Source organism: Nicotiana tabacum, chromosome 6 (assembly GCF_000715075.1).
Source record: "Nicotiana tabacum cultivar K326 chromosome 6, ASM71507v2, whole genome shotgun sequence".
Taxonomy (NCBI): domain Eukaryota; kingdom Viridiplantae; phylum Streptophyta; class Magnoliopsida; order Solanales; family Solanaceae; genus Nicotiana; species Nicotiana tabacum.
This window is the reverse complement of record NC_134085.1, coordinates 8,003,778-8,075,866: the sequence shown is the minus strand read 5'-3', so window position 1 is coordinate 8,075,866 and position 72,089 is coordinate 8,003,778. Positions and strand designations below refer to the sequence as shown.

Below are 72,089 nucleotides of genomic sequence, written 5' to 3'. Positions count from 1 at the left end.
CAAACTCAACCAAAATATAGCCAATATGACCAATTTCTACACAAATTCAAACAACAACTCATATGAACACAGATGAACAACATCAAATGAATTAACCATATTGGGAACCAATCACTTAAACCAAAAATGAATGAGCAAAAAAGACCATAATATTAACAACATGATTCAAACTAAATTAACAAATCAAAAAACCAAAACAAACTCACATAAAAATCACTGGATTAAAAATGAATTTCAAACAAAGATGAACATGAATTAAATCTATTTTAAACAACAAAACATGACGGATTCAAATGATTAAACCAACATATTTCCCTATTACAACTAAATTCTTTTAGGCAAATAACAAAACAAAACCTAAGAAGAAACAATTATGAATTTAAACTTGAATCTAACATCATTAACAATTTCTGAAAATACATAAAACACATGAAACAATCTGAAAATAATTAATTAAACTTCAATTTGAATCTAACAACAACATAATCAAACTAACCATTTTTATCTAAAATTATATAAGAAAAATAAAACAAACTTATACTAATTTTAAATCTGAAAATATCAAACAAATTACGGACGAAATAAAACTTAAACCAACTAACCGTAAATGACCAACGACGAAGAACTTGAATGAAAATAAATCTGTCCGAAAATGATTATCGTACCAAGACTACCAACGCCCTAACGGATCTTCGACTTCAACGACAACCCACCTTCTCTTTTAACCTCGACGAACTTAGAACGACAAACGACGAACAACAACGGACTCAAACGAAAACCAAACGAAACCTTGACAGAACTTCGCCGGACTTTAACCGGACTGTCTCGCTTTTCCTCCGTGTATGTGCGTGTGGTCATGGAAGCAGCAGGGTGAGTTCTTGGGTGTTCTTTGTTGGAGGTCGACGAGGCTTAGGCCATGGTGAAGAAGATGCAGACGACGCAACAATACAACATTAGCGATGACACAGTAGGGTCGTTTGGTCGGGGCCGATGAAGAAGCTGTAACATGGCAGCTTGCACGATGCAGCTGGAGGTCAGCTGGTCGTGAAGCAGAAAACGCAGCAACGCAACATCCATGGTCATGGTGAAGATGGAAGGAGAAGAAAAAGAAGAAGTAGCCATGGGAAGAAAAATAAGAAGTCACAACAATGGTAGTTTGGTCGTGGTGCTAGGTTGGTTCACGGCTGGGAAGGGTGGTTGTTTTTGTTGAAGATGGAAGACAAAGAAGCGGGCAATAGCCGTGTTTGGGTGGTGAGAATGGAGGGGAAGGGGCAGCCATAGATGGGGAGCTTGGAGAGGATGAAGAGAGGGGAGGGGGCAGGTAGTTTAGGTTTTGTTTTTTTTAGGGTTTCTTTTTTTTTGGTTTTTGTTTTGTTTTGTGTAAGATAGGGGGGTGTTGGGTATTTGGGTTATGGATTGGGTCGACCCGGATTGAAATGGACCGGGTCGTGGGGAAGGTTGGACTATTTTTTGGGCCTGTGGCTTACAATTGAAGAAGTGGCCCAATCCGATTTTTCTTTGTATTTTTGCTCTCTTTTCTTCTTTTATTTTTCTAAAACTAAATTATAAAAATACTTAAATTATTATTAAGAACTAAATTAAGTTATAAAAGCGCAAATTAACTCCCAATAACAATTAACGCACAATTAAGTAATAATTAAGCATAAAATTGTATATTTGGACATTAAATGCTAAAAATGCAAAAGATGCCTATTTTGTAATTTTTAATTTTTGTAAAACAAACTTAATTACTAACAATTGTAGAATTAAATCCCACATGCAAAATGCGACATATTTTTGTATTTTTATTAATTTAACAAATAAACATGCACAGACAAACACAAATAATTATCCAAAAATGTCACAAAAATTCTAAAATTGCACACAAAGAAAAATCATTTTATTTTGAATTTTTGGGAGTAATTCTCATATAGGGCAAAAATCACGTGCTTACACCAAGGGAAAAGCCCCACCAACTTAATTGTCTATATAATAACCTCGTTGTTGTTAGAAAATTGTATTTGTAAAATAATTCTAGAGAAAATAAAATAATATATAAACAGAAATATAAACGAAACAGAAGTTAATTCGAGCCCATTGAATTCATAGTGTTTCCTTAAGGAATTTAACCCCCTCCTAGTACCCAATGTTGTGGATTATTTCCTCCCAGGATATAACGAATTATACACTGATGTAGTGGTACTTCAAACCCCAATGTTTCAGCGAACACAAAGTTCGGTAGCAAATCACACTTACTGTTACTTTCTTTGAAGTTAAAACAATGCAGAAGAAAGGAGGTGAACTCAGAAAATCGTATGGAAAATTTAAGAGAATGGACTGGTATTTAAAGCTAATGTTGAGCTCAAACTGAAAAGGTACAACTCTTCAGAAGGGTTGTTTATTTAAAATGGCCATAAAATAAATAGCTATTTACGCAACAATAAACCGGGAATTGAATACTCGTTGGATTTAATATTGATTTTTCGTTTACAAAAAAAAAACAGATATTTAATAATATTTATGTTAATATTTACTATTAACAAATAAATTTGGTCCAAAAAATTAATCAAAAAATTTGCTCTTCTTCTAGCTCTTAAAGAGTTAAGAAGAAGGCAAGTCTCGCGCCTCCGTCGTCATCGCTCGCTTGGCTGGGCTTGGGCTTCAGCTTCGGATTCGGTTTGGATTTAGATTTGGATTTGGTCAAATGATCGATTGATTGATTAATTTTTTGGACCAAATTTATTTGTTAATAGTAAATATTAACATAAATGTTATTAAATATTTATTTTTTTTTGGAAACGAAAAATCAATATTAAATCCAACGAGTATTCAATTCCCGGTTTATTGTTGCGTAAATAGCTATTATTTTATGGCATTTATGTTATGGCCATTTTAAATAAACAGCCCTTCTGAAGAGTTGTACCTTTTCAGTTTGAGCTCAACATTAGCTATAAATACCAGTCCATTCTCTTAGATTTTCCATACGATTTTCTGAGTTCTCCTCATTTCTTCTGCATTGTTTTAACTTCAAAGAAAGTAACAGTAAGTGTGATTTGCTACCGAACTTTGTGTTCGCTGAAACATTGGGGTTTGAAGTACCACTACATTAGTGCATAATTCGTTCTATCCTGGGAGGAAATAATCCACAACATTGGGTACTAGGAGGGGGTTAAATTCCTTAAGGAAACACTATGAATTCAATGGGCTCGAATTAACTTCTGTTTCGTTAATATTTCTGTTTATATGTTATTTTATTTTCTCTAGAATTATTTTATAAATTCAATTTTCTAACAACAACAAGATTATTATATAGACAATTAAGTTGGTGGGGCTTTTCCCTTGGCACAAAGAAATTTTCTTATAAGAAAACGAAATTGCCATGTCTAGTATGGAATTCTTGTCACGACCCCAAACCGGACCCGGTTATGATGGCGCCTCTTATGAAGACAAGGCCAGCCGACACAATTCCCAAATCAACCATTTTCCATTTAAAAGTGGTTTTTATACCATTTATAAACCATTAATCTCATAATGAACATTTAAAAGAACAATACAGAATAATTACACAAGCCCGACATCAGGGTGTCACTAGTCATGAGCATCTACCAAGGTCTGAATACAACAAAACAATCAAGTGCACAAAGTACAGAAATGGAAATGAGATGAAGAAATAGTGTTGCGAACGTCGTGCAGCCACCTTTCTAACTCTGATGATTCCGCGTCTGAGCACTCAATACCCGCTACCGGGTTTTGAAATACCTGAATCTGCACACGAGGTGCAGGGAGTAATGTACTCCAACCCAGTAAGTAATAAGAGTAAATAAAGACTGAGCAGTAGGAAACAATGAATCCACATTCATGATAACTCCATAAGCACAGAGGCTGCTAATTCAGAATACGAGTCGATCATCTTATTAAAATCCAGCCTTTTGGTAAAAATCATTTGAAAATGCTTTCTGACAGTTTCAGTAGGGGTTCAATGCCATTTATAATAAAAGAGATGAAAAACCATCATCGGCCCCTCGGGCAAAACATAGTTCGTAAATAGCCCCTCGGGCAAAACAGGAATCATAAACACCTCATAACATGAAAATCTCAGTGGAAATAACAAAGCCAAATCAGTGATCAAATTCTGAACATCTCATGAACCCCCGCTTAAATGAAAGTTGTTTTAAAACATTTGTTCAACACTTTCAATAGAGGCTCAATATAAAGATGAGTGAAAACAGTCAATAAATCAACGTATTCGATAGAAACTCATTTTAAAAAGGAGTGAAAATCAATAAGTTCATAAACAGGCCTCTCAGGCAAAGCATCACTCAGGTGCATGTATATATCTATCGCCCCTCGGGCTAGCCTCTCAGTCACTCGTGACTCAACTCTTACTAAATCAATGGTCACACTCAACACTCACGCTCAATAGGTACCATATAGTAACCGCTGCGACGCGCAGCCTGATCAATATATCGTTGTGGCGTGCAGCCCGATCCATATATCTCGTCGACGGTGCTCGCTGGGGGGTGTGCAGACTCCTGAGGGGCTCCTACAGCCCAAGCATTATATCGCTGCGGCGTGCAACCCGATCCAACATATCGTTGCAACATGCAGCCCGATCCATATAAGTATCGCTGCGGCGTACAACCCGATCCATATATATATATATATATATATATATATATATATATATATATATATATATATATATATATATATATATATACATATATATATATATGTAGCGGCGTGCAACCCTATCCATAACTATATAATCCTCACAACCAAGCTCTCGGACTCTCTAAGTCATTAACCTCACAATCAGACTCTCGATCCATCTCAGTCATCAACCTCACGATCACTCGGACCATCAGTAAAATAGGGAACTCAGCCCAAACAGTTTTCATATTTTTAAGAAATAAAGTGGTAAACCAGATTTAAACAATAAACAGGTAAAACATGACTGAGGATATGCTTTCAAAACAAATAGAGTGAGGAAAAATAGTGAAGTGCCCCTAAGGATCTCAGCAGGTCGGCACAAGGCCTCAAATATGGCATACAACCCAAAATATAATAACATCAAACAATTAACTATCAATTACGCATTAAAATAATCGTTCGGAATTGACTAAGTCACAATCCCCAGCGGTGCTCTACCCCACGCTCGTCATCTAGCGTGTAAGTTACCTCAACATAGCACAACGATGTGTAATCTAGGGTTTCAAATCCTCAGAACATCATTTACAATCATTACTTACCTCGAACCAGCTACAACTCTAGCTCGCGACACCTTTGCCCCTCGAATCGGTCTCCACGCATGTCGAATCTATCCAAAATCAGAACGAATACGTCATAATATGCTAAGGGAACAAAGCCCAAGCAAAAACAATCAAAAAATATCAAAAATCCTGAAATTAGCAAAACCCGAGCCCCGGACCCGCTTCTCGAAACTCAGAAATTTTTACATCAACGGGTTCCTTATCCTCCCACGAGTTCATACATATCAAAAGTTCTCAAATCCGGCCTCAAATGGTCCTTCAAATCCCAATTTAAAAGTCCAATTTCTCAAGCCCTAGTTCTTCAATTTTAGGCTTAGTTTTCCATGAATTTCTAGGTAGATTTCACAATATAATCGAGTTTTAAGATCAAGATTCTTATCTCAAGTCGATTCCTCTTGAATCCCTCTTTAATTTCCTTCAAAAATCTCCAAAAACGAGTAGCCATGGGTGAAAATAGACCCAAAATTGCGGACAAAACGACTTAAAAACACTCTGCCCAGGCCTGACTTACCTTCTTCGCGAACACGGTCAACCTCTCGCATTCGCGTAGCACAAATTTACGTTGACCAACTTTTACCTTACGCGAACACGACATGCCAGTCGTGAATACGATGCCTCCTCTAGCTTAACCTTCGCGAACGCGAGACACCTGACACGAACGCGAACGTGGACAGCCTCATGCGAATGCGAAGCACAACTCCTAGCCTTCCGCGAACGCGAGTCACCTCTCACGAACGCGAAGGCTTAATTCTGTCCTTCCTCAAATTCTTCTATGCGAACGCAAGGCTCCGCTCGCGAATGCGAAGAGATAATTCTCTGCAACAGCTGGGCAGATTTTTCTGCAACTTTCAAACTCCAAAATGGTCTGATTGACCATCCGAAACTCACTCGAGGGCCCTGGGACCTCAGCCAAAAGCACCAACACATCCTAAAACCTCATTCAAACTTGTTCCAATCATCAAAACACCTCAAACAACACCAAATCCATCAATTCACATTGAATTCAAGCCTAAGTTTTCTAAAAACTTCCGAAATACGCTTTCGATCAAAAACGCAACCAAACCACGTTCGAATGACCTAAAATTTTTCACACACATCAAAAATGACATAACGAAGCTACAACAACTCTCTAAATTTCATTCTGACCCTCGGATCAAAATCTCACCTACCAACCGGAAATCGCCAAAATACTAACTTCACCAATTCAAGCCTAATTCTACATTGGACCTCCAAAACCAATTCTGATCACACTCCTAAGTCATAAATCACCCAACTAAACTACACTATTTGATATACCCCGTATCAAATTTAGAAATCATTAAAAAACTTAATGTTTATCCTTAGTACTGAACATTGTCTCATTACGAGAATGGACCAAAATTTGTTGACAATGTTGAACCGTCATTAATGACTTTGTTTGATCTCCTTGAACCTAGATCTTGGGATCTCCAGTCTTCTAGGTAGAGTTACCACCACAATGACTTCTTCTCGACCATAGTCACATTCCTCTCGATGATTTCTCAACTACCTCTCTAGTTAGGCCTTTTGTAAGTGCATCTGACACATTATCGCTTGACTTTACATAATCAATCTTGATAATTCCTCTAGAGAGCAATTACCTAACGATTTTATGTCTTTGTCGTATATGACGAGATTTACCGTTATACAAAATGCTCCCAGCCCTTCCAATTGTCGCTTGACTATCGCAATGTATGTATATTGGTGCCAACGGTTTGGGCCAAAAGGGAATGTCTTCCAAGAAATTTCGGAGCCATTAAGCTTCTTCACCGGCTTTATCTAAGGCAATAAATTCAGCCTAGAGCAGGTAATACAAGTTTGTTTGGACAACTTCCAAGATACCGCTCCTCCACCAATAGTGAATACATATCCACTTGTGGACTTAGAATCAGTTGAACCGATAATCCAATTTGCATCACAGTATCCCTCAATCACCGCAAGATATTTACTGTAGTGCAAAGCAAAGCCTTGGGTATGTTCTAAATATCCCAAAACTCGTTTCATTGCCATCCAATGAGACTGACCTGGATTGCTCGTGTATCGACTCAATTTACTTATTGCACAAGCTATATATAATCGTGTACAATTCATGATATACATTAAGCATCCCAACATACGAGCATTATCCAATTGTGATATATTTTGGCCTTTGTTCTTTGCTAATGCAAGATTGGAGTCTTTGCAACTTTAAACCCTAAGTGCTTGAATTTTTCAAGTACTGTCTTAATATAATGAGATTGTGAAAATTCCAGACCTTGAGGAGTCTTATGGATCTTATACCCCAGAATTAAATCAGCAACTCCCAAGTCCTTCATATCAAACTTGCAAGTTAGCATACACTTAGTCGCATTTATGTTGACAATGTCATTACTCATTATCAGCATATCATCCACATATAAGCAAACAATGACTATGTGATTTGGGATATTTTTAATGTACACACATTTATCACATTCATTTATCTTAAAACCATTTGACAACATTGTTTGGTCAAATTTCGCATGCCATTGTTTGAGTGCTTTTTTTAGTCCGTAAAGGGACTTAACATATCTACATACCTTCTTTTCTTTACCTGGAACCACAAACCCTTCAGGTTATTCCATGTAGATTTCTTCCTCCAACTCTTCATTTAAGAAGGCCATCTTAACGTCCATTTGATGAATTTCAAAACCATAAACTACAACTAACGCTACTAATGTTCGTATGGACATAATTCTTGTAACTGGAGAGTATGTATCAAAATAGTCAAGACCTTCTCATTGTCTATACCCTTTGATCACAAGTCTTGCCTTATATTTATCAATAGTGCCATCATCTTTCATTTTCCTCTTAAAGATCCATTTAGAACCCAACGGTTTATTTCCAGCAGGAAGATCAACCAATTCTGATGTATGGTTGTTCAATATGGCTTCTATTTTACTATTGACTGCCTCTTTCCAAAACAATGATGCCAAAGAAGACATAGCTTTTTTAAATGTTCGAGGCTCATCCTCTAATAAGAAAGTCACAAAATGTGGTCCAAATAAAGTAGACGTTCTTTGACGTTTACTACGTCTTGGATCCTTCTGATTAAATGTAATTTCTTTTGTTTCTTCCCGAGGTCGTTTAGATCGTTCACCAATCGACTCATATTCCTTTTTATACGGATATATATTTTCAAAAAACCCAGCATTATCTGATTCTATAACTGTATTATTATGAATGTCGGGATTTTCTGATTTATGAACCAGAAATCGATATACTTTACTATTGGTCGCATATCCTATGAAAACACAATGAACGGTTTTCGGTTCTATTTTTACCCTTTTGGGTTTAGGAACTTGCACTTTTGCCAAACATCCCCACACTTTAAAATAATTCAAGTTGGGCTTCCTTCCTTTCCATTTTTCATATGGAATGGATTGTGTTTTGCTATAGAGTACTCGATTTAGTATCCGGTTAGCCGTAAGAACGGCTTCCCCCCACAAGTTCTATGGCAGACCAGAACTTAACAACAATACGTTCATCATCTCCTTTAATGAACGATTCTTTCTTTCCGCAATTCCATTGGATTGGGGAGTGTAAGGGGCTATTGTTTGATGAATAATTCCATATTATAAACATATTTCTTCAAAAGGAGATTCATATTCACCACCCCTATCACTTCTTATCATTTTAATTTTCTTGTTAAGTTGCATTTCAGCTTTATTTTTGTATTGCTTGAACGCGTCTATTCTATTAAGTAAGTAAACATAGCAATATCGAGTACTATCGTCAATAAAAGTTATGAAATACTTCTTTCCACCGCGAGATGCTATTGACTTCATGTCGCAAATATCTGTGTGAATTAAGTCTAAAGGATTTGAATTTCTTTCAAGTGACTTATAAGGATGTTTAACATACTTCGACTCCACACATATTTGACATTTTGATTTGTCTCATTCAAACTTAAGCAATACTTCAAAGTTAATCCTTTTCCGTAATGTTTTATAATTTACATGACCCAAACGTATATGACATAGTTCATTTGACTCAAGTAAGTAAGACGAAGCTGAAATTTTATTATTATTCTCAACAACCATTACATTCAGCTTGAAAAGGCCCTCAGTGAGATAACCTTTTCATACAAACATTTCATTCTTACTTATTACAACTTTATCGGATACAAAAATACATTTAAAACCGTTCTTAACAACACAAGTCCAACAGAGACTAAGTTCTTCCTAATCTCGGGAACATGAAGGACGTTGTTCAAAGTCACCACCTTGCTAGAAGTCATTTTTAGAAATATCTTCCCTCATCCTTCAATTTTGGCCGTTGCAGCATTTCCCATAGAAAGCGTCTCTTTGGGTCCAATAGGAGCATATGTAGCAAACGCTTCCCTAACAGCACAAACATGGCGAGTGGCTCCAGAATCAATCCACCACTCCTTAGGATTTCCCACCAGGTTGCATTCATAAAGCATAGCACACAAGTCATCAACATCTTCGTGCTTTTCAACTGTGACCACGTGATTTTTGTTTACACGACAATTACTCCAAAAGAAATCAAAATAATAACAAATGGCCTTGCTGTACAATTTTTGGAATTTATGTGGCATTTTTTGTTAGCTATTTGTCATTTTGTCTGTGTTTATTTAGTCTTATCAAACAAAAATACAAAAAATATATGTCGTGTGTAAGTTTAGGATATCATTCTACTATTAGGAATTAATCAAACCATAATTCGGTTATTAAAAGGAAAATCACAAAAAATATGCATCTTTTATTCTATTTTTGTCATTAAGTGATGTTATTTTAATTAAATGTTAATATGTGTGATAATTGTTGTTTAGTGTTTGTATAGTTTTTGTTTTTACAATTTAGTTGAGATTTTTAGAAATAAAAGAAGAAAGAAGAAAGGGATTTTCGGATTGGGCCAGTTTGAATTAAATAAGAACAGGCCCAAACCAAAATAACCTAGTCCGAATCCCCTTTTATCCGGTCCAATTAGGCGGGCCACACGACTGTCCAAATGACGTCGTTGTGTCACCCTCAATTTGGACCGTTGATCTCACTAGATTGATGGTCCAGATCACTCACCCATAACCCCATACCCGACTTGTTACCCGGACCAACCCCGACCCCAATACTAAACCAAACGACACCGTTTGATTAGCTCTTGGATCTTGGCCGTTGATGTTAATTGATCCAATGGCCAGGATCAAAACACACACCCCATATATAACCCCTCATCTCTCACCCCGCACCCCCAAGCCAGACCCCTCCCTCATCTTCATCTCCCTCATTAGACCCAAACCCCACGAAACCCTAGCGCCGCCCCCTTTCCCTTCACCGTAAACCCGGCGGCATCAATGCCGCCGGCCACCATTTTAACACCCTAAGACCACTCAACCACCCTAAATCCAAATCCACCAACCGTTTAGTTCGAATCAATCCCTAGGTTCTCGAATCTTCATTTGAAGATCCGAGCAAAACCTCGATCTACACCAACCTACCCCAGATTCACACTAGACACTCCCCTGACCTCCCTCGTGACCAAACCAAGCTTGGTTTGGTCCGAATCCAACCAGGACAACCTGAATCCCAAATCTGCCTTAGGAACCCTAGAAGTCCTGAGTCCGTTTTTTGTCCGTTTAAACCAGAAGATTAGGGTCTAATGGACCTTAATCGAAGTGTTCTCAGTTTGAGAACACTTCGATTAAAGTCCGTTCAACCCCAAGAAAGGTCGATTCAAATCCGAGACAAGGCCTCCTGATTTTTCAAGCCTTTAAGGTATTTCTGTTTTCCTTTTCCTTGTCAGTTCATTTTGTTGCTTTGTTATAGTTGAATGTCTGTTCATGTGTCCAAATGTTTAGTTGATTTGTTTTGAATTTTTTGTGTCGCCTGTTCTGTCCTTGCCCGGACCTCTCATTTGGTCGAATCTTTGTTGCTATTTGTTGATGAGTGTATGTGTTTAACAGAGTAATCGATTGAAATAAATTTCGATCGATTAATTAGTTCCAGGGTCATTTCTTGTTTTGACAGTGCAATCTGAACCCCTGCTCAATACTGTTCGATTTCAATCATTAGCTGTTGATTATATGTGTTGTAATTTGTGTAGTCGATTCAATATATGTCGTCAATTAGTTTCAGCCTTGAATGGTAATAATTTGACTCATGTTATTCATTTTCTGCTGAAGCTTTGCTTGAATCCAATTAAGAATTGAGTATAGCTACTTGTTAGTGTGCTTATTTGAATCAGAAATCACCTAAGGATTGGATAGCTATTAGTGTTAGCAAGAATTACAGATTGTAGTTCAATTTAATAGCATGTATGCTCACTTTTGACTCTGGGCAGCATGTGTTTGGTCAGAAGTTAGGGAATTAGAATAATTGACAGCATGTGCTGTCAGGATACATTCCTGATGCCCATGTTTGGTTTAGTTTAATAAAATGATAAAGCATTTTAATAATGAAAAGAGGTTTTTGTCAGGAGAATATCATGGGAGGGGGCTTTATTTTAATCTGTTGAGTGGAAAGAACAGCAGGAGAACATGTGAGGGAATTGAGTTTGTCTAACAGGCTGTTTTGAATGGGCTGATGCTAGGATAAATAGAGGAGGATTCCATTAGTCAAAGGGAGGACAGACAGTGGAGAGTTCAGAGAGGGGGAGAGTTCTGAAACTCAGAAAATATAGTTCTGAAATAAGGAAGCAAAAATAGTTTTGAAAATCAGAAAAAGAGGGTTCAGAAATCAGGGAGGGAGATAGAAAAGAAATTTCTGCTTGTTTGATTGAAACTGAAAACACTGCTTTTCCTCATCTTTTTCTGTTTGGAAATTAGCATTAATCTGCTACTGGTTCTGTCAGACTTAGGATCTTTCCTTTGAGTATTTGAAAAATCAGCAACTGTATTCTATTATTGTATCGGATCCATCTGTTACCTGTTTGGAATGACATTGGAGTTTCCTGGGTCTCAACTGGGCTTTGTTCTTTTACTTGGACATTGGGTACTGTATCATTGAGTTACTACTTGGTTTATTCTACCTGGGGTTGTCATTGCTGCTGTATTTGTTGTCGTTGCTGCTATCCTTTGCTACTGCTGCTGACTTCTCTACCTTCTTCTTCTTCTTCTTTGCACTTCAGCATCCAGGTACACATTTTGAATCCCACACTGATGTAACATAACAACGAATATGGAATGAAAGACGCGAAGAATTTTTCAGTCATTTGGTGTTGTATCTATAGTCTTATAAAGTATTAGTAGATTTGTGCAAATCTTTAGGTTGTAACTCAATAGGGAAGTACAACTGGTAGCTTCGTATCTAATTAAAAACTTAGTTTGTTTAATTATTGCGATTTACAATGGTTTAGCTTGTTTAGCTGTACACATGATGTAATTCGTGGGATGCATGAGTAGTTGGTATAGCAATAACTAGACTTCATCTTTAGTTATATGTTGTACATAAGGTACTATTTCTAATCTTGCCAAATGTAATATAGTTTCTTTTTCATCCTTTGAGCTAACGTTATTAAAACCAATTCCATTAGGCAGTCTATAGAATCATGTTCAAATCCTATTAGTAGCAGTTTCTAGTAGCTAACTCCATTAATCTAGTTCAAATAAGTTAGTTTAAATTCGAACTTGAAGAACAATCAGCGTAAGTTTAGCATTTTTTTCATTAATCTTGTACGTTAATCTCCTTTAGCAAATTAAAAGCATGCTCGCTCATGGAATAAGGCTCGAAACGATTCCCCACCTCGTAAATAATTAATCCAATAACTAATAAGAGGCCAGAACTGGCCAAGCATGTTAATTTAACTAGCATGTATTTTCTTTCTTCTATTCTTTAGAGACAAACATAATAGAAATGTAGTCGCTGTAGGTTTATCCTTTCAAACAAGGAGACGAGCCTCGCCAAATAAAAATGCAAATCGCAGGGCCCTCAATAATTGATCATAATAAATACTTAGAATTTGGGAAGGACTGTTTAGTGAATTTTACTGTTTTCCCCAAAGATAATAACGCGTCAGACTCTTTAGGCGCGATTTAATCAAATTATATTCTTAAATTCTGGTGCGCATTTATTCGACCCAAATTCAAATCTCAACGGAGTCGAAATGTGTTAACAACTACGGGTGCATTGATTGTGACGTGGTTCGAGACGCATTTTTACGACGTTGCAATTCTATAAAAATAAATGATAATAATAAAAGCAGTTTAAACTTAATAAAAGCATATAAGTCACGACATGTATTCAAATCAGATATTTAGCCATTATAACAATTTAAGCGACCGTGCTAGAACCACGGGATTCGAGGGTGCCTAACACCTTCCCTCGGGTCAACAGAATTCCTTACTTAGAATTTCTGGTTCGCAGACTTCATTCGGAAAGTCAAATATTTTCCTCGATTTTGGGATTCAAGAAAAACCGGTGACTTGGGACACCAAACGTCAAACCTTTCCCAAGTGGCGACTCTGAATTAAATAAATAATCTCATTTCGAATATTGTCACTCAAATTGGAAAAAATCCCTCGCGCATTTACCCTTCGGGGCGGGCGCGCGTAAAGGAGGTGTGACATCAACCATGTTTGCTTGACCCTTCTTCTTGTCTTTCTTTGGAGCACGACAATCTACAAATCTCTGTCCAGCTTTTCCACAGTTGTAGCAATTTCCGTTGAACCGCTTCTTGCTTGGGTTATTTTTTGGTCCAGAAGTCGTCTTCCTCTTTCTGTTATTTTGAGAAGCATCTTCAGCAATGTTTGCTCCCATTATTGTTGAGTTTCCACAGCCTTTCTTTTCAACAGCTTTGTTGTCATCTTCGATTCTCAACCGAACAATGAGATCTTCAAGGGACATCTCTTTGCATTTGTGTTTCAAGTAGTTTTTGAAGTCCTTCCACAAAGGAGGCAACTTCTCAATCATCGCTGCAACTTGGAATGTTTCATTGATGACAAGACCTTTAATGACAATTCTATTAGTAAAAATAATAAATTTAGTACTTTCAATATCGGTATTAATTCGACTTATATCTTCAGCAAGGAGATCATAAATAATCACTTGCAATTCCTGAACTTGGGTAATAACAGACTTGCTATCCACAATTTTGTAGTCTAAAAATTTAGTGGCAATAAATCTCTTCAACCCGGCATCTTCAGTTTTGTATTTACTTTCAAGCGCAACCCACGATTTTTTTGACGTCTCCATATTACTATAGACGTTATATAGATCGTCCTCCAGTTCGCTAGGAATGTAATTCTTGTATAGAAAATCAGAATGCTTCCTCGACTAAGTCACGAGTAAACGGTCATTTTCTGGAGTTTCGTCGGGCAGAACCGGAACATCTTCCGTAATGAATTCTGTAGACTTAAAGTAGTCAAGTAGAAGAACATCTTCTGTAGCCACCATTTGAAATCAATTCTGAAAACTTTTCTGGGTTTTTTCGCCGGTGCCAATGCCGGTGTTCTGCTTGTCGATGCATTGGAAGTCACCATCGGAATAGTTTGATTTCTGTTGTCATTCATCATTTTTCTGTAAAAGAATGATACAAACAAAAGTTTAAAACTGGAGTAAAAAATCACATAGATTTTAATCTCCAATGGAGTAGAAAATCGCCACGAAGGCTTTAATCTCCAAAATGGGAGTAGAAAAACCACAAAGATTTTAGTCTCCAGAACAGTAAGTATAACACAAATATAGAAAATAAAATTTAAATTCCTTAAGCTTGTTATAGAACTGCTTTGTTTTCACCCGTGAAACTGAGCAACTCGTCTCCACGATTTTTGCTTCTTCTTTTTCCTTTTTTTTAATCAATGAGTCACGTTTCTTTTCCTTGGTTGCAGAAGCTGCCTGAAGTTACTAACTTTGTGCATCTGCGAGAAAACATTCATATCTAGCCATAGGAGCAACGAAAATGCGAGCCACTCGATTCTCCTAAAACATGACACAAAGAACTGAAACATATCCAAGAATTGGAGCAAAAATCCTTCTGTACTATCTTAGGTAATATTTTGAGTTTTCTTTTTAGGTGCTGCCCCATTTGACCTTTCAGATTGGCACGCCTTCACAAAAAAGTTCATAACCTGGTGTGTGAGCACGTGATTTTTGCCTCACGAAAACTACTCCGAAATAATTCAAAAAATAAAACAATTTCTCTTAGTGTACCATTTTTTTAGAATTTGTGTGGCGTTTATTAATTATTTGTGTTTTTTCTGTAAAAGTTTACTTTGTCATAGTAAAATGAAAAAATAAAATAAAAATACGTGTTCATATTTAGGATTTAATTATGCATTTAAGAATTAAAAAGGAAAATCGCAAAAAATATGTATTTATATTATTTTTTCGTCATTTAATTATGTCATTGTATGATTAGTGTTTTGTCTATGAGTAAAACATTTGTTAAAAAAGCAATCAATATTTTAAAGGGTAATTTAGGTTTTTATAAATTAAAATTAGGAATTAAGGTGTAAAGAAAAACGGACTGGGCCGTGTTAATTAACAAAAAATTCAGGCCCAAAGCAAAGCATTTATCCAGCCCAGATCTGTCAACCCAAAAGACATCAAATGACGTAGTATAGGGCAGAAGCTACGTCGTTTTGATGTTACCCATTCAGATGATTCCTAGACAATCAAACGACACTGTATTGGTATGTTTATCTGGACCGTTGATCAAATTGATCTAACGGTCCAGTTCAGCTCTTTCAATAAACCAAACGATGACGTATGATCATATTTAATCAGGTCCGTTCAGTGTATTTGATCCAAGGGCTCTTAGAGTTTTGACCTTACCCGTAACCCTTACCCGACCCACTGCCCCGATCCAGCCTGACCCCAACCTTTAACCAAAAGACAACGTTTGGTTAAATGAATTAATCTCAACCGTGCATCTTAATTGATCCAACGGATGAGATCAATCCACCCCACTCGTATATAACTCCAATCCACACCCCAGCCCCCAAACCAAATACCCCACCCCTGTGTCCTGTTCATCATCTCCTTCAAAGGGTCTGATGAGCTCCGCCATTTACCACCGTACACCGCCTACCGGAAATCGCCTCACGACGGTTCCGGTAGTCCAAAAAACCTCACCTTAACACCCCAGACTCCTCACAACCCCCTCTTTACGGATCTGACATTAGTTTCCTTCGAATCAGGCCCCAACTCTTCGAATCTTAAATCGAAGGTTGGCCTGAAAACCCAACATCCTCCGATGACTTCCTAATTAACACCATAGCTTCCCCTAACTACCCTCATTACGGATCTGTTGCTCGTTGGCTTCGCATCATCCTGGAACTACTCGAATATTCATTTGAAGATTCGAGTGAAACCTAACCCTACCCCAATTCAACTCAAACTCACACCAGTTATCCACCCGACCTCCCTCGTGCCTAGAACACCATTGATTTGGTTCGAATGTACCTAGAAATGTTCGAATTTGAGATCAAAGAATCTGAAACCCTAAAAACTTTCACTCGTGGAATCTGTCCAATTCAAATGAGGGATTGAGGTCTAAGAGACTTTAATCGAGGTATTCTCAATTGAGAATACTTCGAATAAAGTCTGTTCAGCCTCAAAAGGTCCAAATCCAAGATGACCCCGTGTCTGTGTGAAATTAAGGATTCAGAGGTATTTTTTCTACTTCTTTTTGTTTCCTACGTGTGTATTGTTGCCTGTTTTAGTTGTCTGTGTAATTTTTCATATTTGTCTAGTCAATTCTGTGATTCTGCCTCATACCCATTTATTTGATCAAAATTATACTATTGTTTCTGTTGGTTGTGATTATTTACAATGTGTGTAATCGACTCGATTAAGTTCGTTGATTAGTATATTATAAAATCCTGTTTCTGAAAATGCTGTTTGAAATAATCTGTTTATCGGTTGTTTGTTGACAATTGTTGTAGATAATCAGTTTGATTAATACTCGTCAATTAAATCATCCTTGTTTATATTTCAATGAGTCCGCCAAATGAATGTTGTGTGTATGTTGATTTCTGAACCAGTTGGTTTCAGGGCATTGTCAGTATATTGACAATGCTCCTGTGTTTGTTTAATCTTAGTTCAATGTTGAAAATTCAGTTTAAATTGTTCTTTTATTCAGTGTGATGTTATTGTGATGATCAGGTTTAATTTTAATTTTACAAAGTGTTGGTTAAATACAATTGTATTAGGAGGTTAATTATAGGATTGGTTATAGCTGCTTGAACAGATTATAAAATCTGTTCTATATCAGATTCTGATTTTTAGTTTAAAAACAATAATAACAGTAGGATTTCAGGGGTATTTCTGGGGATAAAATAGTGAGGGTAATATGACAATAGTAGTGTGCTGAAAGTGGAATGTTAGTGGCTATTAATTAATGGGATAATGGGAAACAAAGGATAATGGGAATGCTGAAAATCAGGAAAAGGTTTGTAATGGAATTTAAAGTAGTAAAAGCAGATTTTAGTGGGATTTTCTGATTTTTTTAAAAAGAGAAGGGGTCCAGGCAGCACTTAAAAAAGGTGGGGCAGACCTGTATAAGAGGACCAGATTTTAATACACAGAGAAAAAAAGGAAGAGAGACATAGATACATCAAGAGATAGGACAGAAATTAAGAAGAAAAAAAAAGAAAGAAATCTGAAAGAGAGAAACTGACAGACAGAAATTAAGAGAGAGGGAAGAAGAGAAGGAGGGAGAATCAGATAGAGAACAGAAAGAAAGAAAGAAAATCAGAAATAGTAAAAAGAATTCTACATCAGACACTAGTATTGAGGCTGATTTTCAGAAATTAAGAGCTTTTCCGTTTCCCTTTTCTAAAGTCTTAAAATCAGAAATACTGTTTTTCCTGGAATCTGTCCGGATTTATTTGATCCTATTGTTCAGTTTAAAAATCTGAAATTTCTTAAAGAGTACTGCTATTGTGCGTCTGGGTTTCACGGGTCCTGTTTGTCGCTTAAAATCTGTTGAAACATTGGCATTTTCTGCTGTTTTGTTGCTGCTGCTATTGCTGAAACTTACCTCTTCTACCCTCATTTTCAGGTACATATCTGTAAACTCATGTCATGAAAAGCTTCAACATGACAAATAAATGAAGTTTGGAATTAATATCATGTCTTCTACTCGTTTAAAATTATTAGTTTAAATTGCAGCTTTATTTCAGTCGGTTAATATAGTAGTATGTTGGACATGATGACTATAAGTTAATGGTTACCTTTTGAAATTCATATAAGCGTTGTAATTATATTATTTATTTCAGAATTTCATTAAGTATAATTATATTCGAATTGTCAAGATAGGGAATATGGCATAAAGATTGGCCATTAACTAAGCCTTGTGGCATTGTTAGCTAAATAAAGAATAATGTAGAAATATCAAAAAACTATATTATTCGTTCATTTTGTCAAATATTCGATTTTTGTTTAAGGTTAGATAATGTTAATTGTATTTCATTCATAGATGTGAATAGCCATGATAGAAATATGAATTGAAATAATCCGTCTCGTTTATGATGTTGGAATATGATGAGTGGTTCGGACATACCACTATGTTGCATGTAATACTATTTTATTAAGTCAATTTTTATAATAGTCCTCTTTCTCACCACTTTGATTATTTATCATTGTAAACCGATTAACTAAATAATACAACTTTGGATTAAAAACAAGTAATATATAAGGTGATTAAGTTTATAGATTATAACAGTTTTAAGAATGTAAAAAAAATAGCATTCGCCTAAAAAATAAAATAATGAATATTCTTCAAGAAATATCACTTCCTTTCATGAATCGATTTTTTTAAGTTTCATATGCCATTCACATTTTGAGTATACATATATTGTATTTACGAGAAAAATGGTAATATTAATCATACGTTGCTTATTTTACTCTTTAAGTTTGAATGGCTTGGAGGAATATAATTTATACGTGAAAAAAATATATAATTTGCGATCAACGTCCAATAAATTGTGAATTATTTTCAAGGAATTTAGAGGCTAGAGAAATATTGATTTCTCATAATTTTCACATAAAAATACATGGATGTAATAAACAATCTATGGGAAATTTATGCTACCATCAAGAAATATTCTGTGTGATTAGGGATACGTTCGCGTAACCTGATTATATTTCTAAAAGTAATTCGGACTATGCGTTCGCGCAACTTCGAGCGAACATTTAATAAAAAAGAGGGGCTCGCCGGGAATGTTAAGAATAATTTCATTAAACCCGAGATGTGCACTCCGCTATTTAATCATACAAGAGTGACGAACGTTCTTAATATTATTCTAAGCATGATTTCAAACATAAGTCTATTTTTATCCAATATAAAAATATATATATATATATATATATATATATATATATATATATATATATATATATATATATATATATATATATATATATATATATATATAATATTGTCAATCTCATTGTGTACACGTATGCGTGACACGATTCTTTTAATAATAATATGTAATACGAATATACGTACGCGTGATTCGTTTCAAGAAAAGTCTTTAATGATAGCGGTAACAAAATCATGTCTTTAGTAAATCAAGATAATTAAGCCAAGTATAAAAACAGTTAAGCGACCGTGCTAGAACCACAGAATTCGGGAATGCCTAAAACCTTCTCCCGAATTAATAGAATTCCTTACTTAGGATTTCTGGTTCGCAGAATAACAAACAGAGTCATATTCTCCTCGATTCAGGGATTAAAACCGGTGACTTGGGACGCCTTAAAATTCCCAGGTGGCGACTCTGAAACAAATAAACACATCCCGTTTCGACTGTCCTTTAATTGGCGAAAACTCCGCACGCGCCCCCGCGGGCGCGGTAAAGTGGAGGTGCGACAGCTCTGGTGACTCTGCTGGGGACAAAAGCCCAGAACCACTGGTTCAGGGTTCAAGAATTCGAGCTTAAAATAATTATTATAGTTGGCTTTATTTATTATCTGATTTTTACATGATATATGCCTAATGTGCTAAATGATGTTTTACCGCTTTAATATTATCTGAATTGTATATATACAACTGCTACGAAACCTCCTTCTTTCCGAGTCTTCTAAATTTATGGTGCACACGTGCGCGTGGCCCACCTTTCTGTTAAAGTCATACCAAATAAGACGAAGCTGGGACAAGTAACTAGGCCGGGTAGACTTTCGTGCTCCCGGTACGTTGCCCCCACTTCGGCTCAAATTGTCCGTTTGGGTAAGCCAGGTTTAGAACAATCAGCCTCAGGTTTTTCACTTAGAATAACTAAGCCATGTACCGGATCCCTAGTAGGAACGTATATTTGCATCATGTGCATTTGGCCTTGGAGACTCAACACAGGGGTTGGGTCTGTCTAGGACAGGTGAACCCGAAATGAAAAGACCATCCTGATGCATCCTACTTGCTACTTGTGCATTCATTTGCCTCGGACTTGCTTGTTGACCAGCTTAATTGAAAAAAAAAATCATTGTGAGAGCCGAGGAATAAAATGGGTTGTTTTAGAAAATTCCCAAAAAATAGATTTAAGTTTTGAAAAGAAAAAGGAGTTAAATAAAATAAAAAAAATATATATAGTTTTTAATGTTTTGAAAAAAAATGTTTTTTTATGAGTGTCTATTTTCAAAATAAGTCGTGATTTTGTTAAAATTAATTTCAGATACAAAATGAACACCACCCAAAACCCACCATCCACAAATGCAGATGAGGTTCTATTTCGGCTTCAGATATGGTGGCATGAGTTAGGAGAAGGTGGTCAAAAATGGGTCATTATGCATTTGGGAACTCTCACAAATATTATGAAAGTTAAACCACGTGATGACTTGATCGTAACATTAGTAACTTTTTGGGACCCTGTTCACAATGTCTTTCACTTCACTGATTTCAAGCTTACTCCTACATTAGAAGAGATAGCTGGATATGCTGGTTTCGATGAAGATTTAAGAAGCCAAAGTCTTATATTCCCAAAAGCTCCTTCAGTGCATCGATTCTTCGGGCTTTTGAACATTAGTAATCAAATCAGAAAAAGCAATGTTATCAACGGATGTTGTTCTTTCAACTTCCTGTATTCAAGGTTCGGAAAGCCGGATGGTTTCGAAATTCATGAGAAGGGTCTTACTAATAAACAGAACAGAGACACCTGGCAGATTCACCGTCGTTTCGCTTTTATGGTGGCTTTTCTAGGAATCATGGTCTTCCCAAACAAAGAACGAACAATTGATATTCGTACAGCTAAAGTTGTACAGTTCCTCACTACCAAGGAAAATCACACCCTTGTCCCAATCATTCTCTCAGACATTTATCGAGCATTGACTTTATGTAAATCAGGGGCGAAGGTATTCGAAGGGTGCAAAACTTTGTTGCAAATGTGGTTGATTGAACATCTCCAACATTACCCCAAGACCATACAGTATGGTCCAAGCCACGATAATTTCATCGAGAGTTATGAAGAAAGAATAAAGGATTATAAATCTCCAGAAGGAGTCGAAGCCTGGGTATCTCATCTAAGATCTTTAATGGCAAGTCAAATTGAGTGGACTTTGGGATGGCTCCCTATAAGGGAAGTGATACACATGTCAACCTCGAATAGTTATTTATTACTATTGGGATTGAGAAGCATCCAGCCATATGCGCCACAGAGAGTTCTGAGACAACTAGGGAGATACTAAGTAGTTCCTGATGAGGAAGATTTGAGTATGCAAGTAATCGAGTTACACCCTGAAGCCACTCTTCTCGAGGCTTTAATTCAGCAGATGTGGAATGGATGTCGATACTTAAAAAGTGATACTCAAGTTCCAGACACTACGAAGGGCGAGATAAATCCAGGATATGCAAGGTGGTTTGAGAAACGGTCCCGCGTGGATGATGCACCAGAACCCAATCTAAAAAGGCCAACAAAAAGACCCCATGTTCAAGCCTTTAACAATAAAATCCAAGAGCGGTTGATTTGGGGAGAAAAGGAAAAGGGGTATAAAGCAACCATCCATGCCTTAAAAGAAAATTTGAGGAGCCTCAGTTTGGAGAAAGATTTGCAAGCACAAGAAGCAGAGGGCGAGAAGAAGAGTCTGGCTTGTGAGAATAAAAATCTTCACGCTCAATTTCAAAAAATGAAGAAAACTTCTGAAACACCAACAAGGAGTTGGAAGGATCAAAAAATCATCGCCAATCTTTTTGAAAAAATGCAAGATTATGATTCCATTTTTGCAAAAACCGAAAAGGCGTTGAGCAAAGCTAAAGAAAGAATCCAACAATTAAACGAAGAGGCTAGATCTAATAAGGAACGCCAAGTCAGGCAATTCGAAGAAGACAGAGCACAGTTCAAGAAGGAAAAAGACCGTTGGATACATGCGGAAGCCCAACTTCATGCACAATTGGAAGAAGCGAGAAGATACAACAGAGAATATCAGCATGCAGACATCGACAGAAAAAGAGCACAGGCTAGACTCGATCAGGCTAGACTCCGAGCTCAATTAGAGTCAGCTTTAGATCATGAAGACCGTATCAGAGATATAGCCACCACTCGCCAACAGCAACTGCAAAATCAAGACCAACGCCTCCAAGATTTCAGGGCACAAATCCATGATTTAGCGGTTTACACATCTCAAAGTTATGTAAACTGCCAAGGGATGGATTGTGAAAGGTTTATAGAGCATGCACCTGTTTTTGCCCGTCATCTGGCAATGGAGCTAGAAAGAATGTATCGTACGCTGGGAGGTCATCCAGGTCAAGCCCCCCCATGAACAGATAGTCCGATGATTGACAACAAAAGTGGGAAGTGGAGCATGTTCAGAGATGTTAAGAGTTGTGTCTTTTATTTGATTTGGGTTTGTGTCGAGTTTTAAACCATTTTCATAATGTTTTCAAATGTAATGTCTGTTCCATCTTTGTAAAATAAATAAAAGTGTTGACAATTGCTTTATGTCCGAACTACGCAAGGTCTGATTCATACGGGGGTATGATACGTAGGCAATCTCTATAAGATTCGACCACCATAATAAAATAAGAGTAAGTAACAATAAAAAATCAAGAAAAGCTGGGATGACACAAGTAGCCGAGCAAATGCATAATAGAAAAGGGTTATTTGTCTAGGAACATTGCATCTCAACGTGTGATTATATATGTGTTAAAACTCTCAAGACTAACAAGTTTGCTCATTTCCAGAATTCAAGCAGTTAGTTTTTCTAAGAGATACTGGCATATTATCATTATCACACCAGATCAAAAGGACCGATACCCGAAAGTATGTCTATCCCAGATGTCGACACAGGTATTGAGATAGAGGAGATGGACGTTGGCAAAATGAAAGAAGAAATGCTTAAACTCAAGCAGCAAATGGCTGAGATGTACCGAGCCTGGTCTACAGGGCAATTACCCCCATCTTACCCAGCTAACCCTGATCCATCACTAGCCCAAGGTCAGGATAATCTTATCGCTGAACTACCCCCAAATTTCCCCATCTACCAACATTACCGAGGCACCACCTCTCAGACACCGCAATCTCCACCTCCGAAACCAGTTCCATACCATCCTCCACCAATGACTACTGTTTTTGTAGCACCTCCCCCGGCTACATTCCACAAATCTCCTAGTGAGCCTATACTCCAGGCCCAGGACAATCAATACTACCCCCCGGATCCCACCTTCAAAGCCTCCGAAATCCATTCAACTACTCCTCATTTTGACCTCCCAACCGAAATTGACAAGCCAGTCAAAATGCTGAACAAGAAGAGATGTTCAGAAAGGTCAAAAGCCTAGAACAATCGTTCCGAGACATGCGAGGGTTAGGAGGACAGGTCAGTGTGGCCTACAAGGATTTATGCTTATTCCCAAATGTGCAATTGCCAGTTGGCTTCAAGATGCCCAAATTTGACCTATACAACGGGCATGGCGATCCAGTAGCCCACTTGAGAGGATTCTGCAGCAAGATACGAGGAGCTGGGGGAAAGGATGAATTATTGATGGCTTACTTCAGTCAAAGTTTAAGCGGATCAGCTTTGGAGTGGTATACACTCCAGGACCATGGGAGATGGTACACCTGGGATGACCTAGCACAGGCATTTGCTTACCACTTCCAATACAATCTAGAAATCATCCCAGATCGACTATCTTTGACAAAATTTGAGAAAAAGCACAATGAAAGTTTTAGAGAGTATGGTTTCCGGTGGAGGGAACAGGCAGCAAGGGTGGATCCTCCTATGAAAGAAAGTGAAATAGTAGACTACTTCTTACAATCCCTGGAACCAACTTACTATGCCCATTTGGTTTCGGCGGTAGGAAAATCATTTAACGAAGTAGTGAAGATGGGAGGTATGGTGGAGGAAGGCCTCAAGACAAATAAAATCATGAGTTATTCGGCTATTAAGGCGACTACTCAAGCTATTCAAGGTGGAGTAGGAGGAATTGGAAGAAAGAAGAGGGAAGAAGCAACGGTGGTCGATTCAGGAACTTGGTCAGGATCCGGAGGTTTACCTCATTACTACGGTCAATAACAGTCCCACCAATCAACTTACCACCACAATTCACCCCAACATTACTATCACCTGTCGGAACCTCATTTTTCCATCAATCAGGCATAAGCATACAATCAACCACCTGCTCACGCTCATTGGCGCGCCCCTGTAATATCAAGTACTTACCCACGAACCTACCCCGGACCAGGTTTCAGGCCTAGGCAAGCATTCAGGGGAGAAAGGGATCAGAAAAAGAAAACCTTCACTCCATTGGGTGAATCCTACACTAGTCTGTTCCACAGGTTGAGACAGCTAGACATGCTAAGGCCGATACAATCCAAGCTGTCCGATCCTCCTCCAAAGAATCTGAACTACACCATAAGCTGTGAATATTGTTCTGGTACACCAGGACATGAAACAAAAAAATGTTGGCATTTGAAGAATGCAATACAAGAGCTGATTGATACTAACAAAATTGAAGTTCAAACCCCCGAAACTCCCAATATCAACAAAAATCCAATGCCAGCCCATCAGGAGGCCAATATGATAGAAATAGTACAGGCCGATGGAGAAACAAAGAAGCCATCGCAAACCGTCATGATGATCAGGTCTCATGAAACCAAGCCAGAAGAGCAGTTAACAGAGGAGAAGTCGGTACCTAAGCAGAACAAAAAGGGTGATGAACCATCTGTGGTATTTGAGAAGGGATCTTCGAGCAAACTTGCCACAAAGCAAGAAGGATTGAAAGTAACAGTACCAGGGATCGCCAGCAAACCCATTGTAGTCGTGGAAGGAGCCCGTATAGATCGGGTCATTATCAAGCCGGTAACCCAGTTACCAGTGATCAGCAACAAAGCCATTCCATGGAACTATGAACGTGTAACAGTAATGTATAAAGGAAAAGAAGTCAAGGAAGAAGTCTGTGAAGTGCAAGGCTTGACTCGGTCGGGAAGATGTTTCACTCCCGAGGAGTTAAGAAAAACAAAAAATAATCCAACACCAATAAAGAAGGCTGTGACGGAAGAAGAAGCGGAAGAGTTTTTAAGAAAGATGAAGCTCCATGACTATTCTGTTGTGGAACAATTGAAAAAGACACCCGCTCAAATTTCATTATTGTCACTACTGATCCATTCAGAGGAGCACCGTCAAGCTTTGATGAAAATCCTGAATGAGGCACACGTTCCTGACAAAATCTCCGTAAATCATTTGGGAAGAATAGCCAACAGAATCTTTGAGGCAAACAGAATTACATTTTCTGATGATGAGTTGCCTGAGGAAGGTACGGAGCATAACAGAGCTCTTTACCTCACCGTGAAATGTGAAAACTCCGTAGTAACCCGGGTATTGGTTGACAACGGGTCAAGCGCAAACATCTGCCCTCTCTCCACTTTAAACAAGTTGGAAATCAAAGAAGAGAGGATCTAGAAGAATAGTATTTGCATACGGGGGTTTGACGGTGGAAGCAGAGATTCATTTGGCAACATAGTGCTGGAACTGAACATAGGGCCAGTTGAATTCACCATGGAGTTTCAAGTGCTGGACATAACTGTTTCTTATAATTTGCTACTGGGTCGACCATGGATCCATGCTGCTAAAGCAGTCCCGTCAACACTACACCAGGCGGTCAAGTTTGAATGGGATCAACAGGAAATAGTTGTGCATGGGGAAGACAGTTTAAATGCTCCCAGCAGTGCCATTGTGCCGGTCAAGGGAATAAAATATGACCAGGGACCATGGGTTTACCAAGTGTCCGACACAGTGTCGGTAGAGAAAATTCCAGAGGGGAAATACATTGCTAATCCAGAGATAAACTCTGCATCAGTCATGGTAGCCTATGAAATGTTAAAGAATGGTTTTGTACCCGGCAAAGGTTTGGGCTCATCTTTGCAAGGAATTATAAGACCAGTATCTCTCCCCGAGAACTGGGGAACATTTGGTTTAGGATTCATACCCACTGTCACAGACGTGAGAAAGGCCAGAAAGCTGAAACAAAAAGCATGGGTTCTTCCAAAACCAGTCCCACACCTATCAAAGTCTTTTATCAAGATCGGTGCTAAAAATCACCCGATAACAACAATTCCTAAATCCTTAGTCAATCCTGAGGAGGAATTAATTGAAAGATTCGAGAAATTGTTTGACAATGTGAATATGGTCGAAAGCAGTGAAAGTTCTAGCGACACAGAAGGGCAATTCGTCGGGCCAGAAACAAGGCTTAGTAATTGGAAAACCACTCCTCTCCCCATTCGAAGAGGGTCTTGGTAGTTTATTTTGATTTTCCTTCAGTTTGTTTGGATTACCTCACAATTGTAATCCCGATGTTTGTCTTACAATTTGTTTGAAGTGTGAAAACCCTGTTATCTTTCATCTATCCAATAAAATACAGTTGCCTTTTCATTATCATTCCTGATAGTTTTCTTTTCTTTTTCTTCTTTTTCTGTACAGTTCTTTTTATGCTGGCTCTAGTGATATGGCATGCATGAGGAATCCTCAGCCCAGTCTTAAAAATCAATCTGGTTTCGAGATAATAATTCAAGAAGTATATTGTGATTATGAATCAGAATATGATGAAGATGAGGCTTTCGAAGAGATTAGTAAAGAGTTAATTCATTTTGAAGAAAAAACCAAACCTAACCTGGGTGATACCGAAGACATCAATATAGGGGACACGAATAATATCCAAGAGACTAAAATAAGTGTCGACCTTGAACCAAATATCCGAGAAGAGTTAATCAAAGCATTCATAGAATTCAAAGATGTTTTTGCATGGTCGTATGATGACATGCCAGGTTTGAGCACTGATTTAGTGGTTCACAAATTGCCCACTGATCCAATGGTGCCTCCTGTCAAGCAAAAATTGAGAAAGTTCAAGCCCGATATGAGTGTAAGAATTAAAGAAGAAATCACCAAACAGTTGGAGGCGAAAGTCATTCGAGTCACTCGATATCCCATTTGGTTGGCTAATATCGTTCTTGTGCCAAAGAAAGACGGCAAGATCAGAGTATGCGTCGATTATCGCAATCTCAACAAAGCGAGTCCAAAGGATAATTTCCCATTACCCAATATCCATATTTTGATCGATAATTGTACCAAGCATGAGATAGGATCTTTTGTGGATTGTTATGCCGGGTATCATCAAATTCTGATGGATGAAGAAGATGCAGAAAAGACAGCATTCATCACACCATGGGGAACTTATTGCTACCGGGTAATGCCATTCGGTTTGAAGAACGCCGGGGCAACTTATATGAGAGCAATGACCACGGTGTTTCATGATATGATACACAAAGAGATTGAGGTATACGTGGATGATGTGATCATAAAATCAAAGCATCAGGCCGACCACGTTGGGGATTTGAGGAAATTCTTCCTGAGACTTCGCAGGTATAACCTCAAACTTAACCCTGCCAAATGCGCATTTGGTGTTCCATCTGGAAAGTTGTTGGGATTCATAGTCAGTCGACGAGGCATCGAGCTAGACCCATCAAAAATCAAAGCCATCCAAGAATTACCACCTCCAAGGAACAAAACTGAAGTAATGAGTTTGTTAGGGAGGTTGAATTACATCAGCAGGTTTATTGCTCAGCTCACGGCAACATGTGAACCTATTTTCAAATTATTGAAGAAAGACGATGCGGCCAAATGGACTGATGAGTGTCAAGAAGCATTTGATAAGATAAAAGGATACTTGTCAAATCCACCCGTGCTGGTCCCGCCAGAGCCAGGAAGACCTCTGATTCTTTACTTAACGGTCTAGGAAAATTCATTTGGTTGTGTACTAGGGCAACATGACCCCACCGGCAGAAAGGAACAGGCTATCTACTACCTTAGCAAGAAATTCACAGCTTATGAGGTTAAGTATACTCATCTGGAGAAGACATGTTGCCCCCTAACTTGGGTAGCTCAGAAATTGAAACACTATTTGTCCTCCTACACTACTTACCTCATTTCGCGTCTGGACCCATTGAAATATATTTTTCAAAAGCCTATGCCAACGGGGAGACTTGCAAAGTGGCAGATATTGCTCACAGAATTTGACATCATCTATGTGACTCGGACTGCAATGAAAGCCCAAGCATTGCCCGATCATTTGGCCGAAAACCCGGTCGATGAAGAGTACGAGCCATTGAAAACCTATTTTCCCGATGAAGAAATAATGCATATCGGTGAGATAGAGCAAATTGAAAAACCTGGCTGGAAACTTTTCTTTGATGGAGCCTCTAACATGAAAGGAGTTGGAATAGGAGCTGTACTTATTTCTGAAACAGGGCATCACTATCCTGTTACGGCTCAACTTCGATTTTATTGCACCAATAATATGGCTGAATATGAAGCTTGTATTTTGGGATTAAGACTAGCCACGGACATGGGAATCCGAGAAATCTTAGTCATGGGAGATTCGGATCTTCTGGTACATCAAATTCAAGGAGAATGGGAAACCCGAGACTTGAAGCTCATACCATACCGACAATGTCTACATGATCTTTGTCAGCGGTTTCAATCAGTGGAGTTCCGGCATATTCCAAGGATCCATAATGAGGTTGCCGATGCATTGGCTACCCTGGCATCAATGTTGCACCATCCGGACAAAGCTTATATGGATCCATTGCATATTCAGGTCCACGATCAGCACGCTTACTACAACATGGTTGAAGAAGAATTTGATGGTGAACCATGGTTCCATGACATCAAGGAGTATATCAGAATGGGGATATATCCAGCACAAGCCACACGGGATCAAAAGACAACCATTAGGCGATTGGCAAATGGATTCTTCTTAAGCAGAGGAGTTATGTATAAAAGAACACCAGACCTTGGATTGTTAAGATGCATAGATGCCAGACAAGCTACGACTGTCATGTCTGAAGTACATGCGGGAGTTTGCGGACCCCACATGAGTGGATATGTGTTGGCAAAGAAAATTCTCCGAGCCGGTTACTATTGGCTTACCATGGAGCGAGATTGTATCAGTTCTGTGCGCAAGTGTCATCAATGCCAGATACACGGGGATTTGATTCATTCTCCACCATTTGAGTTGCATACAATGTCGGCACCATGGCCCTTCGTCGCCTGGGGCATGGATGTGATTGGACCAATTGAGCCAGCAGCATCCAATGGGCATAGGTTCATTTTGGTAGCCATTGATTATTTTACCAAATGGGTTGAGGCCAAAACATTCAAATCACTGATCAACAAAGCTGTGGTCGATTTTGTTCACTCAAATATCATATGTCGATTCGGAATCCCAAAGGTGATCATCACAGATAACGGTGCTAATCTTAACAGTAACCTAATGAGGGAAGTATGTCAACAGTTTAAGATTATACATCGCAACTCTACCCCATATCGGCCCAAGGCGAATGGAGCAGTCGAGGCAGCCAACAAAAACATAAAGAAGATACTTCGGAAAATGGTAGAAGGGTCAAGACAATGACACGAAAAATTACCATTTGCGTTGTTGGGATATCGCACTACTGTTCTCACTTCAGTAGGAGCAACTCCTTATTTGTTGGTATATGGCACGGAGGCAGTAATTCCTGCAGAAGTTGAAATTCCTTCACTTCGGATCATCGCCGAAGCTAAGATTGATGATGTTGAATGGGTCAAAACCCGTCTGGAGCAGTTAAACTTGATTGATGAAAAACGATTGGCAGCAGTATGTCACGACCAATTATATCAAAGAAGAATAGCAAGGGCGTACGACAAAAAGGTGCGTCCCCGAAAATTTGAAGTGGATCAACATGTGCTGAAACGTATTCTTCCACATCAGGTTGAAGCAAATGGCAAATTTGCCCCAAATTGGCAAGGACCATTCATTGTGACCAGAGTATTGTCCAATGGTGCATTATGTTTAACAAATATTGAAGGAAAATGCACAGACATGGCTATCAATTCTGATGTGGTAAAGAGATATTATGCGTGATTTCTCTTTGATATAAGTTATTGAATGTTTGTATTCGGCATTATTTCGAAGACTGGAATGACAAAGGCAATTTATTCTGCTATCCAAACACTGTACCCTTTGTTTCCCCCATTGAGCCACAATCGTTTCTTTCTTACCCTCTCTTGGAATCAATGAAAAAAAATTAAAAAAAAATAGAAAATCATTATTGTCGTGAGTGAACTATGTTTGACCTGATTCCTCAAAGAGGATACGTAGGCGCCTCATGGCTCGGTCATAGGGTGCATAATATGCATAATATGCACAAAAGGAAACATTCAAGAGACTCCAAATCAAGAAAACTGGGGCAGGGATTATATGTGCAATAAGGAAAAGATTCCAAGAGTTGTAATTTTAAACCCATATCAAAATTAGCTAACCTTTTTTATACCATTTTATTCCAACCACATACCAAAAGACCTTTTGACCAATCTTAGAAAAATGCTGAGTCAAGCAAATGGAGATGGTTCACAACACTCTGGTCCAAACAAAAAGAAGCAATGAAAATGAGAGAGTTTCACAGGTGAAAACCTTCACGGGCACCATGAGACGACGGAAGCTGAGAGAAAGAAAAATGAGAGAGTCTTATTGGTGAAAACCTTCACAGGCACCATAAGGCGAAAAGGAATTAAGAAATAAGCGAATGAGAAAGGTTTGTCGGTGAAAACTCTTTAAGATACTGCAAGTCGAGCAAGGTCTACAAATTGGCAAAAGTAAAAGTGGGTTGTGGAAATTTTGGGAAAAGCAAGATGAAACAATCGGAAAGAAGAGATTGATTAAAAGACTGGGTTGATTAATCCAAAATGCATACCCTGATCATTGGTGCCAGTAATTCCAATCAGATAAGTTCTTTATTCCTTCTCCAACAGTCATCCAAAATTGGATTTTTTCTTCTCATTCTATAATTGTCGAAATCATCGTGTTTCGTCACTAATGATCTTACTTTTCTAAAAGCGTTTGAGGTAAGTTTTGTTCTAAACCAAATAAAAAGGAATGTCAAGGTATACTACCAAGATTCAAGATTGCATAAGGCAAAATACGACCATTGAAAGGCAGGAAGTAACAAGATAAAAAGGAGACATGGATATAAGAAGGTTGAACCGGAAAAAGGGGTTCAGTAATGTCAGGAAACACACATGACTACAATTGAAAGGGTTTTTGAAGTGAAGACAACAGTTGGGGATCTTACGGTTAAGGATCAATTATAAGGACGAAACAGTCTTTTCAACCACTCCAAGGCAGTAAAACAGGAAGCAAAGAACGCTACAAATAACCACCCTGCTTTAAACTGACGAAGTTTTCTTTGATTTGATACAGGGGCATAATCAAAAAAAAAATCAATGACAGGAAACACCCGGTGAAAGAAAGGAAGAAATCAGGCGTCCACCTGGAGAACAAGGACAAAGAGAAGAAGAAATCAGGCGTCCATCTGGAGAACAAGGACAAAGAAAAGAAGAAATCAGGCGTCCACCTGGAGAACAAGGACAAAGAAAGGAAGAAATCAGGCATCCACCTGGAGAACAAGGACAAAGAAAGGAAGAAATCAGGCGTCCACCTGGAGAACAAGGACAAAGAAAAGAAGTATTCAGGCGTCCACCTGGAGAACAAGGACAAAGAAAAAAGTAATCAGGCGTCCACCTGGAGAACAAGGACAAAGAAAGGAAGAAATCAGGCGTCCACCTGGAGAACAAGGACAAAGGAAAGAAGAAATCAGGCGTCCACTTGGAGAACAAGGACAAAGAAAAGAAGAAATCAGGCGTCCACTTGGAGAACAAGGACAAAGAAAAAGAAGAAATCAGGCATCCACCTGGAGAACAAGGACAAAGAAAAGAAGAAATCAGGCGTCCACCTGGAGAATAAGGACAAAGAAAAGAAGAAATAAGGCGTCCACTTGGAGAACAAGGACAAAGAAAAAGAAGAAATCAGGCGTCCACCTGGAGAACAAGGACAAAGGAAAGAAGAAATCAGGCGTCCACCTGGAGAACAAGGACAAAGGAAAGAAGAAATCAGGCGTCCACCTGGAGAACAAGGACAAAGGAAAGAAGAAATCAGGCGTCCACCTGGAGAACAAGGACAAAGAAAAGAAGCAATCAGGCGTCCACCTGGAGAACAAGGACAAAGAAAAGAAGCAATCAGGCGTCCACCTGGAGAACAAGGACAAAGAAAAGAAGAAATCAGGCGTCCACCTGGAGAACAAGGACAAAGAAAAGAAGAAATCAGGCGTCCACCTGGAGAATAAGGACAAAGGAAAGAAGAAATCAGGCGTCCACCTGGAGAACAAGGACAAAGAAAAAGAAGAAATCAGGCGTCCACCTAGAGAATAAGGACAAAGAAAAGAAGAAATCAGGCGTCCACCTGGAGAACAAGGACAAAGAAAAAAGTAATCAGGCGTCCACCTGGAGTTGTATGTCAAAGAAAAGAAGTAATCAGGCGTCCACCTGGAGAACAAGGACAAAGAAAAGATAGAAATCAGGCGTCCACCTGGAGAACAAGGACAAAGAAAAAAAGTAATCAGGCGTCCACCTGGAGAACAAGGACAAAGAAAAGAAGTAATCAGGCGTCCACCTGGAGAACAAGGACAAAGGAAGGAAGTAATCAGGCGTCCACCTGGAGAACAAGGACAAAGAAAAAGTAATCAGGCGTCCACCTGGAGAATGAGGGCAAAGAAAAGAAGAAATCAGGCGTCCACCTGGTGAACAAGGACAAAGAAAAGAAGAAATCAGGCGTCCACCTGGAGAACAAGGACAAAGAAAAAGAAGAAATCAGGCGTCCACCTGGAGAATAAGGACTAAGGAAAGAAAAAATCAGGCGTCCACCTGGAGAACAAGGACAAAGAAAAAGAAGAAATCAGGCGTCCACCTAGAGAATAAGGACAAAGAAAAGAAGAAATCAGGCGTCCACCTGGAGAACAAGGACAAAGAAAAAAGTAATCAGGCGTCCACCTGGAGAACAAGGACAAAGAAAAGAAGTAATCAGACGTCCACCTGGAGAACAAGGACAAAGGAAAGAAGTAATCAGGCGTCCACCTGGAGAACAAGGACAAAGAAAAAGTAATCAGGCATCCACCTGGAGAACAAGGACAAAGAAAAGAAGTAATCAGGCGTCCACCTGGAGAACAAGGACAAAGGAAGGAAGTAATCAGGCGTCCACCTGGAGAACAAGGACAAAGAAAAAGTAATCAGGCGTCCACCTGGAGAATAAGGACAAAGGAAAGAAGAAATCAGGCGTCCACCTGGAGAACAAGGACAAAGAAAAGAATAAATCAGGCGTCCACCTGGAGAACAAGGACAAAGAAAAGAAGTAATCAGGCGTCCACCTGGAGAACAAGGACAAAGAAAGGAAGAAATCAGGCGTCCACCTGGAGAACAAGGACAAAGAAAGGAAGAAATCAGGCGTCCACCTGGAGAATAAGGACAAAGAAAAGAAGCAATCAGGCGTCCACCTGGAGAATAAGGACAAAGAAAAGAAGCAATCAGGCGTCCACCTGGAGAACAAGGACAAAGAGAGGAAGAAGTCAGGCGCCCACCTGGAGAATAAGGGAATACAATTGAAGCAGCAGAAGTCAGGCGCCCACCTGGAGAACAAGGGAATACAATTGAAGTATTGAAGTCAAAAGCCCGCTCATATAAGAAAGGAGCACACTTAGAGTCAATAAAGTAGAGGAGTCCAACAAAGTCCCCAGTAGGAAACAACAAGAGTCCCAAACAGAGAAAGAAAATACGGGACACAATGAAAGGAAATACGGAATAAGCCAAATGCCCAAGAGTCACCAAGATATCAAGACAACAAGAAACGCAAGGGCATGATCTAGATAAGATTTTATAATTCATGTACCGTAGTCTAGTTTATCTTTTGTTTTACCTTTAGAGCAGGGTGTAATAAGGAGGTCAGCAAGCAGTAAAAGCAGCACGAAACAGCAGTAGCATCACAGTCCCATGGTAGTTCCAGCTACCGAAATTTCCCGAACTACATTGACCTGATTCCTTTATAGCCAAGGATATGTAGGAAACCTTTGAAGCAGAGGTTCGGTCAAATCTTTCAAAAAATGCTTCCCACGGAGTATTCGAACAGGCAAAAATCGCTCGTATCCGCTCACTTTATCTTTGCACGAAAACTCTTCGAGTTTCCGCACAAAGAGGGGCAGTTGTGAGCACGTGATTTTTGCCTCACGAAAACTACTCCGAAATAATTCAAAAAATAAAACAATTTCTCTTAGTGTACCATTTTTTTTAGAATTTGTGTGGCGTTTATTAATTATTTGTGTTTTGTCTGTAAAAGTTTACTTTGTCATAGTAAAATGAAAAAATAAAATTAAAATACGTGTTGCATGCATATTTAGGATTTAATTATGCATTTAAGAATTAAAAAGGAAAATCGCAAAAAATATGTATTTATATTATTTTTTCGTCATTTAATTATGTCATTGTATGATTAGTGTTTTGTTTATGAGTTAAACATTTGTTAAAAAAGCAATCAATATTTTTAAGGGTAATTTAGGTTTTTATAAATTAAAATTAGGAATTAAGGTGTAAAGAAAAACGGATTGGGCCGTGTTAATTAACAAAGAATTCAGGCCCAAAGCAATGCATTTACCCAGCACAGATCTGTCAACCCAAAAGACATCAAACGACGTAGTATAGGGCAGAAGCTACGTCATTTTGATGGTACCCATTCAGATGATTCCCGGACAATCAAACGACACCGTATTGGTATGTTTATATGGACCGTTGATCAAATTGATCTAACGGACCAGTTCAGCTCTTTCAATAAACCAAACAACGACGTATGATCATATTTAATCAGGTTCGTTCAGTGTATTTGATACAAGGGCTCTTAGAGTTTTGACCTTACCCGTAACCCTTACCCGACCCACTGCCCCGATCCAGCCTGACCCCAACCTTTAACCAAACGACAACGTTTGGTTAAATGAATTAATCTCAACCGTGCATCTTAATTGATCCAACGGATGAGATCAATCCACCCCACTCGTATATAACTCCAATCCACACCCCAGTCCCCCAAACCAAATACCCCACCCCTGTGCCCTGTTCATCATCTCCTTCAAAGGGTCTGATGAGCTCCGCCATTTACCACCGTACACCGCCTACCGGAAATCGCCTCACGATGGTTTCGGTAGTCCAAACAACCTCACCTTAACACCCCAGACTCTTCACAACCCCCTCTTTACGGATCTGGCATTAGTTTCCTTCGAATCAGGCCCCAACTCTTCGAATCTTAAATCGAAGGTTGGCCTGAAAACCCAACCTCCTCCGATGACTTCCTAATTAACACCATAGCTTCCCCTAACTACCCTCATTACGGATCTGTTGCTCGTTGGCTTCGAATCATCCTGGAACTACTCGAATCTTCATTTGAAGATTCGAGTGAAACCTAACCCTAACCCAACTCAACTCAAACTCACACCAGTTATCCACCCGACCTCCCTCGTGCCTAGAACACCATTGATTTGGTTCGAATGTACCTAGAAATGTTCGAATTTGAGATCAAAGAATCTGAAACCCTAAAAACTTTCACTCGTGGAATCTGTCCAATTCAAATGAGGGATTGAGGTCTAAGAGACTTTAATCGAGGTATTCTCAATTGAGAATACTTCGAATAAAGTCTGTTCAGCCTCAAAAGGTCCAAATCCAAGATGACCCCGTGTCTGTGTGAAATTAAGGATTCAGAGGTATTTTTTCTACTTCTTTTTGTTTCCTACGTGTGTATTGTTGCCTGTTTTAGTTGTCTGTGTAATTTTTCATATTTGTCTAGTCAATTCTGTGATTCTGCCTCATACCCGTTTATTTGATCAAAATTATACTATTGTTTCTATTGGTTGTGATTATTTACAATGTGTGTAATCGACTCGATTAAGTTCGTTGATTAGTATATTATAAAATCTTGTTTCTGAAAATGCTGTTTGAAATAATCTGTTTATCGGTTGTTTGTTGACAATTGTTGTAGATAATCAGTTTGATTAATACTCGTCAATTAAATCATCCTTGTTTATATTTCAATGAGTTCGTCAAATGAATGTTGTGTGTATGTTGATTTCTGAACCAGTTGGTTTCAGGGCATTGTCAGTATATTGACAATGCTCCTGTGTTTGTTTAATCTTAGTTCAATGTTGAAAATTCAGTTTAAATTGTTCTTTTGTTCAGTGTGATGTTATTGTGATGATCAGGTTTAATTTCAATTTAGTGTTGGTTAAATAAAATTGTATTAGGAGGTTAATATAGGATTGGTTATAGCTGCTTGAACAGATTATAAAATCTGTTCTATATCAGATTCTGATTTTTAGTTTAAAAACAGTAATAACAGTAGGATTTCAGGGGTATTTCTGGGGATAAAACAGTGAGGGTAATATGATAATAGTAGTGTGTTGGAAGTGGAATGTTAGTGGCTGTTAATTAATGGGATAATGGGAAACAAAGGATAATGAGAATGCTGAAAATCAGGAAAAGGTTTGTAATGGAATTTAAAGTAGTAAAAGCATATTTTAGTGGGATTTTCTGATTTTTTTTAAAAAGAGAAGGGGTCCAGGCAGCACTTAAAAAAGGAGGGGCAGACCTGTATAAGAGGACCAGATTTTAATACATAGAGAAAAAAAGGAAGAGAGACATAGATACATCAAGAGATAGGACAGAAATTAAGAAAGAAAAAGAAAGACAGAAATCTGAAAGAGAGAAATTGACAGACAGAAATTAAGAGAGAGGGAAGAAGAGAAGGAGGGAAAATCAGATAGAGAACAGAAAGAAAGAAAGAAAATCAGAAACAGTAAAAAGAATTCTACATCAGACACTAGTATTGAGGCTGATTTTCAGAAATTAAGAGCTTTTCAGTTTCCCTTTTCTAAAGTCTTAAAATCAGAAATACTGTTTTTCCTGGAATCTGTCCGGATTTATTTGATCTTATTGTTCAGTTTAAAAATCTGAAATTTCTTAAAGAGTACTACTATTGTGCGTCTGGGTTTCACGGGTCCTGTTTGTCGCTTAAAATCTGTTGAAACATTGGCATTTTCTGCTGTTTTGTTGCTGCTGCTACTGCTGAAACTTACCTCTTCTACCCTCATTTCCAGGTACATATCTGTAAACTCATGTCATGAAAAGCTTCAACATGACAAATAAATGAAGTTTGGAATTAATATCATGTCTTCTACTCGTTTAAAATTATTAGTTTAAATTGCAGCTTTATTTCAGTCGGTTAATATAGTAGTATGTTGGACATGATGACTATAAGTTAATGGTTACCTTTTGAAATTCATATAAGCGTTGTAATTATATTATTTATTTCAGAATTTCATTAAGTATAATTATATTCGAATTGTCAAGATAGGGAATATGACATAAAGATTGACCATTAACTAAGCCTTGTGGCATTGTTAGCTAAATAAAGAATAGTGTAGAAATATCAAAAACCTACATTATTCGTTCATTTTGTCAAATATTCGATTTTTGTTTAAGGTTAGATAATGTTAATTGTATTTCATTCATAGATGTGAATAGCCATGATAGAAATATGAATTGAAATAATCCGTCTCGTTTATGATGTTGGAATATGATGAGTGGTTCGGACATACCACTATGTTGCATGTAATACTATTTTATTAAGTCAATTTGTATAATAGTCCTCTTTCTCACCACTTTGATTATTTATCATTGTAAACCGATTAACTAAACAATTACAACTTTGGATTAAAAATAAGTAATATATAAGGTGATTAAGTTTATAGATTATAACAGTTTTAAGAATGTAAAAAAAATAGCATTCGCCTCAAAAATAAAATAATGAATATTCTTCAAGAAATATCACTTCCTTTCATGAATCGATTTTTTTTAGTTTCATACGCCATTCACATTTTGAGTATACATATATTGTATTTACGAGAAAAATGGTAATATTAATCATACGTTGCTTATTTTACTCTTTAAGTTTGAATGGCTTGGAGGAATATAATTTATACGTGAAAAAAAATATAATTTGCGATCAACGTCCAATAAATTTTGAATTATTTTCAAGGAATTTAGAGGCTAGAGAAATATTGATTTCTCATGATTTTCACATAAAAATACATGGACGTAATAAACAATCTATGGGAAATTTATGCTACCATCAAGAAATATTCTGTGTGATTAGGGATATGTTCCCGTAACCTGATTATATTTCTAAAAGTAATTCGGACTATGTGTTCGCGCAACTTCGAGCGAACATTTAATAAAAAAGAGGGGCTCGCCGGGAATGTTAAGAATAATTTCATTAAACCCGAGATGTGCACTCCGCTATTTAATCATACAAGAGTGACGAACGTTCTTAATATTATTCTAAGCATGATTTCAAACATATGATTTTTTATAATAAGTATAAAAAAAATATATAATATTGTCAATCTCATTGTGTACACGTATGCGTGACACGATTCTTTTAATAATAATATGTAATGCGAATATACGTACGCGTGATTCGTTTCAAGAAAAGTCTTTAATGATAGCGGTAACAAAATCATGTCTTTAGTAAATCAAGATAATTAAGCCAAGTATAAAAACAGTTAAGCGACCGTGCTAGAACCACATAATTCGGGAATGCCTAACACCTTCTCCCGAATTAACAGAATTCCTTACTCAGGATTTCTGGTTCGCAGAATAACAAACAGAGTCATATTCTCCTCGATTCACGGATTAAAACCGGTGACTTGGGACGCCTTAAAATTCCTAGGTGGCGACTCTGAAACAAATAAACACATCCCGTTTCGACTGTCCTTTAATTGGAGAAAACTCCGCACGCGCCCCCGCGGGCGCGGTAAAGTGGAGGTGCGACATGGTGTACGAGCGCATGAATTGCAGTTCGCTTGATTTCCTTTACACTAAACACAGAGAGCTACAACATATCAAAAATTTGAAGCCAAATTCGTTCTGAACTGTCTCGGGAGTATCTCTAAACTTCGCTTCAGATTCTGCCGTACTCGACTTTTCAGCTTCGCGTGCCTTCACTGAAAGATTCATATCTTGGTGTAGGAATATCAGAATCATGAGCGGTTTACAGCTATGAAAACTAGACTCCCCAAACTTCGACTTCAATAAGATTACAATCATATTACTCCTAGACCGTTCCAGATACTATTCAGAATTTACACGACGAGTTCTGACGTGCCGGCTCTTTTAGCTTTGTGCACTCTCGTCGAGAAATTCATATCTCGAGGTAGGAGGGTCCAAATCATGAGCCGTTTGCAACATTAAAAAGAAGAGTAAGATAGGTATAACATATATAAAAGTAGAAGCTCTACCCTTTTTGATCCAACCATAATAATATTTTTTAATCAAGCTCCGAAATCAGAAGGATTATTTTTTTGGGAAGCATACATTTTTTTCTAGGTTTGGCGAGGGAAATCTTGGTGCATTCTCATCTTCGTGGAATAGGAGGACAAAAATTTGGCGCATCCACCTTTTCAGCCGAGGCTTTGGCAAACAACAGTTTGGTGCATCCACCTTTCCAGTCGAGCTTTGTCAAAAACACAATCACTCAAGTAGGTCCGTCTTTCATCGCCATCATTACGGCTCGCATTCCTTCCCTGCCTTAGAAGGAGTTTTATGGCGTCCTCTTCTTGCAATTTGGCAAAGAAATCCATGGCAAGTTCTCCATCTACATTGAAGCATCGTGTCGTTGACATTGGTACTTGTTGTTGAACTAAAGCTCTGTGTTGTTGGCACCAATCAACTAAGCAAAACCAAAAGCTTTGTGCCATTGGCACCGGGGTGCTCCAAAATCTTTCTTTTTTGCTGATTTTCAAGAGCATTCTTGATATCCCTAAGAAGATTCATTAGAGGTCCACATAATTAGGGATGAACCATTCGTCTCTTTATTGCGGCTGGGCGAGATTGACATTTGGAGTATCCTTTTCCAACCAGGTGAGTAAGTACGTGGCATATCTCCCCTTTTGTAGCTTGGCGAGACATTAGGAGTACTATTCTTGCATCTTTTGCGAGCAAGTATGTAAAGTAGCCATCCTGCAATCTTTGAGTTGAAACCATATCTTCTTTCAAGTTATCGAAGAAGTGCATGGGGTATCCTAAACTTCAAGCTTTGGAGTAGAACAACATCTTCTTACAATTTGTAAAAGAATTTTATAGAACGTCCTTCTCATGATTTGACGAAAAGATAAATGTAGTGCTCCATATTTCGAGCTATGGAGGAGAGCATCTCGTCCTTCAACCTTTATCGAAAGAAGCACATGACGCAATATTTTTTTCATGCGGCTGGATGAAAAAAATATGGCGCATTATTCTTTAATCTTTGACGTGGAATAACTATTTCTTTTAACTTACCAAAGAAGCACATGTCGCATACAAAGAGCTAACATCCTCTTTTGGCTATCCTGAAAAGGAATTGGCTCATTTTTTTTTTTGCTTAAATGACTGTACTTAGAATGAAATCTAAGTTGCCTAAGTGCCCCAGAAAAGAGGATCAAGTCATTACGTAGTTCAAAAAAAGTATAAGTTCTTTTTTTTGTATGCAGTTTATACTCGTGCGGACAAGGAGTATAGCAACTTGAAAACTTTGCTCAAATTTGAAGAGCTTTACATCTTGAAGACTTGCTCAAATTTGAAGAGCTTGTAACTTGAAGTCTTTGCTCGAATTTGATGAACTTGACTTCTTGAAGACTTTGCTCGAATTTGAAGATTTTGCTCGAACTTGAAGTGCTTTGTGACTTAAAGACTTCGCTCAAATTTTGAAGAGCTTTGCAAGTTGAAGATTTGGCTCGAATTTGAGGAATTTTGTGACATATAATTTAGGCTCGTGTATCAAGGAGCATAACAACATACAGTTTAAGCTCATGCGTCAAGGAGCATTGTGACTTGCAGTTTAGGCTAATGCATCAAGGAGCATTGCGACATGCAGTTTAGGCTCATACGCTAAAGAGCATTGCGACTTGCAGTTTAGGCTCATGCATCAAGGAGCATTGCGACTTTCAATTTGCGTCAAGGAGCATAGTGACATGCATGGACTCTTCGATTTCCGTTTCGGATGAATACTTGCCCCCATTCTCGGCATCGTCTACTTCTTTTTTGTCATGAGTCTCAAAGATAGACAACCTTTGATCTCTACGTATAGCCATACTCAATTCCATATAATGCGCACAGGTGGCCAACTCTTCAAAAGTTATAGGCTTTATTCCTTGCAAGATGTAGCGAAGGCCTCAATGCATACCTTGGATGCACATTTCGATGCCAGAAGTTTCGCTAAAAAGGTCTTTGCAGTTGAGGCTTAAACTCCTCCAACGATTGATCAATTTGATAACTGGTTCCTTCTCCCGTTGGCAGGCATTTGCAAGTTCAATCATGCTCACAATGCGTCTCGTGCTATAGAAGCGATTGAGGAATTTTTGCTCGATTTGCTCCCAACTATCAATGCAACCAGGTTCAAGATCTGTGTACCAATTGAAAGCATTTACTTTGAGAGATCGAACAAACTTCTTGACAAGGTGATCATCATAAGTTCCAGCATCATTGCACGTCTCGACGAAGTGTGCAACATGTTGCTTGGGATTCCCTTTACCGTCAAATTGTTGAAGCTTAGGGGGTTGATATCCGCTTGGCATCTTCAAGTTATCAATCTTTTGTGTGTACGGCTTTGCATATATAAGAAAAGATTTAGGCGAAGGCTCAATTTTATCTTTGATGGCCCCTATGATGAAGTCCTTCAATTGCTCAACATGAATCTGTCCGACTTGGAGCTCTTTGGTCATTGTTGCTAGCTTTGTAAAGGACCCTCCTTTCTCATGAATTTCTGGAAGCTTCCTAGGTGTTTGGTTTGATTCTTCCTCCGTCATACTCTCCACCTAATTCATCAACTTGGAAAGTTTATCATCTTGATATTTCATGTACTTTGTCAAGCCTTCAACTACTTTTGTCAAATTTGTAAATTGTTCTTCTATAGTAGAAGCTTCAATCATCATCGTTTGTATGATCAACGCAGAGGATGAAGAATGGTATGGAACATCACTTGGATACAAAGCATATTGTGGAGTGACATGAGGAGAGATTGGAGAAAATTTGTTGCTCAAGACGTCATTATCTTTCTACATGAAGGGATTGTGGGACTAGCGGTGGCATTCTTTTGAAAGGCTGAATCGCGCCAAAGTTCGTTCGACCACCTCAGCAATGTTGTTCCCTTCTTCTAGCATGTACGAAAGAGGATCTTACTTCTTTTGGAGAAGATGAACCAAAAACATGAGTTGTGGACCGCACTTCAAGCATTTGTTGTCTTAACGTCTCGGCTTTGCTTCTTTTGATTTGGCCAACAATCTCTATGACAACTTCCAATCTGCTTTTGGAGTCAGATCTAGAGTTGATTTTTATTGAGGTCATCCTGGTGTACTTGAACTTCGAAGAGAAGAGATGAGAGGTAAAGATGGTCCAACTGGGCGTGCCAAAATTTATAACAACTAAATTTCGCTCCTGAAAAATAATAATCAAGATAAGAAATATAACAAGAAATATTATATTCGACGTCAAGTGATGGGGTTATAATCTCTAAAATGTCTCTAAAATCTAAAGAGATGTAATCCTTTGATTCTTCTCCTCACAGACGATGGTTCAAGAGCTTGAGAGCTTGATTTTGAACTTGACGGATTTCAAATTTGTAGGACGTCACGAACAATTTTAAGGTCGTCAGGAACAAAGATTTGGTGTTGGGTTATCACGAACGAAAGATTTGAAGCTGCCCGCCTATGATTTGAGTTCGCCTTTGGAATTTGACCACAGACGACGGTGGCAGATATGGATGGAGACCTTGATGCTATTCTTTAAAGCTTCTTTAGTCTTTCCTTCTACTTACTTGCTTGTCCCTCTAACCCCTTTATATAGGTATGGGATGGAGTAGGCTCCAAGAAACCCTTAGTAGGTCATTGGGCTTGTGGCTTATGGGCCGACTCATTTGATAGAAGACCAATTGACGGGCTAGCCCAATAATATATTGGACTTTCATTTAAATTAATTTATATTAGATTTAATCAATCGACCCGATTATACTAGCCCATAATATTATTTGGACTAATATGTATTTAATATATGATAAAAATCCAAATTACTTGTAGATTTAAATTTAATAAAATTTTAATTGTCTACGTCAACTACTATGTCATTGTAATAATATTTACTTTCATCGTTTAAATAAATACTATAATTTATTTTAAATATTAATATATATATATATATATATATATATATATATATATATATATATATATATATATTTAAATTGAAACATGCGTACCGTAAGACTAGTTAAAGAAAAAACTAAAGCACATAAATTAAGACGGTAAAAGATACTACTAAGTAAAAGTTATTTACACATTTCAAACGCTTTTTTCCGAAAGCTTCATTCCGAATGTCGTTCAAGTACATAAATCTATTATTTTGTCGTCATTTCTTTTCAGTACCTTCAACTCTACCATCTTTTGGAATTTCAAGAACATATGGGGCCCGAAGTGCAATTAACAAAAAAACAAAGGAGTACCTTCACAAAACTACCTATATGTATATGTATTGATTGGATTACGCATATTCCATCCAACTATTTTTCAATTTAGGGTTTCTACTGAATCCGAAAAACATCGAACCCTAAAGATCCATACAATTTCAAAGCAAATTCAATCCAGATATGAAGGGACACAATCCGATTGAGGTGGCGAAGACGGTATTGGAGGTGGCCGACGTGGCATGGTCAGCGGTGGAACACTGTCACCACCATACCCATAATCACTCCGAAACGACGCCGTATGATGTGTCTGAACAAGATGATGAATTGAAATCGTTGAGGTCTGAAAACGAGCGGCTGAAACGGTTGCTTCAACAAAATCTTGTGCTTCTTCAGAGCATGTCACAATCTCCTTTATTACTTCAAGATTGTCCCCCTGATGTATGTTTCCCTTTATTCCTAACACAATCCCTTTTCTCCCTCTAGCTAAAAAAATAGATTTTTTAATGTTTTTTTTAAAAAAAATAATGTTGTGTAGCTTCATGATCGTCTGTTAGCTGCTGTCGAGTCCGGAAGCTTTTTGAAACAGCTGGAATCACTCAATCGAAATTCCGTTGATGGGAATGGCTGTCAATTTCCTTTCAAGGAGCCTACTGGTTCGTGTTGTTCTGTGTCCTTTGATATTTAGTTTTTGTCAGTTATAGTTGCAATATTTGCCCCAAGAGTGTGGTCTATATGGTCAATGATGTGGATGTAAACCTTGGAGACTATGGTTCAAATCCCCGACAAAAAACTAGGTGATATTTAACCATCCACCTAAACTTTGGTGGGCAGAGTTACTCTGCTATCCGTGTTGGTGGAAGGTAGTAGGTACCGAGTGGAATAGTCGAGTACACACAAGCTGGGCTGGACAATTTCGCGTTATAAAAAATAGTTGTAGTAATATTTGTTGACTCTCGTATATTAAAAGAGATTAGTCGTGGAGTAGGACGTAGGATTGAGTGAGATTGGATGAATCCCAGAATATATCCATTCGTTGGAGGTGGGGTTGAGTCATAGGGATTTAACTAATTCGTATTTTGAATGTCTTGCCCTGTTTGTTAATAAAGGACATCTACTTAATGCAGAAAAGTAAGATGTGCTGGAAGTCTAAAGGTTTACCAGAGTTGAGTAGTTGGTTGATGAGTATTATGGGAAGTGGTGTTTCCCTCTCATAATGTATTCCATTTTCAAAAGAGGGTTTTTCTTGTCATCTTACTCTTAATAAATTGTTGGATTCAGGTACCTTACCTTATAAAAAAAATAAAAATAAAATCGAAAACATATAGATATTGTTAGGTTCTGATTTACCCAAGCAAAATGTTTTTAGGTTCTGACATGGAGACGGCAGAACTTCTGGTAAACATGAGCCTTGAAGAACCAAGTTGGTGGGTTTGGGTGACTGAGGAAATGGTCCCCAGCAATTTTGAAGAAAGAAGTGGAATAGATAATGAGAATTACGTGATTGTTAGTGAGGAATATGTTGTAGATGCAGTTGCCAACTTTATGGCTAGATGCATAGTATCCAATTCGAAGGCTCAGGTACAAGGCAATTTATATATTTTTGCTTGTTTGTCATATTTCAATTAGGGAAAATAGCAATTTTAGTCCCTGGATTATTGTTTTATGTTATTTGATGAAGCAATTTAACCTTCAATTTAAACAATTGTGTGGTTTAATCCCATCATTGATTGTAAAATAACAGACGTTAGATAGCTCCATTCTGGTCTTTGCTTCTCTGGTATATTAGCTTTCTTTCCACACAGACCACCCCTCTGTCTTCGATGCAGATGGGTCGGATAGTGTAACACGCTAGTGATTATTAGGGGAAGCAAGATGTTGAAACTAGTGGGGAGGAATTTCAGATTTTATATCCCCCACTCGTACGACTCTAAATTGATGGATAATGTTGAAGAGCACGTCTTTTGGGCGGTCAAAGGTAATGCAGCCATAGAAGAACTTTGTTGAACCGCAGAAACTCTTCGAATTGATTGGCTAGGTGCTAAATTTGATATCCGGCAGAATTCCTGATGATCCTCCTAGAATGGATCAGATTTCACCATTGCCACCAACCGTTGTCACAACTTCCCTTTATTACACCCTCATCGCACTCCTGTCATCCCACCTTCCTCGTGATTAAGTCTCTTCACTTGCATGTTAGTCTTTGGTGTGATTGCTATTGGTGAACCCTTTTTGCAGAACAACTACTTTGTATAGCAGATGTGGACTCCCAAAGTATGTAAATAATTTGGTAATAGACTTGAATCAAGAACAAGCTAGTGCAGAAGTAGTTGAATGTGCATGGGTGTAAAGAAATGCTGGGTATGTGTGCCTAAATACCAATTAGGAAAATCAGAGTGGGAGCTATATAACTACCCTATATCTTCCATCAATGATTGGATTAAAACTGAACATTCAGTTAACTAAAATTTAAATGTGCTTCATCAAATAACACATGGATTGAAACAACATTAACTCATGGACTAAAAGTATATTTCCCTTTCAATTATGCTGGGGTCATGTCATTTTTTTCACTGTTTCTGTGTATTGCAATTGCAGAAGATGTCTCCTGAAGAACTGCAAAAGAGTAAGTTACTATTTGTTCTCTCCTATTATTTCTTTGTTCTTCGTTCTTTTAACATAAAACATCCAGAGTCAGGCGTAAAATTCAATGATTAGGTGATACAGATTTTCATTACATGGCTTCTACATTTTCTTCTTCATGCTTTTTCTCTTTTGTTTAATGGATTTATATGTATAGGCATGGACATGTTTTAAGATGGGGAGCCTTCTCAAGATTTAATGCTGGATCTAACCAAATACTTGTTAGGAATAAATTTTTAAGTGATAGGTTACTTCTGATAGTCTTCCTTTAGATAATGTTTGGCCATCCATTTTTTTTTGGTGATTATGTGGTGTACAATAGCTCCAGATCTATGAGATTTATGCTGTCTTGTTAGAGAATTGCATTCAAAATGTTCGAGAGGGAGCGGAGAAAATGCACCTTTTTGGCTAAGTGCTAGAATTAGAAATAGATTTGATGAGAGAAGATTCATTGGTTGAGTGATTGTTAGAGATTGGTTAATTGATTGATTGTTAGTGGAGATTGATTGGTTGGTTGGGTTACTTGATTGGTTGTTCCTTCTTATTTCCATTGTGTGTTTATGATCTTTACTTGAGCATCATCTTATTATGTGGTCTTCAACTTGATTTACAGCCTTGACAAAAGCATTAGAAGGCACAGGTAAAGTAGAAAAAATGTTCAACATTTGGCATGCAGCACAAACGTTCTACGTCCTTTCCACCTGGGGACTTGCTCTAGTGGGGTGAGTACTCATTTATTATTTTTTGCTTCCCTGTGTTTCTAATCTTACATACTACAACAAATGGGGTGGCCTCACTTTACCATGTTTTCCATTCTAATTCTTCATATTTCTGGTCTTGCATGTTTTAGAAATTTTTGTATTTGGACTGGAACATCAACGACTTCCATAGAATTTCAATTGAAATATGTAAATGTGATCTGTGAAATTTCTTGGATATTTTAGGTCCTTGTGTAACAATACAGAACTTTTGGTTGAATTATGTAGATCAGTTAGTTTAGCTTTCGCAGTTGAGGCTTCAAATTCTAGACCAATTTGTAAACATGATCAGACTATATCCTTAGAGAGATATTTTGGTGCAGATTTTGTTCTTTTGATCTCTGTACATCAAATGCATCTGACTTGACCATGCATGAACTATATTTTGAAGGGATTGACATTTTTGTTAGGACATAGAGGTACAGTGACTAAACCTGTTGTTTCTGCAGGTTGTACAAGAGCCGATCTGTTGTCAGACTTGCTGCCAAAGGGGTTCACAAGACGAGCAAAATGGTTCTAAGGGCTCTTTGAAGATGTTTTTGCTGTGTGCTTTCAACAGGATTGGTTGTGAATAAAGCCTGTAAATATTAACTTCTTGTACAGTCTTGTAAATCAAATCAACCTTATGCGTCTTCCAATTTATTTCTGTGCTGGAATATTGTATATAGTGTGCAATTTGAAATCATATTACTTTATTGAGCTTGCAATTATCACTGCAGAGTCGACCTTATGTTGTACTTGGTTACAATTGGATGATTCGAATGACCACCTTTATTAATATCTTGTATAGACAAGAGGGGTTGCTATGATGGTAAGCAACCTCCACTTCCAACCAAGAGGTTGTGAGTTCGAGTCTCCCCAAGCAAGGTGGGAAGTTCTTAGAGGGAAGGATGCTTGGGGTCTATTTGGAAACAGCCTCTCTACCTCAGGGTAGGGGTAAGGTCTGCGTACACACTACCCTTCCCAGACCCCACTAAGTGGGATTATACTGGGTGGTTGTTGTTGTTGTTGTTATTGTTGTATACCCTTCTCACTATCAGTTATATTTGCCAGAGCAATGAATGTATTACCAGTTTTGATGACCTCCTTGTTAGCCACCCTTTGCTTCATATTATTGCCCTTCCATGTCTCATTCCTTGTTCTATTATTCTGATTAACCTCATTATCCTCCATTCCTGCTTGTTGTGCATTCTCTTTTGTTTTCTCTGCCACTACTACTTCCTGCGGCTTTTGTTGTTGCTCTTCAATCTGTTTTCCTTCCTTTCAGTCTCATTTTTTGTTGTTTCCTGCATTCCTTGTCTCATGCCCAGAGTTCCTGCATCTTGAACGCAACACTAGCTTCCACTCATATCTCACCTCTTGTTCTATAATTCTTCCATATTCCTTCTCAAACATAATGCCTGATGGATATTGTTGGTTTAGTTCGGCCTCTACAAACACTCTTGCAAATGTCAATCTCATGTAGTTGCTCGTCCAGCTCTAATAGAGATTTCCCAACCAAGCTAGCGATTTCTGTTGGAAGAAATTCAAAAATAGCCAGATTTACAAGTGGTCATTCAAAAATAGTCACAATTTCAAAAGTAATCGAAATTTAGCTACTTTTCATGTAAAGATAAATCTAAACGAAAACACTGTTCAAAATCCGAAAAATATTTCAGTATAATATATTGTAATTTCAGTATAATATATTGGAACTCTAGTATATTATATTGGAGTTCCAGCATAAGTATACTGGAACTCCATTATAAAAAAATAGAGGACTTTAGCTAAATAAGCAATTAAAACTCGAATCATTATAAGATGGGATTTTTACCTATCTATACCATATATCAAACCTTATTACCCTCAATGTTTAAGGTTTGTGTTTATTACATTTAAGCATACCAAATTACCATTTCTATACCATAATTCAAATTAGGGATATAATTAAGGGTTCATTTATATTAGGCATAATTATAGGATTGTATCTTCCCATTTTCTCTTTCCTTTCATCTCAACTATTCACAACACATACACAACTCACGATGCTCCTATGCTTCCTCTCGTTGATCATCCCCAACTGCCCACCACCGTCGAAGAATATCATATTTTCAGATTCACAAGAAAATTTTAAATTCTTTGATCGAACCGCTTGAATTCCCACCGGAAATAATAATGGCAGAGAGTTCGAAATTCTTTGACCTCTTTTTTTTTGGGCAGTGGTTGAAGGTTACTGGTTAACACAGTCGATTGAAACTCGAAGAAGAAGAAGAAGACATATTTCCAGAATTTGTAGATATTTTGTAGTCAAATTAGAGAAATTGTAGATAAATTGTAGAAGATTTGTAGAAGTTTTAGTCTTCCCAATCTACAATTCATCTACAATTTATCTACAATTTATCTACAATATATCTACAATTCTACAATTTAACTACAATTTATCTACAGTTTCTGGAAATACGTCTTCTTCTTCTTCTTCTTCTTCTTCGAGTTTCAGTCTAAAATTCAGTCAAAACCAAGTCTAATCTTCACCAAAATTCCTCAAAATTGAGATAACTCCTAAACATATTCCGAATTATTTACAACAACACCCAATCCAAACAAATAATGATTTTTGAAAACCCAAATTTGAATTCAAAGCTTTCAAGCTTTTTAATGGCTATCAATGGTGGAAAATATATGGAAGAACAAATGAAGATGAAGATGAAGATGAAAAACAGAAATCTCCTCAGAATCACACGCAGATCTGGTGCCTTCATTTTAGCGCGTTTTTATGGCAAAATCTACCTATTTTTGGATTGGTATATAATTTGTAGTAAAAGTGTGGATTACACGGGTAAATAACAAATTATGAACATTTTTGGTAATAAGGTTTGATATATGGTATAAATAGGTAAAAATCCCAAGATAATAAGGCCAAAATCATACGTAGCCCCCTGAACTTGTGTCTCGATTTTTCTCTTGGACACCTTATCTAAGACTTGTTTCTATTGAACACTCACACTAGGTTCACCATTTACGAGCTCTTAAGCTTGCAGCGAAAGAAAATTTTAGAGAGAAGTAGGAGATACAAACTAAGAGAGAGAAAGTAATTTTCTCATTTTACCGATCTGTGTAAATAATGAGTTGTAAATGACTAATATAACCAAACTAACTAACCGATATGGTATTTTTGATGATGTGCACAGTGCTTATTTTGTAATTTATCTTATCTGGTAGTTTAGGCAATTTTTGATACCAAGTTGATGATCTTTTAGTGATTTTCTCATCTTCATGCAAAGCATTTTGTCATTATTTTGGCACATGGATTAGCATCAACCAAGATCAAAATATTTAGAAGATTTTGGAGCGTTAAACGAAAGCAATTTAATTTGAATTGCAATCATTAGAATACAATTTATATAGCAAATATTAAATAAATTACAAATTCAAATTTCCAAGTCAATGTATTTGGATACCGATAGTTCTTCATAGTTATAACTTATAAGATATATTTGATGATCTTGAACAAAATAACATTATTTTGAGCATGTAAATTTATATGAAACTTTTTATGGTACTAGATAGTAATCGGCTTTAAGATTTGATGTCAGAGCTATGTTTTGGAATATAATAACCACTTCAACTTATTGTTTTTGGTATCCCATCTGAGATATCTGATAAAAAAAAGAGACATAATATTTTACCAAATCTAGCAACTTAAATTATTGGACAATCAAAATTTCTCTTAGTCTGTTTAAACTAAATAAGTACTTAACAAAAGAAATAGAAGAAAATAAACTATAATCAGTTCCTTCTTATAAACCCAACCTCCTTTCTTTTTTGCCCCCTCTCAAAAAACTTGACTTTTTTCTTTTAAACAGAAAAGAAAAAAGAAACTATTTCAAACACTTTTATTTTATCAAACTATAAATATGATTAATTTATGCGGCAGCTAAAAGAAAATTTGCACGGCCTGTCCCAAAGGCACCGGTCTCGGCGGAATATCCCCTTTTGATTGGCCTTTAACAAAATATTCTCGCTTTTAATTTGAACATCATAGTTTTTCTATTTTTAGAGCTTGAAATTCTTGTTTAGTGGTGAAAAATAGAAGTTAATCCTTTGGATGTTGATAATCTATGCTTAAATTTTCAGTTCAAACATATAATTAGGTGATTTAATGTAACCCGGCGAAATACAAGTCACAAGTTCTGTGAAGTGATACTAAACATCTCTATACATCAAAGTCTAAATAAAGGGTAGGAAAATAAAAATAGTCTAGGTAGAAGGAGACTCCGAGGCTTGCGGACGTTGGCAGGTATACCTTGAAGTATCCAAGTACCAACTCAGCTCACTGGTGCCTGGTCTAGTAGGAAGTACTTGGATCTGCACAAAAAGATGTGCAGAAGTGTAACATGAGTACACCACGGCGGTACCAGTAAGTGCCAAATCTAACCTCGGTAGAGTAGTGACGAGGTCAGTTCAGGGCTCAACTGAAAATAATAAGAAAGCTTGACAAAACATTTAACAATATATTAACAATTGATAATGGAAACGAAAAAATTAAGGACTATGCCACAATTTAGCTACGCAGAATAAAGGCAAATAATATATCACGGAAGAAAACATGGATTTACATGTTAAGAAAAACAAAACAACCAAAGACAAGTACGCCAATAGAGAAATATCAACAAGGGCACTCCCAAGTTACCACCTTCGTAGTTCTAAATCATAAATAAATTTATAATCTTTCCTTATATCATCGCGGGAGCCTTCACATTTAGTTTTAAAAGCCATTTTTACCGAAATAATCTCGTGTTTTAACCCACCTAATCACATCGCATGACTTCTAGTAGTTCACCTACTAGCCACACGTATCAAGCCCACCTTATCTCACCGCATGCATTTCAACACTCAAACCTTATACCATCACATGCGTATCAAATGTTGTATGAGTCCACCAAACTGTAGAGTACATGCTCCTATATGAGATAATGCTGAGAATGCTATAAAAACTGAAAGTAAAGAAGACAAGAGTTTTTTACGTGGAAAAATCCCACACAAGGGGGATCAAAAAACCATGACCTACTCTTATAGGCTTTTAACTTCACTAACTTGCAATCTCACTATTACAAGCCATTTTGCAATAACCCTATTACAAAGACTTCAACTAGCTTGTGATGCTCTCACCACAAGCCACTTTATAACTCTCCTAATTACAAATGCTTTAAACTTATGACTATTCCTAGTCACAACATAAACTCGGAAGTTTACGGATTTTTGGTTTTTTTCTAAGGCAAAGCTTCTAAGAAAGCAAAATAGGAAATATAATGAAGAGCAAATAACAAGATTACAACTCAACTACGGATGTACATAAACTCATTAAGAAACTGATCCTTAGTGGAGTTGTCTTCTTGTTCTTGACATACTAGTGACTTCAATACCGGATAAACACTGTTATGCTTGAGAGAATATCACTGAATGCACAAAAATGTTGTTCCTTGCACCAGGTTATTATATCATAAAAGACATCACAATAGATAGTGATGTCAATTCTTGATGTAGTTAAACTTACGGGGTGTAACATGCACTGTCTGCACAGTCACTTCTGTGCAGTTGTGTTCCAGCTGTATAGTTGACTTGTACTTCTGTCAGAGAACACTAAGGGACCAGGTCCCAGTTGTGTTCCTCTTTTGTAACTGTTGTGAGATAGTCACTTTCTTCTGTTACGTTCTAGCTGTACAGTTGACTTGTACTTCTGCCAGAGAACCCTAAGGGATCAGGTCCTTGTTTTGTTCCTCTTTATAATGATTGCGGAAAGTCACTGACTTGTACTTCTGTCGGAGAATCCTAAGGGACCAGGTCACCAGGTCCCTGTTGTGTTCCTCTCTGTGGTCGTTCATTCATTTGCTGATTTTCAGACTGGTCCAGGACAGTTGAAATGTATACCTTGTGGGTCAGGTTCTCTATCTGGTTCTTCACAACAAGTTTGTTAGATCATCAAAACATAAGAATCATAAGGCAACGACATTGAAAACCCATCACAACATATCACAAATTGCACCCCAAGTGCCCAATTATTACCACTTGCCAAAGAAATCAACAATAATATTATTTTCTACAATAAGGAGCCCACAATTCAACCAAAATGTACACAAAATCTCAACAAAATAATCGGAAGTGAACAACTCAACATAATAATATTTCACTATTTAACATTTTACCTCAAGTGATTTACGGCATTTATATCTCAATACCAATTCAAACAATCAAATATTTCATATTTTAATAACTTCAAGTAAGGAGCTCAACATTCAATTAATGAGCACGGAATAAAGGGAATAAAACTTCAACTAAACAGGTATAGCAATTAGCAAGAAAAAGATAACGCAAATAGAACATATGAAAATAGACAAATGATGATGAATATAACATGATATTATAACTTTAATTAATACGTGACAGGGATTTACACAGTTAAAGCCAGAATTATCCACATTCAGCCTATGTACACACTTGTCACCTCGCGTACACTGCTTTCACACGTCACAATTTTTATAGTAACACCGATCCTAAGGGAAATTTTTCCACTCAAGGTTAAACAAATCATTTACCTCAAATTTGGCTATCTCAATCCACTAGTAGGCATTTTTCTCGATTATCTAACTCCGAATGGCTCGAATCTAGCCAAAATAATTTCATACTATAAATATAACCATACGAAACTGATTCGAATGATAAAATTTATGATATTTACAAAGAAACTAAAAATTCAACTCGAAAAGTCAACAAGGGACCCACATCTCGAAATCTATAAAAGTTACAAAATCCGAAACCTCATTCAACGGCAAGTCCAACCACACCAAAATTACTAAATTCTGATTACAACTCGGCCCTCAAATTTAGCCAAAGGGGTTTTCACAAATTTCTAACTTAAAACACCAATTAAATGATAAAAACAATAATGGATTCGGGTATTTTAACCAAAATTGAGTTAGGAATTCTTACCCCCAATATTTTCCTTGAAAATCTCCCGAACAATCGCCTCTCACCGAGCTCTAAATCGCAAAAATGGAAGAATGAGACGAAGTCTCGCTTTTGGACTTTATTCCGCTACCCAGAGATCCCTTCTTCGCGAACGCGGAAAATACCTTGCGTTCACGAAGCACAAAGTTTACTGCCAAAATTTCCTTCATCGTGAACGCGGAATGATCCTCTCATTCACGATGCACAAAAGTGCACAGCTGCCAGAATCCTCTTCGTGAACGCAAGATTGCCCATGCGAACGCGATGCACACTAAGCCAGACCTTCGCGAACACGGCCCCTCTTTCACGCGAAAAACGATCTCAAGAAGGAAACCAGTAGCAGCAGGTTCAGCAATTTTTCAAAGTTCTGAAATGCATCGAACATAGTCCGAATTACACCCGATGCCCCCCGGGACCTCAACCAAACATACCAACAAGTCCTAAAATATCATATCAATACGCTTGAAGCGTCACATCAGATAAAAAAATACTAAGACTATGAATCGCGCATCGATTCAAGCCTAAGGAACTTATAACCTCAAAATTCCAAAACTAATGTCGATTCATACCAAAACAACTCCGATTGATTTCAAATTTTACACACAAGTCATAAATGACATTACGGACTTATTCCAACTTTAGAAATTGGATTTCAACCCCAATATCAATAAAGTCAATTCCTAGTTAAACTTCTAAACCTTTTATGTTCTAACTTTCGCCAATTTACGCCGAAACAACCTACGGACTTCCAAATCAACATCCGGTCGTCCTCCCAAATCAAAATTACCATACGGAGCTACTGGAATTATCAAAACTCTATTCCGGGGTCGTCTATACAAAAGTCAAACTACGGTCAACTCTCACAATTTAAACCTTCCACTTAGGGACTATGTGTCCCATTTTACTCTGAAACTAAAACCCAAATCCCCGGCTTATTCCGAAACCGCAATATAACATAATTGAGGAAATAAATAGGGGATCGAGGCTAAAATCTCAAAATGACCGGCCGGGTCATTACATTCTCCCCCTCTTAAACAAACGTTCTTCATCGAACGAGTATAGAGACATACCTGAAGTGGTGAAAAGATGAGGATAATGGCTACACATATCATGCTCAGTCTCCTACGTCGCCTCCTCGACTAGTTGACCCCTCCATTGAACCTTTACTGAAGCAATGTTCTTCGACCTCAACTTTCGAACATGTATGTCCAAAATAGTCACCGGCTCCTCAACATAAGATAAATCCATATCCAACTGGACTGAGCTGAATCTAACAAATGAGATGGATCACCGTGATACTTCCAGAGCATAGAAACATGGAATACTGGATGAACTGCAGCTAGACTAGGTGATAGTGCAAACTTGTAGGCCACCTCTCTAATTCTCTCTAGAATCTCAAAATGTCTGATATACCTAGGGCTCAACTTGCCCTTCTTCCCGAACCTCATAACACCCTTAATGGGAGAAACCCGGAGTAAGACCCACTCCCCAACCATGAATGCAACGTCGTGAACCTTCCGATCCGCGTAATTCTTTTGTCTAGATTGGGCTGTGCGAAGTAGATCTTGAATTAATTTAACCTTTTCCAAAGCATCCTGCACCAAGTATGTACCGAATAGCCTATCCTCACCTGGCTCAAACCAACCCGCTGGAAAGTGATACCGTCTACCATACAAAGCCTCATATGGAGCTATCGGAATGCTCGAATTGTAGTTGTTGTTGTAGGCAAACTCTGAAAGTGGCTAGAACTGGTCCCAAGAACCTCCAAACTCCATCACACATGCACAGAGCATATCCTCCAATTGTCACACCTCCTTTTACCACCTACACCCTCCGGAAGAGGGTGTGTAAAGGAGTTTTTCTAATTAAAGATCGAAACGGGATTTATTTGTTTAAAGATTCAGAGTCACCACTTGGGAGATTTATGGTGTCCCAAGTCACCGGTTCAAATCCCGAGTCGAGGAAAAGGGTTGACTCTGTTTAACAGTCCGCGAACCAGAAATCCAGGTAAGGAATTCTGTTAACCTGGGAGAAGGTGTTAGGCATTCCTGAGTTCCGTGGTTCTAGCACGGTCACTTAACTGTTATATTCGGCTTACTTATCTGATTCTAAACAATTATGAACCTGTGTGCAAATTTTAGTTTTAACCGCTTTTATCCATTTTAAAGAAAATTGCAACGTTATTAAAACACGTCTCGAATCACGTCACATAAATGCACCCGTGGTTTTTGACATATTTTAACATTGTTGAGATTTGGATTTGGGTCACATAAATGCGCACCCGAGTTTAAAAAAATTAAGCATCGTAACTATATCAAGGGAACCGTACCTACAATCACGATGATTCATTATTAATCGCACCTAAAGCAAGCTACGATGTTCATAATTTTCCTAAAATAATTTGGGATTATTGTGAGGCCAAGAGTTATGGGTTTTATTTGTGTATGACGCACCTCAATTTATTTAACTTGAATAGATGAAAATAACCAGATTTCTCCAATTTTACCTAGAATCTTAAACACGATATCAACCACTAATTAATGTACCAAATCAGATTTAAAGGTTTTTAAAAAAAAAATTCTCATAAAGCACAAGGGAAACAAAATCGTACGTTATACTTCAATAAATTTCAACCAACATTTACATGGTCCATTAATGCTAATTCCCTTATTACTCAATTAATTAAATTTTTGTTTTTTGCAATTTCCTTGATTAACAAGAAGATGAAGTAACCAACATGAAACAACTAAGTGAAAATGATATCTACGATAGAATAATTAGCACCCATAACAGATTATAGAAATTTAACCATCCAAGCAAAATGATAAAGAAGAAAACAACGGACCTTTGAAGCCTTTCGATATATTAAGATCTTCCAACTTGTTACAAGAAGAAGGCGACACTATGGCTGAACACGAACAGACCGTAAGCTGAAAACTATGACGGAAATCTCGAACCGGCGTCGACCTCGGACACAGAAAAATGAGATGCTTCGTTGGAGTCTCAATGAAACTCGACCGCACCTGTTCGAACTCGAACACGACCGCTACCGTTCCAACACCCCAGCTCAAATTTAGCTTAAAAAAAGATTTTGAATTGTTTAATAGGCCCCTCCGTCTTTGTAATTTGTCGTCCTCTTTTCCATTTTGTGTATGAGTGTGCTTGTTCCGGTGAGCTCGAAAGTGGAAGAAAAATGGATTTTTAGGTGGGGGAGGGGTCTGTGGTTTGGTTGAAGAAGATAGACGCGAGGGGGTGGGGGTCGTGAAGAAGACGATGTGCAAGGGGGTGGGGTCCTCCTAAAGGCTGCGCAGCTTTTCTTTGCTGCTTTCAACTTTTTGTTCCCCTTTTCCGTTCCTTTTTTTTGTTTTTTTTAGTTTTTTCGTTCTCTTCCGCCTCTTCTTCTTAATTCTTTAGTGTTAAACATTCTTTTATAGTGTAAAGTCTAGGTTGTAGGGTTTTAGGTTAAGGGGTATGAGCCTAGGAATTATGGGCTTGACAATTGTGTGCTAGGTTCAAAATTAGGTAAAAATGCGTTGCTCGAGCCCAAGTTCTATTCTTTCGCCGCGAACAAGATTAAAAATATGGGCCCATTTGTTAATTATTCCTACTATTCAAATAATTATTAAAATAAAACTAACCATTAAAACAAATCTATTTTTGGTATTTTCAAATATCATATTAAAATAAAAATACGATACCTTTTTTTGTATATTTTTTAATGATTTTTTTAGATTAAAAATGACTACAAAATATTAATGAACCTATTTTTGTGATTTTTTGTTTTCTTGAAATAAAACTAAAGTAAAAGAGTCAAAATTACTTAAAATATCTATATTATGCCTAAATTAAATATTTTACGTTAATATATAAAAATTTTTGGGGAGGGTTAAAATCACATGTCTACACCAATATCTGAATAGTGCGCTTAGACTATTCGTTCGTATGAGGGTGAAATGATGTACTCAGCTCAACCCGTGTGCCTAACTCATGCTGTACAGCCCTCCAGAACTACAATGTAAATAGCGTACCCCTATCAGAAATGATGGATACCCGCACACCATGAAGTCTGACAATCTCGTGGATATAGACTCGAGCCAATTGCTTTGAAAAATAAGTAGTCAGCATAGGAATGAAATGAGCCCACTTGGTCAAGCTATGCACAATCACCCATACTGCATCATACTTCCTCTAAGTCCGCGGGAGCCTAACTACAAAATCCATAGTAATCATCTCCCATTTCAACTATGGAATCTCTAGCTTCTGAAGAAATCCACTTGGACACTAATGCTCATACTTCACCTGCTGACAATTTAGGCACCGAGCTACATACTCCACTATGTCCTTCTTCATTCTCCTCCACCAAAGTGTTTCCTCAAGTCTTGATACATCTTGGAAGCACCCGGATAAATGGAATACCATGAACTGTGAGCCTCCTGAAGAATCAACTCATGCAATCCATCTACATTGGGCACGCATAGCCTGCCTTACATCCGTAACACAATATCATCCCCAATAGTGACCTCATTGGCATCACCATGTTGAACCGTGTCCTTGAGGACAAGCTGATCGGGGTCGTCATACTGATGCTCCCTGATACGATCATATAGATAAGACCGAGAAACCACTCAGGCAAGAACTCGCTTGGACTCTGAGACATCCAATCTAAAAAACTTGTTGGCTAAGGCCCGAACGTCCAATGCTAATGGACTATTTACTATCGGTAGATATGCTAAACTGCCCGAACTCTCTGCCTTTCAATTCAAGGCATCGTCTACTATATTTTCCTTCTTGGGACGATACAAGATGGTGATATCATAGTCCTTAAGTAACTCTAACCACCTCTGTTGCTGTAGATTAAGTTCTTTCTATTTGAACAGATGTTGTAGACTCCGATGGTCGGTATAGATGTCACAATGGACACCGTACAAATAGTGCTGCCAAATTTTCAAGGCATGAACAATAGATGCTAACTCAAGGTCGTGGACATGATAATTCTTCTCATGTACCTTTAACTGTCTAGATGCATAGGCAGTCACCCTACCGTCTTGCATCAACACCATGCCAAGACCAATACGTGACGCATCACAATATACAATATAAGACCCTGAACCTGTAGGCAACACCAACACTAGGGATGTAGTCAAAGCTGTCTTGAGCTTTTGAAAGCTCTCCTCACACTCCTCGGTCCACCTGAATGGAGCACCCTTCTGGTTCAATCTGGTCATAGGTGCAACAATAGATGAAAAACACTCTACGATTACCCTGCCAAACCAAGGAAACTCCGAATTTTTGTAGTTGAAGACGGTCTGGACCAACTCTGCACTGCCTCAATTTTATTTGAATCAACCTGGATTCCCTCTCTCGACACAACATGAACCAAAAACCCTACCGAATCAAGCCAGAATTACACATTGAAAATTTTGCATATAACTTCTTTTGGTCTCAAGGTCTGAAGCACGGTCCTCAAGTGCTGCTCATGATCCTTCCGGCTCCGGGAGTACACCAAAATATTGTCAATAAACACAATAATGAATGAGTCAAGATAGGGTTGGAATATACTGTTCATCAAGTGCATAAATGCTACTGGGGTATTGGTTAGCCCAAATGACATCACAAGGAACTCGTAATGACCATACCGAATCCTGAAGTCTTCAGAATATCCAACTCTCGAATTTTCAGCTAATGATAACTAAAGCTCAAATCAATCTTCAAGAACACTTTGGCACCCTGTAGCTGATCAAATAGGTCATCAATGCGTGACAATGGATACATGTTCTTCACTGTGACCTTGTTCAACTGTCTGTAATCAATACACATGCGTATAGAACCATCTTTCTTCTTTACAAACAAGATTCGAGCACCCAAGGCGATACACTAGGCCGAATGAAACCGTATCAAGCAACTCTTGCAACTGTTCTTTTAACTCTTTCAACTCTGCAGGGGCCATACGATATGTGAAATAAAAATAGGCTAAGTTCCCGGTAACAAATTAATGCCAAAGTCAATATCCTTGTCGCACAGCATGCCCGAAAGATCTGCTGGAAATATATCTGGAAAATCCCTCACTAGTGGTGCACATTCAATTTATCGATTCGATTTTGACCCTTATTAATAATTACTTATCGATTATCGATTTGTACATATGATTATCGTTATCGTTTCAATAAGGTTTCGATTTTTTCGATTTCGATTTATCAATTTTTAGGGCTTATCGATTCGGTTATCGATTACACCAATAAGAAAATTTGCGGGATACCAATAAGAAAATTTGCGGGATTCCACGGAAATTATATCGCTATAAACATGCCTAACTAATATGGACAAAAAGAAGCTAAAATAAGACGATCACCGTTTATAACATAAAAATTGTGTCAACAAGCACATGCAACCAAACTAAAGTAAGGGATCAAATGTATGCCACCAACACTCCAACAGTATTAAAAAATACATCATCACAGCTAATTCTATTTTCCATTAATTTGAACTTCATTCCCTTGAGCTTTAAATATGATCATTCCTTAAATGTGATAGAGGAAATAATAGAGTTAGGGACTTAGGGTAAACGGAGGGGTATTATAGAATAAGGGTAAAAAACTTTTTTTGTTTTGTTTTTTTAGTATATCTTATCGGTTTATCGATAAATCGATAACCGAATAAGACAAAATCAAAATCGAAATCGATAACTCGATAAGGAAAATTTCGAAATTGAAATCGATAAATCGATAAACCAATATCGATAAACCGATAATAAATAATCGATTCGATTTATCGATAAACCAATTCGAATGCACACCCCTATCCCTCACTACCAGAATTGACTCCACGGTAGAAATGTCTACACTAACATCCCTTACGAAGGTTATATAAGCATTGCACCATTCTCAACCATACGTTGAGCCTTTAGAAATGAGATAACCCTTCTAGGAACATAATCTAAAGCACATGTCCACTCTATCTGAGGTACTCCTGTCATAGCCAACATCACAGTCTTAGCATGACAATCGAGAATAACATGATAGGGTGACAACCAGTTCATGCCCAAAATAATATCAAACATACCATATTGAGCAATAATATATCGGCTCTGGTCTCAAAACCACCCAAGAATAATTAAACACGACCGATACACACGGTTAACAACAATGGAATCTTCCACAGGTGTGGACATATAGATAGAATAACTCAAAGAATCATGAGATATACCCAAATATGGAGAAAAATAAGATGATGCATAGGAATAAGTAGAGCCTGGATCAAACAAGACTGATGCCTCTCTGTGACAAACTAGAATATACCCATGATAATTGAGTCATGTGCAACTACCTCAGTCCTAGCAGGAAGAACATAATATCTGGCTTGGCCTCCCCCTTTAGGCAACCTCTACCTACCTAACCTTTACTTTGAGCTAGCTATGCAGGTGAAGTGGCAACTAGAGCGGTAACCACGACCTCAAAAGTCTGAGGGCCCTATGGAATACATGGAGCCTGAGTAATCTATGGAGGTGCACCCCTCCTAAGTCTGGGCAATATCTCACCATATGACGAGTGTCACCACACTCAAAATAAGCACTCATAGGACATGGTTGATGTGACTGGCTCGGGCCTGATCGCTGAAAGCACCCCATGAAAGAGGTGAACTAGACAATGTCGGTGCATAATAGGGAGCATGTGGCCAGAATACCGCTGGAAGATAGAAGTACTAAATGAATAGGCCGACTCACATAACCCCTACCGTGACGAGATACAACTGGGGCACGTGCACTACTATATGTGCCATAATCTCGAGGCCTCTTGGCCTTCATCTCCTCTCTCTTACGGGCCCACATACCTTCCAATCTCCTGGCAATCTCCACTACTTGCTGGTATGCGATATCCTTCTCTAACTCCCGGGCCATGCTGAATCTAATGTTAGGGTTGCCCCTTGATAAACCGATGAACCCGCTCTCTGACATTAGTAACCAATGCTGGTGCAAGCCTGGACTAATCAGTAAATCAAACAACATACTTCGATATGGTCATAGCAACGTGGCACAGCTGCTCAAACTCTACGCCATGCATCCCTAAGATTCTGGGGAACAAACTCCCTCAAGAACATATCTGAGAATTGAGCCCAAGTGAGTGAAGTTGCCTTAGTCGGACTACCCTACTCATATGCTCGCCACCACTGATAAGCTGCTCCCTTAAGTTGGAATGTAGTGAAAGCAACCCCATTAGACTCTCAATACCCATATTACGGAGAATACAATGATATTTCTCAAGAAAACCTTGAGAATCCTCTGAAGCCAAACCGCTGAAAGTAGGAGGGTGATACTTCTTATAGCTCTCGGGCATAAACTGCTCCCCCTCAGAATGTGTTGCCCTAACCTCGGGCTGAAGTAGGACAACCGGCAGCATTGGTATGACCTTTAGGACACGGACAACCTGGACCCGTGGCTCTGGGGTACGGGCGGCGGGAGTCTGTGCTCCTCCCTCATCCTGAGATATAGCAGGAGCAAGTGGAATCAACCCTGCCTAAGCTAGTATGCCAACTTTGCTCAAAGTTGAGCGAGGGTCTCCTGAAGTGCAGGGGTAGTAACAGGCATCTTAGGTGCCTGCTCTCCAATTATAGCTACTGGTGGCTCCTCCATAGCAGCTCGTGCGAGTGCTCTGGCTGCACCATGTGGCCGTACTCAACCTCTGCCCTGGCTCCGACCTCTCGCGACTCTATTAGGGGTCGCATGTGTCTAATCATCAGATCCAGTTGTGCGTGTCCTCATAATCTGTGAGATAAAAAAAGACATAGATTTAAAATTTTGATGTCAATAAATCCACATAATAAGAAATCAAAGAAGTAAATCTTTCCTAACAGTTCCATAGTCTCCCGAAGATAAGTACAAACATTTCCGTACCAATCCGAGAGACTCTACTAAACCTGTTTGTGACTCATAACACCTATGAACCAAAAGCTCTGATACCAACTTATCACAATCCCAAATTTTCCTCCGTAAGATATCATGACAGCACCTAGTCTCTAAGACTAAGTAAGCCTAACAACATGCGGAAATAACAAAAATAATAATTAAATTCTCAAAACTCAACAACTGATAAAAGGAAAATCTCCATAACTCAGTACCTATGCAATTTGCCCAAAACCCGGCGAAATACAAGTTACAAGCTCTATGAAGTGATACTGAACATCTCTATACATCAAAGTCTAATAAAGGGTAGGGAAATAAAAATAGTTTAGGTAGAAGGGGACTCCGAGGCCTGCGGACGTCGGCAGGTGTAACTTGAAGTCTCCAAGTACCAACTTAGCTCACTGGTGCCTGGTCTGCTAGGAAGTACTTGGATCTGCACAAACATATATGTAGAAACATAGCATAAATATACCACAACGGTACCGGTAAGTGCCAAGCCTAACCTCGGTAGAGTAGTGATGAGGTGAGGCCGGGGCCTTACTGAAAATAACAAGAAAACTAGACGAAAGATTTAACAATATATAAATAATGATAATGGAAATGAAAAAGTTAAGGAGTATGCCACAATTTAGCTACACAGAATAAAGGCAAATAATACATCATGGAAGAAAACATGGATTTACATGTTAAGGAAAACAAAACAACCAAAGACAAGTACACCAATAGAAAAATATCAATAAGGGCACTCCCAAGGTACCGCCTCGTAGTCCCAAGTCATAAATAATCATAATCTTTCCTTGTATCATTGCGGGAGCCTTCATGTTTTGTTTTAAAAATTATTTTCCTGAAATAGCATCCTGCGTTTTAGCCCATCTGATCACATCACAAGACTTCTAGTAGTTCCCCTACTAGCCACGTGTATCAAGCCCACCTTAGCTCACCGCATGCGTTTCAACACCCAGACCTTATACCACCGCATGCGTATCAATATCACAACATATCACAAATCGCACCTCAAGTTCCCAATTATCACCACTTGCCAAAGAAATCAACAATAACATTATTTTCCACAATAAGGAGCCCACAACTCAACCAGAATGTACACAAAATCTCAACAAAATAATCGGAAGTGAACAACTCAACAGAATAATATTTCAGTAGTTAACATTTTACCTCAAGTGATTTACGACCTTTATATCTCAATACCAATTCCAACAATCAGATATTTCATATCTTAACAACTTTAAGCAAGGAGCTCAATATTCAAATAATACAAAACTTCAACTAAACAAGTATATGAATTAGCAAGAAAAAAGTAAGGCAAATAGAACATATGAAAATAGACAAATGATGATGAATATAACATGATAAAATAAATTCAATTAATACATGACATGGATTTACATATTTAAAGCTAGAATTTTCCACATTTAGCCTGTGTACACATTTGTCACCTCGCATACACGGCTTTCACACATCACAATTTTCATAGCAATATCAATCCTAAGGGGAATTTCCCCTCTCAAGGTTAGACAAGTCACTTACCTCAAATCGCGCTATCTCAATCCACTAGTAGGCATTTTCCTCGATTATCCAACTCCGAATGGATCGAATCTAGCTAAAATAATTTCATACTATAAATATAATCATAGGAAACTAATTCGAATGATAAAATTTACGATATTTACAAATAAATTAAAAACTCAACTTGGAAAGTCAATGTGGGGCCCACGTCTCAAAACTTATAAAAGTTAAAAAATCTGAATCCACTTTCAACGATGAGTCTAACCATACAAAAATTACTAAATTCCAATTACAACTGGGCCTTCAAATCCTCAAATTTATCTAAAGGGGTTTTCATGATTTTCCAACTTAAGGCACCAACTAAATGTTAAAAACAACAATGAACGGGTAATTTAACTAAAATTGAGTTAGGAATTCTTATCCCAATATTTTTATGAAAATGAGACAAAGTCTCATTTTTGGACTTTATTCTGTTGCCCAGATGTGAGACCCCATGTATTTTTTCTCTCTACTCTTACGTAATATACGTAACGTGGCGTGGTTATATTAGGTATATATGATTGAGTATAGCACACTGGGAGAACAAGACTGAAAATGTGTGGGAATATCAAGGAACTAAACTAAAGCTTTAGGTCAAAGGAATCCCTTAAGCAAACGTTCGTAGTTAAAGAAATGGCTCGGGTAGCACCCCACGCGTTCGGAAGGTTTAAGATAACTTGCACATGTGGGATAAGACTAAGAGTGTCTAATATGCTAAAAATAATGTGTTATGAGGTATTATAATATCACACTGGTCACATGTTAAGTTTTGGAGTCAAACAAGTTGCGAAATAAAGGTCGGCAAAAGTTATCGTAAACTTCTCTAATATATTTTCTAAACTTTGGGTCAAATGTATCAGACCATTTCTCCCAATATATAAAGATTTATGGGACCTACAACCTACAAAATCGAAGTTCTACGAGTTTAGTTCGCAACCAAAAAAACCTCACATCAAACCAACATCGGAGTAAAAGGTTATAACTGTTTTACCGCGGACTGTCCGGGCTGAAACCGGGTCGCGAACCGGGTCAGGTCAAACAAGTGGTATAAGTAGGAAAATTCGACTTTTAAGACCTCAACACATTTCATTTTAGTCCCAAAACAGTGAGCAAGCTGAAGAGAAGGTTCCATGGTGTTCTTGAGCGATTAAGGTGCGTTTTTAACGATTTCTATCGTTAAAGTTCACCCACGTGCCTAGAAACGCAATCTCTACGCTTTGCCATTGTTTCCCCCCTTCTATTAGCTATGTTTGGAGCTATTCTTGGAAGATAAGAATTTTTTGTTCTTGCTGGTTCTTCAGATTTTATACTTGGTTTGCCAAGGTAATCATCTTGGGACTCTTTTATGATCGTTATTATAAATTTCTACGAATGTTTCGTCAAGTTATGGTCATATGGCAAATCTGCCGATTTAAACTCCATTATGAATATTTTTATGTGTGTATAAGCTGCATATATATGGTGTTTATGAAGCTTAGGATGTAAGGAACATCTTTTGTGAAGGAACTACAGGCATTCGGAGGTTCGTTGGAAAGGTATGTTAAGGCTAAGCTCCGTCCTTCCTTTTAGCACGAATTCTGGAAAATTCCTAAGAGTGTGATATTTTACTATTCTATTGCTAGAAATACCTTCTATGAAAGGTATTGGGATTGTAGCTGAAGTATTTTCATGATGCTATTAGGTTGATATTTCACTCATTTGGTTAAATAGGGTATTCGACATCTATATATGTCATTTTGTCGGCTTTCTTAACTATATGTCTATATATATAAATTCTTATTCATCTTTGGGTTATGTGACTAAAAAAAATAAAGGCATTTAGTATTTGTGATCGGTCCTTCTTCCTTGTTAAAGTGTATTTTAAAATCTCTAAAGTGACACGTCGATTTCCAAAAATCTCAAATATAATTTTTATGTTTAAACTGCTAAAACACTTGATTTTTGAAATACTTTCTTTTACTAAATATCAAGAAATCATGTATAAGGACTAAGTGAAGCACCTTAAACTTTTTATGAACATCTTCGGAGTTAATTTATCTTTCTAAAATTCGAATTAAATTTTCAAGCTTATTCAAAAAAAAGAAAAAGAAAAAAAAACATACAAGGTTCCACGAGACAATTGTATGTGATACGAAGGTAATTATTAGATTATGAGAATAAGAGTACCAATGATCCAAGATTGGCTAAGTTCTTGTTATGGCCTATTATGTGCATTCAAAGTTAATATCATACATAGTATATTATGCATGGACTTCGAGCCATAATCGGAGGTAAGGGGCCTATTTGCACGAAAAACTATATATATTGTACAGATGGCCACAGGTTGGCAATATGATACCGGTTAGCTACTAGGAGAGACCGCTATTGCTAGCATTTGGTTGGGTATGTCATGCATTTGCATCAATATATATGTATTCACAACATACGATTACACGAGCATAGCATATTTGATTACTATGAGGTCGGACGTCGGCCATGGAGTCTATCAGAGTTTCAGTGCTAGGTGGTATCTCTATTACTTTTTTTTACATCAGTTATGTATGATTCTACTTTCTGCCTTACATACCAGTACATTTTTATTCGTACTGATGTCCCGTTGCCTGGGGACACTGTATTTTTGTTTCGTGCATGCAGGTCCAGGTAGGGACTCTGATCGACCCCTCCGCTAGGATTTCGAGGTTCAGCTTTGAGTTGGTAAGCTCCACCTCTTCCTGGAGCTTTCATAGGATGGTTACTTTTGTTGTACAGTTTGGGTATAGTCGGGGCCTTTCCCCGACAGTGCTTATGACATTCTTAGAGGCTATTGTGGACACAATATTCTGGTTCTTTTTGTAGCTTTCAGTCTCCAGCCCATAGGGTTGGCATGTATATATGTGTGTGTCATGTATGTCTCCAAACGTGGCCTCGTCGTCCAGCTAGTACTTTATTATTTTGGCTCGCCTACCTTTGTTTATATGGCTTATTGTTATTCAGGTCATGACCTTAATTGTCCAGGCTTAGTATTTCAGATGTTGTGCTGCCCAATCTGTTGGGCACCCAGTTTAGTTAGCTAGTATGTTTAGTGGCTAACTCGATCGAATACAGTATCGAGTGCCAGTCGTGCCTCCCCTAATTTGGAGCATGACTAACTTGGTATCAGAGCAGGTCGTATCCCAGGGAGTCCACAAGCCGTGTCTAGTAGAGTCTTGCTTATGGGTGTGTTGTGCACCACACCTATAATCAGGAGGCTATGAGGCATTTAGGAATGGTTACGTTTCTTTCAATTAATAGATCGTGCTATAGAGCGAAGTTATAAGAACATATGAAATCTAAATCGTGCTTTGTGTTTCTTATCTAACAAGCTACCTACGCTCAAGATATGGCACATCGAGAGATAGGTATGGATCCGGGGGAAGGTACCAGTCGTTCCCCACCGGGTCAGAGGGATAGATTTCCCTTAGAGGCACACAGTGAGTCTCCAGTACCCCTAGTTTCAGCTTCCCCAACACTTGTTGGAGCCCAAGGAGATGCAGTACCCCCAGCCTCACCAATTTCATTAGTACCTGAGGCAGCTAGAGACACATGACCTCCAGCACCTGTTGTTCCCCCATCAGAGACTAGGGAGCAGGGGATGAGGGAGGTAGTTCAGTTGCTGACTAGGATGGTTTCTATTCATGAGCAACAGCTAGAGTCGGGAGCAGATGCCCGGAGAGATCGGACAGGAAGCTCGATGGTGCAAGAGTTTCTTTACTTGGCCCCTCCATTATTTACAGGATCCAGTTCCACTGAGGATCCCCAGGACTTTATAGACCATATGTATAGAGTATTGAGGGTGATTCATGCCTCTGTCACCGAGGCTATGGAGTTGGCTTCTTTTCGACTACGTGATAGTCGTCTTATGGTATGAGGCATGAGAGAGATCTAGAGGACCTGATGCTCCGCCAGCAGAGTGGGAGGACTTCTCCGAGGCTTTTTTAGCCCATTATTTGCCACGGGAGGTTCGGGAGGCCCGTCTTGACCAGTTTCTTAGCCTAAAGCAGGGGGATATGAGTGTGAGGGATTATAGCCATAAGTTTAATTCTTTGGCAAGGTATGCACCAGATATAGTACGTACCATGAGGGCTAGAGTTCATCATTATGTGGATGGTTTGGGGGATCATCTGATTAGAGACTGTAGGGTTGCATCCCTATCGGATGATGTAGATATTTCCCGCATACAGGCTTTCGCTCAGACTACAGAGGACCTTTCCCGTCGGATTCGTGATACTCGCAGGGATAGGGAGCAGAGTAAGAGGGCTCATACTATGGGGTCTTATAGGGAGCCATGGAGTGACTTTAGGCCCCCACTCCATAGATATCCACCTCGGTCAGCAGGTAGTTTCCCACCACAGATGCAAGGCCAGCGGTTTGATCGTTATATTTAGTCAGGACTGGGGTAGAGCTCAGGACATCCTAAGGGCCTTCGATAGGAGCATTCCGCACAAATGAGATAGCCTACTCCTCCATGTACTTAGTGCGGTAAGCTACACACCGGGCAGTGTCGACAGGGTTCGAGTGCATGTTATTATTGTGGGCAAACATGACATTTTATTAGCCGGTTCCCGAGGTTAGGCAGAGGTACACCAACTCAGCCTTCAGGATCCACATCAGCCTCTTCGCCCTCAGTCCGTGCTCCCCGACCAGGTCCATAATCTACTCAAGGTCGTGGTAGGGGGAGAGGTGGAGGAGACACCTCAGGTTCTAGTGGTGGCCAGAACCGCTTTTATGCACTCACAGGCCGACAGGATTCAGAGGCATCCCTAAATGTTATCACAAGTATATTGACAATACATTCTCATGCCATTTATGCATTGATAAATCCCGACTCTACATTTTCATAAATTACTCCATTTATTTCTGGTAAGCTTGACTTGAGATCTAAGTTGTTGCCACAATCAGTTGAGGTGTCTACGCCAGTTGGCGACTCTATTGTAGCTAATCATGTCTATCAAGGTTGTACAATGTTAATTAATGACCGTCCAACCTCTATTGATTTAGTTGAATTGGTTATGCTAGACTTCGATGTCAATATGGGTATGGATTAGTTGGCATCTTGTTATGCTAATATTGATTGTCGTGCAAAGTTGGTCCGATTTCATTTTCCTGGTGAGCCTGTCCTTGAATGGAAAGGTAATGCAGCCACACCCAAGGGTAAGTTTATTTCATACCATAGGGCTCGAAGTTTATTGCTAAAGACTGTATATACCATCTGGTTCAAGTCAGGGATATAGATAAGGAGCCGGTGAGTCTTCAGTCGGTTCCTATTGTGAATGAATTCCCGACGGTATTCCTTGACGAGCTTCCAAGAATTCCCCCCGAAAGGGAAAATGATTTCGCTATAGATTTGCTTCCTGATACGCAGCCTATATCCATTCCTCCCTACAGAATGGCTCCTGCAAAGCTAAGGGAATTGAAGGAACAACTGAAGGACTTACTCAATAAAGGCTTTATTAGGCCAAGTACATCCCCATGGGGTGCTCTAGTGCTCTTTGTTCGAAAGAAAGATGGCTCCTTGCGGATGTGTATTAACTACAGGAAACTAAATAAAGTCACTATCAAGAATAAGTATCCTCTTCCACGGATTGATGACTTGTTTGACTAGTTACAAGGTGACAAATGCTTTTCGAAGATCGACTTGCGATCCGATTATCATCAGCTACTGGTCAGGGATATTGATATCCCAAAAATAGCATTTAGGACGAGGTATGGCCATTTTGAATTCCTTGTCATGTCTTTCGGGCTTACAAATGCCCCAGCAGCCTTTATGGATCTTATGAACCGGGTATTCAAACCATTCTTGGATGAATTTGTGATTGTGTTTATTGACGACATCCTGATATATTCACGATCAAAAGCCAAACATGCGGACCACTTGCGAGCTGTATTGCAGACCCTCTAGGACTACAGGTTATATGCTAAATTCTCTAAATGTGAATTTTGGCTAACTTCTGTAGCTTTTCTTGGTCATGTTGTTACCGGCAATGGTATCAAGGTTGATGGCCAAAAGATTGAAGTTGTGATGACTTGGCCGAGGCCCTTGAATCCGATAGAGATTCGTAGCTTTTTAGGCTTGACAGGGTATTACCGAAGGTTGTGGAGGGATTTTCCTCTATCTCTACACCATTGACGAAACTGACATATAAGGGAGCTAAGTTTCAGTGGACTGAGGCATGTGAACAAAGTTTTCTGGAGCTAAAGAAAAGGCTTATGAAGGAACCTGTCTTGACTCTTCTGGATGGCACCGAGGGTTATGTTGTATATTGTGATGCCTCGAGAATTGGACTAGGTTGTGTTATTATGTATCATGGTAAGGTTATCGCGTACGCCTCCAGACAGTTGCGGAAACATGAACAGAACTACCCTACGCACGATCTTGAGTTAGCCGCAGTTGTCTTTGCCCTAAAGATTTGGTGGCATTATCTATATGGGGTTAATATTGATGTTTTCACCGACCACCAGAGCCTTCAGTATTTATTTAAATAGAGGGAGTTGAACCTACGACAAAGAAAATGGCTAGAATTACTAAAGGACTATGATGTTGATATTTTATATCATCCCGGCAAAGCTAATATTGCTGCTGATGCCCTTAGCCGGAAGTCCATGGGCAGTCTAAGCCATGTTAAAGTTGATAAGTTCAAGATGACCAAATATCTATGCCACCTAGCTAGTTTGCAGGTGCGTTTGGTATACACAGAGGGTGGACGCATTCTCGTTCAGAATATGGCAAAAACTTCTTTTGTTACTGAAGTGAAAGAGCAACAACACGAGGATCATGAGCTTATAAAACTGAGGGAAAATATTCCACAATAGCGACAACCTTTATTTGAGCTAACTGGAGATGGAGTCCTTAGATACCATGGCCGCTTATGTGTACCGAGAGTTGGAGAGCTCCGCGCCAAGATTCTTTCGGAGGCCCATTATTCTAGATATGCAGTTCACCTCGGAGTGACAAAGATGTATCGGGACCTTCGACAGATCTATTGGTGGAATGGAATGAAGAAAGATATCGTAGATATGGTAGCCCAATATCCCAACTGCCAGCAAGTTAAAGCCGAACATCATAAGCCTGGAGGCCTAACTCAGTATATTGAACTTCTAATATGGAAATGGGACATGATAAATATGGACTTCATCACTGGTTTGCCTCGC

General features: G+C 38.3%; 1 protein-coding gene across 1 annotated transcript; it reads left to right on the top strand.

The window, feature by feature from the left end:
* The first annotated feature begins 44,155 nt into the window (after nt 1-44,155).
* LOC107827987 (uncharacterized) lies at nt 44,156-48,171 on the top strand. Its single transcript, XM_016655231.2, has 6 exons — nt 44,156-44,519; nt 44,617-44,734; nt 45,448-45,659; nt 46,677-46,704; nt 47,335-47,443; nt 47,929-48,171. Exons 1-6 carry the CDS (start codon nt 44,262-44,264, stop codon nt 48,008-48,010), a joined length of 807 nt encoding a protein of 268 aa, XP_016510717.1. The 5' UTR covers nt 44,156-44,261; the 3' UTR covers nt 48,011-48,171.
* The last annotated feature ends 23,918 nt before the right edge of the window (nt 48,172-72,089 follow it).

Bases quoted from the DNA above. Each gene is read 5' to 3' on its own strand.
- LOC107827987 (XM_016655231.2), top strand. From the start codon at position 44,262: ATGAAGGGACACAATCCGATTGAGGTGGCGAAGACGGTATTGGAGGTG. The intron at 44,520-44,616 runs GTATGTTTCCCT...AATGTTGTGTAG, and splicing joins TTCAAGATTGTCCCCCTGAT to CTTCATGATCGTCTGTTAGC. The intron at 45,660-46,676 runs GTACAAGGCAAT...TTGCAATTGCAG, and splicing joins TATCCAATTCGAAGGCTCAG to AAGATGTCTCCTGAAGAACT.